Source organism: Pelodiscus sinensis, chromosome 24 (assembly GCF_049634645.1).
Source record: "Pelodiscus sinensis isolate JC-2024 chromosome 24, ASM4963464v1, whole genome shotgun sequence".
NCBI classification, from domain to species: Eukaryota; Metazoa; Chordata; order Testudines; family Trionychidae; genus Pelodiscus; species Pelodiscus sinensis.
Window position 1 is genome coordinate 2355778 of NC_134734.1, and position 69052 is coordinate 2424829.

General features: G+C 53.6%; 5 protein-coding genes and 1 pseudogene across 9 annotated transcripts; all 6 read left to right on the forward strand.

Moving 5' to 3' along the window:
• The first annotated feature begins 2177 nt into the window (after window positions 1-2177).
• Window positions 2178-7324, forward strand: LOC142819687 (chemerin-like receptor 1). The gene has a single exon (XM_075908233.1). The coding sequence runs from the start codon at window positions 2178-2180 to the stop codon at window positions 3060-3062; it is 885 nt and encodes a 294-aa protein (XP_075764348.1). The 3' UTR covers window positions 3063-7324.
• An 8947-nt stretch (window positions 7325-16271) lies between these two features.
• Window positions 16272-17846, forward strand: LOC142819532 (chemerin-like receptor 1). The gene has a single exon (XM_075907386.1). The coding sequence runs from the start codon at window positions 16304-16306 to the stop codon at window positions 17384-17386; it is 1083 nt and encodes a 360-aa protein (XP_075763501.1). The 5' UTR covers window positions 16272-16303; the 3' UTR covers window positions 17387-17846.
• An 8812-nt stretch (window positions 17847-26658) lies between these two features.
• On the forward strand, window positions 26659-28267 carry LOC142819653 (chemerin-like receptor 1). Its single transcript, XM_075908071.1, has one exon. It carries the CDS (start codon window positions 27267-27269, stop codon window positions 28149-28151), a length of 885 nt encoding a protein of 294 aa, XP_075764186.1. The 5' UTR covers window positions 26659-27266; the 3' UTR covers window positions 28152-28267.
• Window positions 28268-36407: 8140 nt separating this feature from the next.
• On the forward strand, window positions 36408-43585 carry LOC102452448 (chemerin-like receptor 1). 4 transcript variants are annotated; one of them, XM_075907674.1, is made up of 2 exons: window positions 36408-36643; window positions 40879-43585. In XM_075907674.1, exon 2 carries the CDS (start codon window positions 40918-40920, stop codon window positions 42010-42012), a length of 1095 nt encoding a protein of 364 aa, XP_075763789.1. In that variant the 5' UTR covers window positions 36408-36643; window positions 40879-40917; the 3' UTR covers window positions 42013-43585. The 4 variants fall into 4 exon arrangements, with proteins under 4 accessions (XP_075763789.1, XP_075763788.1, XP_006113754.2 ...); XM_075907673.1 differs by having other exon boundaries at window positions 36409-36695; window positions 40879-43583; XM_006113692.4 differs by lacking the exon at window positions 36408-36643 and adding an exon at window positions 39472-39600.
• Window positions 43586-55947: 12362 nt separating this feature from the next.
• Window positions 55948-67104, forward strand: LOC102452702 (chemerin-like receptor 1). Of its 2 annotated transcripts, none has more exons than XM_075907248.1 (2): window positions 55948-56233; window positions 61313-67104. In XM_075907248.1, the coding sequence occupies exon 2, from the start codon at window positions 61352-61354 to the stop codon at window positions 62462-62464; it is 1113 nt and encodes a 370-aa protein (XP_075763363.1). In that variant the 5' UTR covers window positions 55948-56233; window positions 61313-61351; the 3' UTR covers window positions 62465-67104. The 2 variants fall into 2 exon arrangements, with proteins under 2 accessions (XP_075763363.1, XP_075763362.1); XM_075907247.1 differs by having other exon boundaries at window positions 55950-56282.
• The window catches only part of LOC142819688 (chemerin-like receptor 1), an 8192-nt pseudogene continuing 4288 nt past the window's right edge, over window positions 65149-69052 (forward strand).

The window sequence follows — 69052 nt, forward strand, 5'->3', positions numbered from 1 at the left end:
TGGACTTCGTCTCTGCCCTGGCCGGGCTCCTGGCCATTAACCGTCCTCCAGGCCCTTCTCTGACCCCTCCTCAAGTCGCTCAGCATCTTGGTGGCAGCGAGGGCACCAGAGCCGGACCCGGGATCCCAGCGCTTGGCGCCATAGGGACAGAGTCGGGATAGTCGACAGACTAATCGACTAGTCGCTTCCCCCCGCCTTGCTGCCTCTATGAGAAAGTGCGGAGCCTGAGGCCAGACCCCGGGCTCCGTGCGGAGCTGCCCCTTTGAAACACTACGAGGAGCACAGGGCCAGTGGGGCACTGCCTGAGCCCCCCCCCCCCACTGGCCCTGCGCCCCCTGCTACGCTTTTGCCTTTGAAGTGAAGCAACAGCCCTGGGGCGGAAATGTCCTTATCAGCTAATCGAACAATAGATGCAAATTGCGAAACCATCGACATTTCACATCCCTAGTCCAGCAGGTAAACCCCCCTCCCTGCGCTCCAGCGAAGTTCCTTGGGGATGGGCCCCAGGCTGGCCTGAACCCGGCTGCCCTGGGGGCTCAGGCTGAACTGAAACGCGCCTCAGGCCGGTTGGAGGCCGGGCTGTGGTTTGTGTGGTCTCTAGCCCAGCGCGAGGGTTTCCTTAGCGGCCGACTCCCAGCGGGTCTGGTCTTGTTCCCAACTGGGAGGGGCTGGAGGGAAAAGTCCCAGCTGGTGTCTCTGCTCTTGGGACCTCCCCCGGGGAGCTGGCTGGACGTGGCTGTCTCAGCCCCAGCTCCCCCCGGGGTGTTTCGCCTGCTGGCCCCAGGATGTGGGAGCCAAATGCAGACACTGTGCCGGGGCCCAGCGGGGGGAGCTCGTGGTTCGTGTGAGCTCTGCGTAGAGCTGTGGGAGCCGGAGGCCTTCCAGGCTTTGCAGATGTGATCAGATCCAGCCACGTCCTGTGATCTCCCCCCACGGCTCCCTCCCCACAGAGATCCCCCCATATGAACGGCTTCTTGTTGCTGGCTGGGCCAGTCTGGGTGAGCTGCAGGCACCGTGAGGGGACTTGGGACAGGGGTCGGCTCTGCGTCACTGCGTCCACCCGAGACACGGGAAAGGAATTGATGGAAACCCTCCAGCTGCCCATTAGATCTCATTCCACCCACCCCCCATTGCTCTCCCCAGTTCCTCCCCATATCCTCTCCGGATGGAGCCAGCTGATATTATTTGCCCATCCCATAGTCAGAGTTTAGGGTGCTGCACAGACTCCAACCGACTTCAGGGGCCGCCTTCCACCAGGCGTTGCACAGACTCTGACTGAGTTTGGGGGTCCCATTATGCTAGGTGCTGCCCCAATCCTCAGGGAGAAACAGTCTGGCCACAGCCAACTCACACTCTAAACAGGCAAATGGTCAGAGGGGAAACTGAGGCACGGGGCCATGATGTGCCTTGCCCAAACCCCCTGAGCATTTTAGTGGCAGAGTCTGGGATGAAACCAGGAGTCCTGATTCTTCGTCTCTACAGCCAAACAGATGCCTGAAATGTCCCTTCATTAAAAATAAAACGTTTGGCTTTTTACTGGCCTTTTCACCCTCTGGCATTTTGCCAGGTGGCTTTTTTAATCTTATTTTCCTCTTCCTTGGAACCTTTTCATGACCAGACGTTACTATGTTGTGGGGGAGAAGGGTTTTGTGGGGATTTTGCCTGCAACGTGGGGATTAATCCAACGTGGGGATTAGCAGCTCCGTGGGATGCTTCCAGCAAGAAGAGCGTTTGGGAATTTGGGGGAGATAGAGAGGTATCGTATGTCTCTGTCTTTGCTCCCAGGTCGCCATGTTGCTTAGAAATCCAATTTTTCAGCAAGAAGCAAATGTATTTTATTTTCAGTAATGTATTTGGTTTAGTTAAAATCCCGCTATTGTGTAGAAACACAAAACACTGGGGCTGAGAATAGACACAACAAACCGGGTATCTTGGCAGGGCTCAGACAAAACGACAATTCTGCCCCTCTGCTCACCCTGGGGTTCTGTTCTTCTAAGGTCTTCCAGCCAATGGGGCCATTGGCCTGAGTTCAGCTCAGGATCTGGGAGATCATAAGCTCTGCATCTCTCTCTTCCTCTCTGTCTTCTCCTGGAGCCCTTTTCATTGCTCTTCCTTCCTTCCCTCAGCACAACATCCGCCCTGCCCCACCCCCAGCCCTGAGGAGAAGCGGGGATACTATGACAGCCGCTCCTTCAAGAATAATATACTGGACCCCCTTGCTGGTGCTCTGCAGCGTGGCCTTCCCCACTGGGCTGTTGTGGAACGGCTACGTCATATTCGTCACCGGTTGCCGTGTGGAGAGGACGGCCAGCACCGTGTGGTTCCTCAACTGGGCCGTGTCCGATTTGATCTTCATCCCCTGCCTGCCCCTCAGATTCAACTTCATCTTCTCCATGCACGGAGACTGGGCCAGCAGGCTGAGCAGCACCATCACCTCCCTACACATGTTCTCCAGCGCCTTCCTCCTCACGGCCATCAGCGTCCATCGCTGCATCCTCGCGGCACAGCCTGAGTGGGCCCAGAAATGCTGCACGGCCTCCCTGGCCTGCTGGGTGAGTCTGGGTATATGGGCCCTGTCTGCCGGGTTCAGCTTGTGGTACGGTGACCTCTGGGAATCCCTCCTTCCACCTGCCAACACCAGCCTGAATTTCTCACTGGATGAAGGGAGGGTGAAGGTCGCCATCATCATCCAGTTCCTGGCCGGGTTTCTGATCCCATTAGCCTTGATCTTGATCTCAATCTTCTACGGTCTTCAAGCTGCCAGGCTGGGAAGGAACCGGCTGATCCAGGCCAAGCAGCTGCTCAAGATCCTTCTGGGTTTGATCCCGACCTTCTTCCTCTGCTGGCTGCCCTATCGCGTCTTCTTCTTCCTGTGGATTTCAGCTGCGCACCCTCGGCCTGTTCTGGAAATAGGAAGCACATCTGCTTGTGTCCTGACATATGTCAACAGCTGCCTCAATCCCATCTTCTACCTCACCATGGAGGAAGAGTTTCTGAGGTACCTGGAATGCACACACAACCCCGACACCAGTGACCACACAGGGCTGGAGCCAGCTGACTAGGGGAATGGACGCTGTTGGTGGACATGGCACGGGGAAAGAATTCTGTTCACCGGCTGCTGTCGGCTCCTTTTGATCCCCAAATTGTATTTTGGCAAATAGATTTTTGGTCTTCTGCAGAGGAGTGTGAGGAGAATGAAGAACCCGTCTCTGCTTGTGTGTTCTATGGCGCTTGCTTGGAAGCCAGGAAATCGCGAGACGAGTTGATGTACCCCTGGAAGAGCTCTGCCTGCCCCCGGGCCGTGCGTACCGCTGGCTGAGGCCCACTGCCGTACACTGTTCTCCAAAGCTCGGGGCTCAGCACAGCAGCCAAACCACCTGGCAGCATAATTTAGGTACTTGGCGTAAGCTGCTAATCAGGTCCCCCTTTCCCTTTCCTTCCGCGTCCTCTGCAGCAGTCCCAGAGTTGGAGTTGGGACGCAGCTCGGAAGTGCGGAAAACCCATCTCCGCATGAGCTTGTGCCCTGGAGCTGGCCTCCAGTGCAGACAGCGCCTCACCGGCAGCTCAGCTCTGCCACAGGGGGCGTGAGTAACGGTGCTGACGCAGGCCGGCTGGAGGCTGGGCTGTGGTTTGTGTGGTCTGTAGCCCAGCGCGAAGGTTTCCTTAGCAGGGCTGGGGACGCTGCAGCAGAGGCCGGGCTCAGATCTCCTGCAGCCGACTCCCAGCGGGGCTCTGGTCTCTTTCCCAGCCGGGAGGGCCGGGGGGCAGAGTCCCAGCTGGCATCTCTGCTCCTCGGACCTCACCCGGTGGAGCTGGCTGGACGTGGCTGTCTCTGTTCCTTGCGGGGTGCCTGGCCCGCTGTCCCCCAGACATGAGCCTCAGAACGCAGACACCTTGCTGGGACCCAGCGAGGGGAGTTTGTGGTTCACGTGGGAACTGGAGGCCTGCCAGACTTTGCAGAGGGATCGGACCTGGCCATGTCCTGTGATCTCCACCATCCTGCACAGGATTCCTGCTGCCGGCTGAGCCAGTCCGGGGAGCTGCAGGCATCGCGTCGGGGACCTGGGACGGGGGTCGTCTCTGAGGTGCTGCGTCCCCCCAGGACATGCAGAAGGAAATGCGGTAAACCCTCCAGCTGCCCCACTGGGTCTCCCCCTTCCCTGCTTCCCCATCTGCTCCATGCCTCTGCTCTGGAGAGAGCCAGCTGAAATTCTTGAGGGTCCTTTTGGACGTGTGAGGCCCCATCGTGCAAGGTGCTGCCCAGTTCCCACCGGAGATCAATGGGAAAGACCCTGCCCAAATCCCAACCATGTTCAGGGCCCCTTGTGCTGGGTGCTGCACAGACTGACTGGGAGAAACAGGCTTGGCCACAGTGAGGTCACACAGTAATGGGAGAAATGTTTGGAGGGGAAACTGAGGCACAGGTGTAGGACATGACTTGTCCAAGATCTCCAAGCCATTCCATGGCAGAGTCTGGGATGGAACCCAGGAGTCCTGACTCTCCATCTAACCACTGACATGGACTCTTGCAACAGCCTCCTTTTCACAACAACCGTTTGGCTTGGTCCCGCTCTCGTCTTTCCCTCACGTTTTCCCTCCGGGGAAGCTGCTCTCTGTCCTGGAGATTGTTGTGGGGAGTTCGTTCAGTGGCGATTTCGCCTGCTCCACTAACTCACCTCCCCAAAACGGCCCACGCCGCACACAGACTCCACTTCAACATGATGGCAGGGGTCAGACGAGACAAACTTTGTGGTCCCTTGTGGTCCGATGCTTCTAAGATCTTCGAACCATTGGGGTTGTTGCCCTAGGAGGTTTGATCCTGTTTTAGTTCAGCTCAGGATCTGGAGAGTTTATCAACTTTCTCTCTCCCTCTTTGCCATCCTGTCCGCCCTGGGAGCCGTTTTCATTGCTCTTAGCAGCGTCTTTTTGGGGAGTGAAGCAAATTTAACTCTGATTCCAGGGGCTACCTGGGCATTAGAAAATGCGAGTGTTTTGAGGCATAAGGATCTTGCGCAGAAAGGGGTTGCTATCTGCCTGTTACACACACGTGCCCTGTCACACACACTGGCTGTCACACACTGCCTGTCACACACACCACAGGAAAGCTGCTGGCAATCTAGCTGGGATGCAGAGACAAGCATCCCCTGATGTTGGACTTGCCCCAGGAGGCCTGGAAAACCCGGCCCTAAGCCCCCCGCGGCCAATTGCCTGGGAGAGGGTGGGGAGCCACCCCCAGTGCATGGCTCTCCACGCCCACATGGCTGCTCTCTGCCAACACCAGGAGCAAGTGTGGACAAAGAACAGGAGGTTCCTCACAGCACCACAACCTTGCACACAAACCGTTACTGTGCAGAGAAGGCCCCAGAAAAGGGCGAATAACTCCCTCCTGATGGCTTCAGTTAAGGGAGTGATGGGAACTGGGGAGCGGAGCCCTGTCTGTCTGTCTGTCTGTCTGCAGGCACTCTAAGGCCAGCCGCGCTCTCTCTCCCTCCCCCATACAGACCAGCAAGCTCCCTAGATGCTGGACGACCAAAACAGACGGAGCAAAAGTCTCTTCTGTGCAAAACTTTCCTTACGGCGCTTGTGTGGGAATCAGTTTGAATTTGAGAACAGTCAATGGGGCAATGAACCAGCAAATTGGTCAGATCCCAGCTGGGTCAATGGGCCGTAGCTCCACTGGAGTCACTGGGGCAGATCCCAGCTGGGTCAATGGGCCGTAGCTCCACTGGAGTCACTGGGGCAGATCCCAGCTGGGTCGATGGGCTGTAGCTCCACTGGAATCAATGGGGCAGATCCCAGCTGGGTCAATGGGCTGTCGTTCTCCATCTAGTCCCCACTCAGCTCCCTATGCTGGGAACGGGCCGGGAGCACCGAGGGACAGCCCCGTACTCTGCATGCCCTGCGCACATGACCACAGCTCTGCCAGTCCTGGTCTTTCATCATCTCCCCGCAGGGGAAGTTATGAGCCTGTGGCCAAGAACTGAGCAAATTCCTCCCCTCCTGCTTTGGTTGTAGCAGCCGTGGGGCAGGGCACGAAGGAGGAGGGACACCTGCCCCTGGCCGGAGGAGCTGCCGCTGAGCCACTGCCACCCACCAACCCCCGCTACCAGCTAGCAGAGCGCCCACCTGCGTGTGGGGTGGGGGGAGGGGTGGACCATGGCTGGGCTTGGGTTTGGCTTAGTGCAGACTTAACCTTCCTGGCCTGTTCTACCCATCGTCCATCCCCCTCTCCATCCACCCCCATGCTCTGTGTGTGTCTCTTTCTCTCTCAATCCCCATACAGCCCCTCTATCTCCATGCACCTCCTTATCTCTCTCTCTCTCTCTCTCTCTCCACACACACCTTTATCTGTTCCCATACACACCCTCGGTCTCTATGCACCTCCTTTTCTATCTATCACCAAACACCGCCCCTCATCTATCTAGCTATGTATCATCACTTCCACGGGCGTCAGGTGTGTATAATTTTTGGTGGTGGAATGAAGTTTAACTGTTAATTCAAACTAAGGGGTTTATCTTGGACTCGCGCTTCTCTGCCGTGTGTAGACGTGGGCAGTTACTTCAGGCTAGTCAGTTTCCAAAATGGCAACCGGCCAGGAATATGCTAATCAAGCGTGGGATATTTAAATCCCGCGCTTCATTAGCAGTTTCGGTCACCCTCATTAGCCTCCCTAGTTCGAACTTGGGGGCTAGTGTAGATGTAACTTTACTCTTTTTCACAGAATCTCTTTTGTTTACTAGAGCTCTCAAAGTTCTTTTACGTGAAATAAAGTCACTTTCTTCTACTTACAGTGATGTCTAATTGATCATGAAAATAATGTCACCATACCATTGTGCCTGCATGGATGTGCCATAATGATGTCTATATTCAAACCAAGGATTTTGTAAAATATTGTCAGATGATTTTGTAACGTAGTGGATTGGTCAAAATCTTATCATAATGTACTGGCTTGGTTTTGTTCTAGTGACGTATAAGAAATTTTTCAATGTTTTTAATACTCTTATAACTTTCTCCCTGACTATTTTGTAATAAAGCAATCACTCTCAAATGGTTACACCTAGAGTCAAGTTTGATACTTGGCTTTAATATGTAAATTTCTGAGTGTGAAGGTGTTCGCCAGGGCTTCAGTTATTGTGATTTTAAGTTCACTAATAAAAAGTTTAAAGTTGGCTTTGTACAATAATGTTTATTGGAATGAGACCTACTTTAAAACACAAAGACGACTTTTTTCTGATGCTTGCTTCAAAAAAAAAAAAAAAGGCGTTTTACTGGCAGCTCAACCCACGAAAGCTCATCACCTAATAAACCATCTTGTTAGTCTTTAAAGTGCTACATAGTCCTGTATTTTCTTCAACCACTGTCTGTCGTGGACGGAGCTCTAATCTCTCTCGCCTCTGGTGTTTTGTCTCTTCACACATCCTGGTTACTGAATTGCCGTTTCCTACTGGGCTATTGCCTTTGTTTGACTACTAGTTATAACTTCAAAGAATGACCAGCAAACAGAAAGAACAGGCTGTCCTGAGGGACCCATCCGGGCAGGGCCGGGGAGAGATCCAGCTCCAAATATTGGAGGAGCAGGGCCCCCGGCTCTGAATACTCCTGGAGCACGGGTACCACGGGCCCATATGACTAGCCCATGAGCACTCCCCGTCTATCTTTTTATCTACGCTCACCAGTCACTGATTCACTGATATCCACTTTCTCCAGGTCTCTCAGGACAGCTACTGAACTTCAGCACAGATTGCGGGAGAACAACAAGGCAAATCAGCCAGATCCCAGCTGGGCCAATGGGCCGTAGCTCCAATGGAGTCACTGGGGCTGATCCCAGCTGGGTCAATGGGCCGTAGCTCCATTGGGGTCACTGGGGAAGATCCCAGCTGGGTCAATGGGCCGTAGCTCCACTGGAGTCACTGGGGCTGATCCCAGCTGCAGCAAGGCGACGTTGTCCTGTTTCATTCGGGGTCCATGCCCGTGGCACAGGCAGGCTGGGATACTTGGTGGGGTCCTGATTCAGGGTGGACGAGCACTGACAGGAGGGTGGAGCTAGGAGCCTCCTCTCCCCACGACAGCCCCTGGGGGTGGTAACGCTCTGGCCAGTGGTCTTGGGGAAATGGGCGGGGGAGGGAGGGCTCAAGGGCTTGCCAATCCCGCTCCCCAGAAAGAGCCATGGCCAGACTGAGCAGGGTCGGCTCCATGGCCAGCCTGCCTTATGGGCGGAGCAAGGCAAACACCTGACCTGACTCTGTGGCCAACATGCCTAGTGGGCGGAGCAGGGCAGGAGCTAAGCTGGGACTGAGGGCAGGGTGGGCCTAGATGGTCCATGACCCTCTCCAGCTCTGGCCCTGGTATGTCCCAGACACTCGTCCAGCAAGTGGCTCCAAGGGTCGTCCGAGCCCGACACTGGCTGGAGAGCTCGTGGCGCTGGGCACGTAGAAGGGGGAGGGGCAGCTCAGGAAGTTGTGGGGACAACCCATCCTGCGCTGGCAAACAGGCAGCAAACAGCTGGAAACAGGCTGCTGCAACAGGCAGAAGCAGCAGAAGTTCCTGGCGATGTGCCAGGCGCTGAAAAACTCCCGAGCTGGGTTGTTCTTTCTCCCCTGCAGCAAGTCCCCAGCCCTTCGTGCCCTTCTCTGCACTGAGCTGTGCACCCCACTCCCCTCCTAGGGCCGGGGGAAGAGCCCAAGATAAGAGCCCTGCCCTTCTCTAACCACTAGACTCCCCTTCCCTCCCAGAGCCACGGATAGAACCCAGGAGAGCTGGTTCCCAGCCCTGTCATGCTCTAACCGCTACACCCCGCTCCTGACCTAGAACTGGGTGATAGGACGCAGGAGTCCTGGCTCCCCGCACTGTTGTAAGAGCTGGGCCTGCCAACATCTCTCACCTGTGAAATCACGACCCCCTCGCACAGCCGACTGCAGTGGGCACAGGTGCCAAGGGAACCCCAGGGCAGGGTGGCTGGTGAGCTGGGGCAGGGGAACCCCAGGGAAATCACAGCTTGGAGCCACCTCCCGAGGCCTCTGCCAACCCCTCCCCAGCCAGGAGTCTATGAGCCGGGAGCCGGTGGGACTGGAGAGCCGCCAAGCACAGTCGGCATGTTGGGTTCTGGGCCCCCCGATGGACGCATGGTGAGGGGTCAGCCCAATACCGCCCCCTCCAGCGGCTCTGGCTCCATCCCACCCCTTTGTGGGGCCTTTCCCTCCCCCAGTCTGGTTCCTCCTGCCCCTCCCCGCCTGCCCCCGGGCTTGTACAGCCAGACCGGGGTATTTTGCAGCCCTGAGGCCCGTCTGAGCCTGGAGGTGGCCGAAAGTGACACCCGGAACCACCTGAGGCTGCTCTGAGTTTGACAGTCGTTTTCTCGCCCGGCCGCCGCTTCCTCGCCCTTCGGCTCCGGGTTTGTCCTGTTGGGTCTCCTAGAAAACAGCCTCGGACTTGGAGCAGAAGCATGGGCCAGCGGCTCCCAGACGGGCCTCTCTGCCCCCAATGGCACGGAGGGGGGGGGGGGGAAGCCAAGGCCTGACTCCGAACTTTGCCCCGCAAAGGCCATTCACTCGACTCCCCGCTCCCTCCGGGGGTGCTAGCAACAGGGCGTTGGCTGGACTCACGAGCTGGCTCTGGGAGCCCCCTCGGATCTTCTTCAACACTGTTCTGCGCTGGAGCATTTCAGGTGCATGGTCCCTCTTTGGGGCACCTTTGTTATAAATTAACAAAGTGGCCTCCTACCCTAACCACTACACCCCACTCCCCCGCAGACCTGGGACAGGAGTCCTGTCTGCCCACACCCGCCCCTGCTGTAAGCCTCACTCCCCTCCCAGACCTGGACAAGGAACCCAGGAGTCCAGACGCCAGCCCCTCCAAGCACTAGACCCCACTCCCCTCCCAGACTTGGGAAGAGAACCCAGGAGTCCAGGCTCCCGCCCCTCCCTGCTCTAACCACTAGACCCCACTCCCCTGCCAGAGATGAAGAGAGGACCCAGCTGCCCTGTCCCACCCCAGGGTGGGTGACAGGGGTTACATCATTTTTCTGCTGCTCTCTGTCTGGGCGGAGGCTCGCTCTTCTTCCCCTCTTGGCCACTTCCTCTCACGTCTTGCTGGTGGCACGATCCCAGCATCCTGTGGCCCCAGAGTGCTGGGCACCACTGACCTGGAGGAGCAGGTGGGGCTGGCTGCAGGGAGAGACTCAGCCAGACAGCCCCACTGACACAGAAGGAGCCCCCCCCCAAGCATTGGGGCCATCCAGAGGTGCGAGAGGGGGACCAGGACGCCTGGGCTCCATCCCTGACCCAGGGGAGGTGCAGGGACCTGGGGGGGTTAGAGCAGGGATGGGGGCAGGAGTCCTGGGTTCTATCCCTGCTCTGGTTGGGGGGGCTGGAGCTAGGCATTGTGGGTTCTCTGTGGGTGCAGTCTAGTAGATTAAAGAAGGGGGGAAGAGGGGAGCCAGGACTCCTGGGTTCTGTCCCTGCTGTGGGAGGCAGGGAGAAAAGAATGAATGTATGTAGCCCTGACACTGGCACTGGGGTGGGACAGGACTGCTGGGTCCTCTCTCCATCTCTGGCAGGAGAGCGGGGTCTAGTGGTTAGTGCAGGGTGCGTGGAGCCAAGATTCCCAGGTTTTCTCCCAAGTTCTGGCAGGGAAGTGGGCTTAGAGCGTGGGAGGGGCGGGAGCGAGGACTGCTGGGTTCTCTTCCCGACTCTGGGGGGGGATTCTCAGGTCTGGAGGGGGGACCTGCCCCCTCACAACCAGCGTAACCGGAGCCCCCAGCCGTGGCGGGGAGGGGAAGTGGCTCTGGGACGTTAAGTCTGTTCGTGCTCCTCCCTTGTGCAACAACTGCCCTGGTTGGACATCGCAGGGCTTGGGACCCCTCCCGGCACCTCTCAGCCGGTCGGTGAGCTCCAGGCCTCGGCCCCACAAGAGCCCCCAGGGCAGCCCCAGCTCTCCCCACAGCCAGCCCTTTGGGGGAGGGGTCGTGGGCTTATCGTGGGAAGATCTGTTCCCACGGCGATGCTGCCTCTCTGCAGGAACGTGCCAGATTTATGGGCTTGGCCTGCCGGGGTGTACCCACCACTGACTGGGTCACAGGGCCCTCCCTGGCGTAAAGCACTGGGCCCCGCTCCCCTCCCATAACCCAGGAGTCCTGGCCCCCTTGCCCTCCCCACCTTCCCCCGCCCCTCCCAGAACCAGTAACAGAACCCAAGTGGCCTAGCCCCCCGGCCCATTTCCTACCCATGGAAGGGTCTTTGCAGAACAATCATTGAAATAAAAAGGCTCAGAGGGGTCACCCTGTTAGTCTCCAACTGTAAAAACAATAAGCAGTCCTGGGGCACCTTGGAGACTAACACAAATATATCTATATATCAGCAAAACCCACTTCCTCAGAAGAGCTGGAGAAATGTAACAGGAACCTAGAATTCACCACAGAAAAAGGAGGGAAAAAAGTACCTTTCATTTGTAGGTCCAGTTCTAATGAGGCTAATTGAGTGGGCTGGAAGTGTCCCCTAAATACCTTTTCAGGGAAAAGTTTAATGTTCAAGGCAGGGCAGGCTGGCTGTGTAATGCAACATCCAGTTCATGTCTTTGATCAAGCCGAGGGAAACTGTCAGATTTGCAGATGAAGGTCAATTCTGCGCTCTCTGTCTGCGATTGGCTGGTGAAATGCCTTTGTAGAAGGATGGCTACTTGTCAGTCCAGGCCTGAGTCTCTGGGCGGGTTAAAATGCGCCTCCATATTCCCACTGAAATAGTCATAAACAATCCACTGAGTGTGGTGCAACACACAACCACGCACAGGCAACCTGCATTTTGATCTTACCTCTGAACTTGTTAGTGGCTGGTATTTCCGTCCCTCCTCCTGCAAACATCTGACAGGTTTTGAGTAGCATGAAGTGAAATATTTTGATCAAAGTGGAGCGGGGGAGGGTTCAGTGAAAAATGAAAATTTGGTGACACTAAAACATTTCACAAATCTGGGCCATTTTCACCAAATTGTTCGCATCAGGCTGTGACGGACCGGGCCGTGTCTGGGTACAGCTGAGGGCGTCCGCTCAGGGCGAATTGCTCAACTTCGGGGATCCTTACAGCCCCCAGACTGGTGACCTCTCCACACAGGCCACAAACCAGTCCCACAGAACGCTTCAGCCGCCTGCCTGAAGCCTCACGAGCAAAACCCCTCCGAGACCCCAGCAATATCCATGCCCCAGACGGCCCTGGGCCTCATACACCGGTGGGGGGGTCCTAGCACCCAATCCCACCTACCCCGAACAAGTTCTGTCCAGTTCCAAGAAATCAGCCACAGATCCCTGGTCAATTTCCCCTTTGGACCGTACCCACAAATCACGCTGGGCCAATCCTTTAGAATCTAACAACTAAAGGTTTATTATTACAATAAAGAAAAGCATGAGAGTAAGTTTGTTAAAGGAATAGTACGTTACATGCGTCGAATCTCCCAGTTCTCGATGCAGGCTCTAGCATAGATGTTACAGCTGCTGGTTTAAAAGTTCTTGTTGCGCATCCTAGGATCAGGATGGGTTCACAGGTCTTTTGGGTTCTTCAATCCCTGCAATTCTGCCTCTGGGATGAAGTGCTGAGCTGAAAACAAAAATGAAGTCCACCACATGGCCTATTTATCCCTCCTTCCTGGTCTCTTCTTGGTTAAAGCAGGTCACCTGGTCCACCTTATTCCTGTGTTGCCTGCTGGTAGCCCTTAGGTATGAGTCACCTCTCATTCTTTAGGTGTGTCCTTGGCCCATTGAGTGCCATTGTCCCACAGGGCCTCGGTAATTAGCATGTCCACAGGCCCGGCCCTGCCCAATGCTCAACCACATGCAGGGAAATCTTCAGTAGCCATACAAGTACATGCTAATAATTGCACACGCAGACATTATACACACACATGAACAGCGTACATAGGATTAGCAGACAGTGAGCTTCTATTCAACACCCCACATGGCCCCCCTTTTATACCATTTTCTGGGGGCCAACACCCCCACCTATGGGTGCAGCAGCAATCTGGCTGCTCCCCTCAAGATCCAGTAATGTGACACAGGCTGTGATGGACCGGACCGGGTCTGGGCACAGCAGGGGGGCATCTGCTGGGCGAATTGCTCAAAACTCAGGGCTCCGTACAGCCCCAGACTGGAGACCTTCCAAACAGGCCACAAACCAGTCACACCGAGCACTTCAGCTGCCTGCCTGAAGCCTCACGAGTAAAACCCCTGTGACCCCCCCAGCTCTCCCTGTGCCCCAATCAGCCCCGGGCCTGCACACAGGTGAGGGGTTATAGAACCCAATCTCACCTACCCCGAACGGGTTCTTCCAGTCCTAAGAAACCAGCCACAAGTCCCAGGTCAATTTACACTCTGGAGCTTACCCACGAGATCACGCTGAGCCAATCCTTCAGAATCTACAATCTAAGGCTACGTCTACACTGGCATGATTTTCCAGAAATGCTTTTAACAGAAAAGTTTTCCGTTAAAAGCATTTTCGGAAAAGCACGTCTAGATTGGCAGGACGCTTTTCCACAAAAGCACTTTTTGCGGAAAAGCATCCATGGCCAATCTAGACGCGCTTTTCCGCAATCTAGACGCGCTTTTCCGATCTCCATTTTCGCAACTGGGGCTTTTTTGCGGAAAACAAATCTCTGCTGTCTACGCTGGCCCTTTTGCGTAAAAGTTTTTCGGAAAAAGACTTTTGCCCGAACGGGAGCAGCATAGTATTTCCACAAAAGCACTGACAATCTTATATGAGATCGTCAGGGCTTCTGCAGAAATTCAAGCGGCCAGTGTAGACAGCTGGCAAGTTTTTCCGCAAAAGCAGATGATTTTGCAGAAAAACTTGCCAGTCTAGACACAGCCTAAAGGTTTATTACTTGAAGAAAGAAAAGCAGGCAAGTAAGGTGGTTAAAGGATAATACATGACATGCATTGAATCACCCAGTTCTTGTTGCAGGCTCTCAGCAGAGATGTTACAAACTGCTATCTTAAAAGTCTCTGGTGAACATCCTATGTCAGGATGGGTCCACGGTTCTTCCTGGCTCATTGTTGCATTCAAAACTGCACCTGGGATAAGGAGCTGAACTCAAGACCAGATGGAGGGTGCCACATGGCACTTATATACCTCCCCTGGCATCCTCCTGGCCAATGGTCCATTGACCCATCCTTGTGTCCCAAGTCAGCAAGTATTCTCCTGGCCGGCTTGCAGGGATCCAGACATTCCTCAGCTGTGTATTAGCACCTAGAGATTCATTGTCCCTGGAGCCTTGCTAATTAGTGCAGTCACTGGCTGAACATTCCTTGCCCATGGCTCTGCCTCAGACAGGGAATTGTCCAGCATCAACACAGAGTACCTAATGATAACTCCACACTCAGACATTAGACAAGTACATGAATAGCACCCACTGAATCAGCAGAACAGAAGCTTTCATGTGACACCTCACTTGGCCCCCTTTGTACAGACTTTTGGGGCAAACACCCCCCATGGGTGCAACAGTGATCTTTAGAATCCAATAATGTAACACAGACATGCCCCCCACACACACATCTTGCCAAAAAACAAATTTCCTCCCCAGATTGAAAGGTTTCCACAGGACATGTTTGGAAACAAAATGTGTCCATTCGAAATGACTCCTCATTTGGGAATATCAAGTTTTAAATTAGTCAAACCCATTAAAATTGCTCAAGATGCAAACGATATGGTTCGGTTCTGCTCAAAGGAAATGGATCCCAAACTGATTTTTCCTGACATTTTCAGCCACTTAAAATTGTGAAAATCTTTCATTGTGGTTCAACCTGAAACCACTTTGTTCCCTGGGGAGTTCTGAATCACCAGTGACCAGAAATGCCCCTTATTGAAAGGGAGGCTAATCATAAAACCTCACCCACTAATTCCGATTGGATGCAACACTTGCCATCCTTTTGAAAATCTCTCAGAAGGCAGGGGTTCCAATATCTGAATAATTCCCATGATGCTTCTCTGAGTCCTCTCCAATTTATCACAGTCCTTCAGTTGGGAGACATTGACCAAACCTAGTGACTGGGAAAACAGTAAGTTACTTTACCAGACAGGTGCCAGGAGCGTCTCTTGAGCCCCTCCCTCTATCGTCTTAGTTCAAGTGTCTCGCTGAGTGTCAATGTGGGTGTCACATTACCTAATTGGAGGGAAGCAGCCAGATCACTTCTGCACCCCTAGGCGGGGGTGTTGGCCTCAGAAATTGGTAAAAAAGGGAGCCATGTGGGGTATTGAATGGGAGCTTATTGTTTGCTGATCCTATGTACGCTATTTATGTGAATATATAATGTCTGTGTGTGTAGGTAGGAATCTGTAATCTGTGTGAAAGCTGAATATTTCTCTGAATGTGGTTAAGCATTGCTATGGACAGGCTGATTAGCCAGGCCCTGTGGGACAATGGCACTTGATGGGCCAAGGACACACCCAAAGAATGGGGGCTGTCACCTGAGAGCAGCCAACAGGAAACACAGAGATTGGCCTCTGACCAGGTGACCTGCTGCATACTAGAAGAGGCCAGGAAGGAGGGATAAATAGGCCATGCGGTCGATGCCATTTTTTTCTCAGCTCAGCACTTCATCCCAGAGGCAGCACTGCAGGGATCGAAGAGCCCGGAAGACCTGTGAACCCATCCTGATGCTAGGATGCGCAACAAGGACTTTTAAACCAGCAGCTGTAACATCTCTGCTAGAGCCTGCATCGAGGACTGGGAGATTCGGTGCATGTAACGTACTGTACTTTAACAACCTTACTCTCAGGCTTTTCTTTCTTGTGATAATAAACCTTTAGATATAGATTCTAAAGGATTGGCCCAGCGTGATTTGTGGGTAAGATCCAGAGGGTAAATTGACCAGAGATCTGTGGCTGGTTTCTTGGAACCGGACAGGACTTGTTCGGGGTAGGTGGGATTGGGTGCTAGGACCCCCCCACCTGTGTATGAGGCCCGGGGCCATCTGGGGCATGGATATTGCTGGTCTGTCGGAGGGGTTTTGCTCGTGAGGCTTCAGGCAGGCAGCTGAAGCGCTCTGTGAGACTGGTTTGTGGCCTGTTTGGAGAGGTCACCAGTCTGGGGGCTGTAAGGAGCCCCGGATTTGAGCAATTCGCCCTGAGCGGACGCCTCAGTTGTGCCCAGACGCGGCCCGGTCTGTCACAGTGGGCAACAGGCCACAGGAGTCCATGTAAAGACTGGTGTTCCTGCCCAGGCACTGACTGGTTGGGAGGCTGCCCGGGGAGATGACTAACGGAGGGGTTGTGTTGGTGTGTTCCAGGTGGAGAAAGGTCCAAAGGAGAGAACAGGAGACACTCCCATGGCTGTGAAGGGCACCGCCCTCCCCACAACTTCCTGGAGTGATTACCCCATGACTTATTATGGAGAAGATAAAGATGATGACCAGCAGAAAGCGCTGCCAAAGAGCATGCATGGGCTCTCCATGGTGATCTACTCCATTGCCTTCGTGCTCGGAGTGACGGGCAACGGGCTGGTTATCTTCATCACCAGTTTCCGGATGAAGAGAACTGTCAACACCATCTGGTTCCTCAACCTGGCCGTGGCTGACTTTATCTTCACCTTCTTCCTCCCCCTCAGCGTGGCCTACATTGCCATGGATTTCCACTGGCCCTTCGGGCTGGCCATGTGCAAGATCAACTCAGCCATGGCCTTCTTCAACCTCTACGCTAGTGTCTACCTTCTCATGGTCATCAGCATAGACCGTTGCATCTCCGTCACGCTCCCGGTGTGGGCCCAGAACTACCGCACGCCTCGCCTGGCTTTATTGGTAGCTTTGGCTGTGTGGGTCCTGGCCTTGGTTTTGTGTTCTCCGAATCTCTACTTCCGCCACACGGGTCCCTCTCCGAATAACAAGGACATCATCCACTGCTACTATAATTTCAACACGACCCCGGACGGGGCTACCTTGGAGGAGAGTGAGAGGATTACCTATATGAACCACCAGGCCATGACCATCAGCCACTTTGTCTTCGGCTTCCTCATCCCCTTTGCCGTCATCGTGTGCTGCTACGGCGCCATCTTGGTCCGCCTAAGGCGGGGCCACATGACTCGGTCTAGTAAGCCCCTCAAGGTCATCACCACCATGATTGTGGCTTTCTTCCTCTGCTGGTTCCCCTACCATGTCTTCTCCTTCCTAGAGTTACACTGGACTGAGAGCCTGCACACTGCCATCATCATAGGCCGCCCCTTGACAGCCAGCCTGGCCTTCATCAACAGCTGCCTCAACCCCATCCTCTATGTATTCATGGGTCACAACTTCAAGGAGAAGCTGTGCCGGTCCCTCTTCTCCGCCTTCGAAAGAGCCTTCAACGAGGATGCCGCCAGCACCAGGACCTACACAAAGAGCAAATCCACCGTGGAGATGGAATCCCTGGCCACCTAGGAGCCGTGCATCTTCTGAGAACTGGGAACCGCAGCTGGGGTCAGCACGAACCTCTTCCCATCATAAATGGTGCAAAATGGACCCTAAAGACTCTGCCGTCCCATGGACATGATCCCGACTCAGCTCTTTTGGTGCCAATATGCCCTTGCCAGAGATGTTCTAGGCTCATGTGGTCCTTCCCCCCTGAATTTCCTTCAAACACTGTGAACCGATGCATCCATGCAGATGGACGGAAGCCAAAGAAGGATGAAACAGATCCTTCACTGATTTCTCTGTATTAAATGCATTCAGCAACACGACCATAGACAGGCTTTTCTATACCCAGGAGTGATGTGGGGGGCACCCCACGGCAGGCATCTGGTCTTCATTTGGTCTTCCATTTGGTCTCTGAGAACAATCACAAACACCTTCTTCCCCTGCTTCTCTCCTTAACGCTGCCTTTTATTGAAAGTTCCAAATAAAATATCGGGGGTTGCAGAACTCTGGGCTGGGAATTGTGTCGGAACAGGGGGCTGAGACAGGGCAACAGGCAGTAGAGATCTGGAACAGAAGCATCTGCTCTCTTTGTTTACCAAAAAAAAAAGACCTTCTCAATAAGGGTGGAATTCTTTGTAGGGCAGGTTAGCTCGTGGTAGCAGTGGGGTCTCTCAAAGGGGTGACGAGCACATTAGAAGCCCTTGTCATGAAAGTAAAAGATGTCTTGTTTGGAAATTGAGCTCCGGGAGGAGTCTAGTGGGTAGAGCAGGGGAGGGGAGCCAGGGATCCAGGATTCCTGGGTTCTATCTAAAGTCCAGGGAGAGGAGTGGGGCCAAAGGTCACAGCTGGGGTTACCAATCCTCCAGGATTGGCCTGGAGTTTCCCAGAATCGACCTCCATCTCCTGGTGAGGGTTGAGAACAATTGGGGGGTTTTAAGACCAGCGGCACCTGAGAGACTCACACAGGGCTACTCAACTTTGTGAGCCCCAGGGACCACGACGATACTTACAGCACATTCTGAGGTCTGCAACCTAACTATGATTGCCTAGACATGCAAATATATGCAAATAGCTTCCTTCACACTGGTGTGCATGAATACAAAGCACTTCCCACAATGCACTGGTGCTCCCGGCACCTCCTCCCTGGGGGCTAGAAACCCTGACCCCCTGTTCTAGCCAGTCCGTCCGCTTGCGTCTTGATGCCTCACCACTGTGGAGCGTGCTCCCAGGGGAGGCCGTGTTCAAAGGCTCTCACCCATGGTTAGCATGTTGAGCCCTGTGTCATGATTATGAGGGTTAGCCAGCAGCCTGGGGATTAAAGGGTTAACTACACCTAGCCAGGTGGAGTGATCAATAGGAATGTAGGTGGGACTTTTCAAACTGGGACAAAGGAATTTGGTTTTTTTTTCCTTGCTCCATTTTGTCTCAGAGAGTTCTCTGCAGCTACAGAGAGGGACAAGCATGTCTCTTTCTCTCTCCAAGGCACCATTCTTCATTTTCTGTAAGTGGGGTAAAGTTTAGGCAGTTTCGTTAGGTTTTATTGTGTTATGGATTGGGTATGGGATCTGAGATCTGGCCCTGCTTAAAAGATGTTTTGGCTTTTCTTTGTAACTAAGTTCTAGGCCCATGGAGTTTCTCCAGGAGTATATTTTGTTACCTTCCTCTCTAGTCATTATACTTGCAACCAGAATATTGTTGTAATAATAAAAGTTCTTTCTTTTCTTTTATTAACCTGGCAGTGGTTAATTGTGTGCCCTGATTTTTGTTTTAGGGGGAAGATTTCCCAAATGATCTTTCCCCTGGTTTCTTTAGCAACATTTGGGTGGTGGCAGCAGAAGTTTTATTCCCAAGATCTAGGTTTTTAAGATCTTGGGGGAAGTTTTATACCAAAGCCTGGTAGATAAGGCTTTGGGGTACACTTGCTGGCCCCCACTTCTGCATTTATCATGCCAGAGTGGGGAAGGAGCCATGACACCCTGTGTAAACCCAAATGGCACCACAAGTCACAAACGTACAGGTGGCGTGTTGAGTAGCCCTAGAATAGAAGTACGTGTCTTGTGAGCTTCGACAGCTTCAGCTAGAGCGGAGCACCCTTGTGACAGCAGGGTGTGTGGGGGTGGGGACACTGGGACTGGGTGTGATTTGGGGGTAGGACATGGTGGGGCTGGGCGAAGCGCTGGGCACGAAACAGAAGGGACCCTAGAACAGAAAATCCACCCGAAACACACAATGGTCCAAGGCTGGTCAAGGTTCTATCCAGTGAGATGGTGACAACGTGTCACATTTAACATCTTTATTAATGACCTGGCCGAGGGGATGGGTTGCACCTCAGCAAGTTCAAGGGTGGCACTAAGCCAGGGGGAGAGGTAGAAATGCCGGAGGACAGGGATCGGGTCCAGAGTGACCTAGAGAGACAAAAGGACTGGGCCCAAAGAAATCTGCTGAGGTTCATCAAGGGCAAGTGCAAAGTCCTGTCCTTGGGACGGAAGAATCCCAAGAATTGTTACAGGCTGGGGACCGACTGCCTGGGGATTCCAGTGGAGGAGAAGCTGGAGATGAGTCAACAGGATGCCCTTGTAGCCAAGCAGGCTAATGGCATGTTAAGTTGTATTAGGAGGAACGTTGCCAGCAGATCTAGAGAAGTGATTGTTCCCCTTTATTTGGCATTGATGAGGTCACATCTGGAGTATTGTGTCCAGTTCTGGGCTCCCCCGTACAGAAAGGATGCAGATGCTTTGGAGAGGGTGCAGTAAACATCCACCAAAATGATTAGGGGGCTGGAGCACATGACCTATGAGGAGAGGCTGAGGGATTTGGGTTTGTTCAGTCTGCAGAAGAGCAGAGTGAGGGGGGGATTTGAGAGCAGCCTTCAGCTCCCTGAAGGGGGGTTGCAAAGAGGCTGGAGAGAGGCTGTTCTCAGTGGGGGCAGGTGGCAGAACAAGGAGCAAAGGGATCAAGTTGCAGTGGGGCAGGTCTAGGTTGGATCTTAGGGAAAACAATTTCCCTAGGCGGGTGGGGAAGCGCTGGGCTGGGTTCCCTAGGGAGGGGGTGGAATCTCCATCCCTGGACAAAGCCCTGGCTGGGCTGATTGAGTTGGGATTGGTCCTGTCTTGGCAGGGGGCTGGACTTGATGACTCCTGAGGCTCTTCCAGCCCTGTGATTCTATGAGTCCATGAACATGCTGCCTCCTAGTGGCCAGCTGCCAGACAGGCCACACCAGGTCCCTCCCGAGCCCACCAGAGACACCGAGTGTCCAAAATGGGGGGATTTATTTACAACCAGGGTGGGATCCGGGGCTCTGACAAGCAGCAACTCTGCACACGGGCTGTTAACAGACCAGGGAGCCCCCAGGTCCGATTCGTGCCTGAGTCTCGGTTTGGAACGTGACCGTGGGAGCAGTGACCCTGGCTCAGTATTTCCACCCATGAGGAAAGATGCTTCCCACCTAGCGGGAGGGAAAGGGCCACGAGGACGAAGTCGATCTCCCTCCCAAGGCCCTGGGGGAATGGCACCCGTGACTCTGTGAGGACACCTGCTGTCACCACGTCTCCAGATGCCATCTTGAGGGCGCGGGGGTCTGGCGTGCCTGGTGCCCCACCCCTGGGAGGTCTGGCAACGCGGGGGCCCAAAGACTGAACCAGGGCAGGTGCAGGGCCCGGGTGGATCCGGGGCAGCTGGTCCCCTCAGCAGAGGCGGAACCAGGCCCCAGTCCATGGCGCACACTGAGTTCAGTTTGCGGTTTGGGTTTAGTTGCTGGTGAGCTGCTTGGCGCCACCCTGGGAACCACGTCACGCCCGCGCCTCACTGCTCTTGGCCTTGTTTGGCCCAGTGTGAGGGAAGTGGCTCCCTGGGGCGAGAGTTGCCCTGGGCCCTGAGGGGGCATCATGCTGGGCAGCTTGTCACAGAAGCACAGGGCAAGGGGGAGCCCAGGGAACCTGTTCCAGGTGGCATCCGGGGTGTGTGGAAATCCATTACAAACCCCTCTCCACTCTGGGAGACAGGGAGAGCCCAGGAGTCCTGGCTGCCAGACTCTGACCTCTGCTGCTCTATCCACTAGACCTTACTCCCCTCCCATAGCCAAGAAGAGAGCCCAGTAGTCCTGGCTACCAGCTCTCCCTCCACTGCTCTACCCACTGGACCCTTCTCCCCTCTGGGAGTCAGGCAGAGAACCGAGGAGTCTTTGCTCCAAGCGTCCACCCTCCACTGCTCTACCCACTGGACCCTGCTCCCCTCCCGTTTCTCAGACGGCTGGTCTGCTATGAACAGGCCTCCACTTCATTCTCTGCCCTCAGCCACCCCCTGTAGTTTCTCTGCTCCCCCACTCACCCTGGTGTGACAGGGACGGGGCCTTGCCAGGATGTGGCTACCCCCCCACCCGCTCTTGGCTCCTGCCCCCACCAGGCCTGCCTGTGAGAGCATCCGCCTGAGAACTGCAGCGATGCTGGGACCCCGGGGGACCTGACATGCAGCAGGGAGCAGCAGGAGCCTGGCGCCTGTGAGGTTTGCAGACACTAGCAGCCCCCCCTCGCCTCCCCCTCTGCTGAGCCCCACAGAAACCCACAGAAAATCAGCTTCCTGGCCCCCCACATGGTCAGCCTGTCTGAGCTGCATCTGTCACGCCGGGGACCACGGCTGAGACACCCCAGCCCGACACACCACAGCCCTGAGACAGGCAAGCAAAGAGCAGAAACTACAGGAAGTCGGGGTAAGATGTGACCTAGTGCTGTCCAGACCTGACCGAGATCAGGGCCCCGTTGTGCCGGGCGCTGCCCAGACACAACTGAGATCAGGGCCCCGGTGTGCCAGGCACTGCCCAGACCTTGAGCAAGATCCAGGTCCCCTCGTGCTTGGCCACTCAACTTCCTGCCTAGACCCCATATAAGATCAGGACCCCATTGTGCCAGGTGTGCTCTTCCCAAAGATGTTTTTGTGGAAGTTCTCTTCGGAAAAAAGCTTCTACTGAAAGAAGCCTGCAGCCTAGACATAGCCTCACAGTTGTCTTGGGGCTTGTCTATACTTACCCAGAGATCGACATATTGGACAATGATCTTCTGGGGTTTGATTTAGCAGGTCTAGTAAGGCCCTGAGCAATCGATTGCTGATTGTGCCCCTGTCAGCTCTCATACTCCATGGTGTCATGAGGAGTAAGGGAAAGTGATGAGAGAAATTGCAGGGGCTGCAGTTGTGTATCTTAACTTTTGAACATGGAAGGCACTGCATTCAGCCGTACGCAGTGGAAATCCCCCTCTCCGCTGGTGTAGACCTGGCCCTAAAGTACAGACAGGGAACAAGGAAAGGTACAAACATCTGGCGCTCCCGGACTTTGTCTCTGCCCGGGTGGGCTCCTGGCCATTAATCGCCTTCCAGGCCCTTCTCTGACCCCTCCTCAAGTCTCTCAGGACCTTGGTGGGGTGCAGGACAGGGCACCAGAGAGAGACCTGGGGTCCCAGCACCTGGCGCCACGGGGACAGAGTAGGGATACTCAACAGACTAATCGACTTGTTATTGCCCCCCAGCGTGCTGCCTCTGTCGGAAAATGCAGAGCCTGAGGCCGGAGCGAGTGCTCCCTGCTGCGGTTTCAGCTTTGAAGTGAAGCAACAGCCCCGGGGAGGAAACGTCCTTATCAGCTAATCGCAGAATCAATGCAAATTGCAAAATCATCGACATTTCACATCCCTAGTCCAGCAGGTAAACCCCCCTCCCTGCGCCCCAGAGAGGTTCCTTGGGGACGGGCCGCAGGCTGGCCTGAGTCCGGCTGCCCTGGGGGCTCAGGCTGAACTGAAACGCGCCCCATGCTGGTTGGAGGCCGGGCTGTGGTTTGTGTGGTCTCTAGCCCAGCGCGAGGGTTTCCTTAGCGGCCGACTCCCATCGGGTCTGGTCTTGTTCCCAACTGGGAGGGGCTGGAGGGAAAAGTCCCAGCTGGTGTCTCTGCTCTTGGGACCTCCCCCGGGGAGCTGGCTGGACGTGGCTGTCTCAGCCCCAGCTCCCCCCTGGGTGTTTCACCTGCTGGCCCCAGGATGTGGGAGCCAAATGCAGACACTGTGCCGGGGCCCAGCGGGGGGAGCTCGTGGTTCGTGTGAGCTCTGCGTAGAGCTGTGGGAGCCGGAGGCCTTCCAGGCTTTGCAGATGTGATCAGATCCAGCCACGTCCTGTGATCTCCCCCCACGGCTCCCTCCCCACAGAGATCCCCCCATATGAACGGCTTCTTGTTGCTGGCTGGGCCAGTCTGGGTGAGCTGCAGGCACCGTGAGGGGACTTGGGACAGGGGTCGGCTCTGCGCCGCTGCGTCCGCCCGAGTCATGGGTAAGAGATGGCTGCCCGAGACACGGCTGCCCTTTAGATCTCATTCCACCCACCCTTGTTCCCTGGATCTCCTTGCAGGGCAGTGGACACTTTGTGCGCTTCTCCCCACCCCCAGGCCTTTGATTGGCCTGGGGTCAGGGGAGCGGCAGGGCCTCCGGGGGTCGGATTAACCCGCTTGGCGGGCCACTGAGACCCATTTGCCCATCCCTGCTTTAGAAGTAAGGGAGCTGGTAATGGGCGGATAAAGGATCCCGCCCCCCCCCCCCAGCATCAGTACTGGGGTCCTAGGGCCTCCTTTCCTATCATGGATGTCGGGTGCGTGTTGCCTGCCCTGAGTAATCCAGGGAGGATTGTGGGGGGGGGATGGTTTACATTAGGTATATTAGTGCAGAACTCTGAGTATCAATTCATGTCCACTACAACGCAGAACTGCTGTTCCCCTCCCCCCCCCCCGGTTAAGAAACAAGGCAAAGGCTGGGGGCAGTGGGGGTGACAGGGGAGCCGAGGGAAAGGGAAGGAGCCTGAGTGTGAATGTCACAGGTTGTTGAGTGTGGGGGGTTGTTCGGGAGCCTCCCCCATGCAGACCCGGGCTGACCCCAGCCTCGCCCATCCAGTCAGGCATATCTGCCCCTGTCCACCACACCCCCTCCCCCCAGAGTACCAGCTCCCCCAGGAGCCTCAGGCCTGGGTAGTCCCTGGGGGCAGCCCCCCAGTCCCCCAGCCCTGCCCCCTCTGCCTAGGGTTGCCAGGTGGTTTCAACAAAAATACCAGATACGCTTGACATGACATCACAATCGACATTCCATCTTAGTTACAAAATACCAGACAGTTCTATTTTTTCATTTCTATTTTCTCAATTTGTTTCCTAAACAGAAAGCTCAAATACTGGACTGTCGGGTTCAAAACCGGACAGCTGGCAACCCTACCTCTGCCCTGAGCCTCCCCATGGACCCAAGCAATGCCTGGTAAATCCTCTACTTCTAAATATAATAATTACCAGCTAAAATAGCAGCTTACTCCTTTCTGTGTTTTGCTTTCCCCTGCTGAGCACGCTGCTTTAGCAACAGAGTCCGTAACATCATTTTTACCAAGCTTTTAGAATGGATTTGCTTGTGGTACCAATTCCACTCCTGCTAAGTGTTTAGGAGCAGACATTAGCAACCACTACTTCCCTTTACCATAACTTAGAAGAGAATAAAAATTAAACAGAAAAGAATTTTAGATGCAGGTCGATGCAAATAGTTTCAGGGTATTAATCTGTCAGGATGCATGGTTATGTTTGGGGGACAAAGGCCAAAACTGGTGGAAACCTGCTGGGATTGTTTGGTTTGGTTTATGCATAAAGGGCACCAGAGCCAAACACGGGATCCCAGCGCCCGACGCAGCAGGGCCAGAATCGGGATAGTTGATAGACTAGTTGACTAGTCGCTTCCCCCCACCTTGCTGCCTCTATCGGAAAGAGGCAGCAAGGGGGAAGGAATAGGAGGTGCTTCAAAGTGGCAGCACCATGTGGAGTCTGGGGTCAGATCCCGGGCTCCATGTGGCGCTGCTGCTTTGAAACACCGCGGGGAGCACGGGGCCAGCACAGGACTGCCTGAGTCCCCAGCTGGCCCTGTGCTCCCTGCTGTGCTTTCACCTTGGAAGTGTAGCAACAGCCCTGAGGCAGAAGCACCCTTAGCAGCTAATTGAATAATCAATGCAATTTGCATCAACTATTCGATGAGCAAAATCATCAACATTTCACACCCTTAGTCCAGTGGGGAAACCCCCTTCCTGCGCCCCAGCGAGGTTTCCTGGGGGATGGGCCCCAGGCTGGCCTGAGCCTGGGCCTGGGCCTGCCTGCCCTGGGGGCTCAGGCTGAACCGAAATGCAGCCCAGGCTGGTTGGAGGCCGGGCTGTGGTTTGTGTGGTCTCTAGCCCAGCATGAGGATTTCTTTAGCTGCCGACTCCCAGCGGGTCTGGTCTTGTTCCCAGCCAGGAGGGCCAGGGAGCAGAGACCCAGCTGGTGTCTCTGCTTCTGGGACCTGGCAGGACATGGCTGTCTCAGCCCCAACTCCCCACTGAGTGTTTCACCTGCTGGCCCCAGGATGTGGGAGCCAAATGCTGACACCATGCTGGGGCCCAGCGGGGGGAGCTTGTGGTTCCCATGAGCTCTGCGTAGAGCTGTGGGAGCCGGAGGCCTTCCAGGCTTTGCAGACGTGATCGGACCCAGCCACGTCCTGTGATCTCCCCCCACAGCTCCCTCCCCACAGAGATCCCCCCCATGTGAACAGCTTTTCTTGTTGCTGGCTGGGCCAGTCTGGGTGAGCTGCAGGCGTCGTGAGGGGACCTGGGACAGGGGTCGTCTCTGCATCGCTGCATCCGCCTGAGACACGGGTAAGGAATAGACAGAAACTCTCCGGCTGCCCATTAGATCTCATTCCATCCCCACATTGCTGTCCCCTGGATCTCCCCCTCCTGCTCTCCCCAGCTCCTCTTCTCATCCCCTCCAGATGGAGCTGGCCCATCCCATACTCAGAGTTTAGGGTGCTGCACAGACTCTGACCGACTTCACCGGGTATTGTACTGACCCTGACAGAGTTCGGGGTCCCGTTATACCAGGTGCTGCCCCAATCCACAGGGAGAGAGAGTCTGGCCACAGCCAACTCACACTCTAAACAGGCAAATGGTCAGAGGGGAAACTGAGGCACGGGGCCATGATGTGACATGCCCAAACCCCCTGAGCATTTTAGTGGCAGAGTCTGGGATGAAACCAGGAGTCCTGACTCCTGGTCTATACAGCAAAATAGACTCTAGAAATGTCCTTTCATTAAAAATAAAACTTTTGGCTTGTTCCTGCTCTCTTCTCCTTCTGGCGTTTTTCCGGGTGGCTTTTTTATCTTACCTTCCTCCTCCTTGGAACCTTTTTGTCATGGGAGGTTTCCATGTTGCGGGGAAGAAGGGCTCTGTGGGGATTTTGCCTTCTCCAGTAGCTCACCCGCATAAGCCTTAAACCCAAAATGTCTGCTTCAACATGCTCACCGGCGGGAGAACAATGGATTTAAAACATTTGAATATTAAAAAAAGATGAAAGGATAATTCGTTAATTTTTAACATTAATCCAACGTGGGGATTGCCAGCGCTGTGGGATGCTACCAGCAAGAAGAGTATTTGGGAATTTGGAGGAGATAGGGAGGTAGTGTATGTCTTTGTCTTTGCTCCCAGGTCACCATGTTGCCTAGAAATCCAATTTTTCAGCAAGAAGCAAATGTATTTTATTTTCAATAATGTATTTGGTTTAGTTAAAATCCCCGCTATTGTGTAGAAACGCAAAACACTGGGGCTGAGAACAGACACAACAAATCGGGTATCTTGGCAGGGCTCAGACAAAACGACAATTCTGCCCCTCTGCTCACCCTGGGGTTCTGTTCTTCTAAGGTCTTCCAGCCAATGGGGCCATTGGCCTGAGTTCAGCTCAGGATTTGGGAGATCATAAGCTCTGCATCTCTCTCTCTCTCTCTGTCTGTCTTCTCCTGGAGCCCTTTTCATTGCTCGTCCTTCCTTCCATCAGCACAACGTCCGCCCTGCCCCGTCCTCAGCCCTGAGGAGAAGCGGGGATACTATGACAGCCGCTCCTCCAAAAATAAAATACTGGACCCCCTTGCTGGTGCTCTGCAGCGTGGCCTTCCCCATCGGGGTGTTGTGGAACGGCTACGTCATATTCGTCACCAGTTGCCGTGTGGTGAGGACGGCCAGCGCCATGTGGTTCCTCAACCGGGCCGTGTCCGATTTGATCTTCATCCTCTGCCTGCCCCTCAGATTCAACTTCATCTTTTCTCTGCACGTAGACTGGGTCAGCAGGCTGAGCAGCACCATCACCTCCCTGCACATGTTCTCCAGCGCCTTCCTCCTCACGGCCATCAGCGTCCATCGCTGCGTCCTCACGGCACGGCCTGAGTGGGCCCAGAAATGCCGCACGGCCTCCCTGGCCTGCTGGGTGAGTCTGGGGATATGGGCCCTGTCAGCTGGGTTCAGCTTTCATTATGGTCACTTCTGGGAATCCCTTGTCCTACCTACCAGCACCACAATGAATTTCCCACTGTATGAAGGGAGAGTGGAGGCTGCTGTCACCATCCAATTCCTGGCCGGGTTTCTGATCCCATTAACCTTGATCTTGATCTCAATCTTCTACGTCGTTCACACTGCCACGCTGGGAAGGAACCGGCTGATCCAGGCCACCCCGCCCCTCAAAATCCTTCTGGGTTTGATCCCAGCCTTTTTCCTCTGCTGGCTGCCGTATCATGTCTTCTACTTCCTGCACCTCTCAGCTACGCACCCTCGGCCTGTTCTGGAAATAGGAAGCGCATCTGCTTGTGTCCTGACGTATGTCAACACCTGCCTCAATCCCATCTTCTACCTCACCATGGAGGAAGAGTTTCTGAGATACCTGGAATGCACACACAACCCCGACACCAGTGACCACACAGGGCTGGAGCCGGCTGACTAGGGGAATGGATTCTGTTGGTGGACATGGCACGGGGAAAGAATTCTGTTCACCGGCTGCTGTCAGCTCCTTTTCATCCCCCAATTTTATTTTTGCATGTAAAGTTTTGATCTTCTGCAGAGGAGTGTGAGGAGAATGAAGAACCCGCCTTAGTGTGAGAGAGACAGGAAGCGCAGTCTATGTAGCTTAACAAGGAAAATGTGAAGGGGTCGCTTGATCATAGTCTGTAAGTATCCAACCTGAGAACAAATAAAGGCTGAACCCCTCTGACCCGGCAACATCTGTCATCGGCATGATTTCAGTTAGCCACACGCCCACTTTTCTTGGGTTTGGCCAAGTTTCCTGCAGTCCCATCAAGTGTGCTGTGCTGTTAGTTAGCTAATACTTACCCCTAAACGTCCCCCAACAGCCCAGCAAGCAGGGGAAGTGTCGGTAATATTATTGGATAGTTCAGACAAGACTTGATCTGTTGAACAGCAGTATCCTGTTGCATTGTCCCTGCTCTCGCCTGGGAGGCTGTGAAGTTTTGCTGTGTGTGTTGCTGAAATAGAACGTGAGGTGGGTAACACAACCAGGCATTCAGGTAGGACAACAGGGGTTGGATGGGGTGCGTATCCCAGCTGGAGCAGACTCCCATGTAGCAGTATGGCTTTTCTGTAGCCACATTGGAAGGCCTGGGCTAGGCCTGAAGCAAAGCTGCCTTCTGCAGCCAGCTTGAAAAGCAGCAGCCATTAACTATAAGGCCTGGAGTCCCATTAGCCAGGTGGAAGAGGTGGATGAGGCCTTTTTTAAACAATTAACAAAACTATCCAAAGCCCAAGATTTGGTGGTGATGGGGGACTTCAACTATCCAGACATATGTTGGGAAACTAACACAGCGAGGCACAGGCTATCCAATAAGTTTCTGGACTGCATTGGAGACAACTTTCTGTTTCAGAAGGTTGAAAAAGCTACCAGAGGAGAAGCTGTTCTGGATTTGGTTTTAACAAATAGGGAGGAACTAGTTGAGAACTTGAAAGTGGAAGACAGTATAGGGGACAGTGATCACGAAATAATAGAGTTCATGATCTTAAGGAAAGGTAGAAGGGAGACCAGCACAATTGAGGTAATGGATTTCAGGAAGGCAGATTTTGATAAGCTCAGAGAACTTGTAGGTAAGGTCCCATGGGAAGCAAGACTGAAGGGAAAAACAACTGAGGAGAGTTGGAAGTATTTCAAAGGGACGTTGTTAAGGGCCCAAAAGCAAACAATTCCGCTGTGTAGGAAAGATAGAAAATATGGCAAAAGACCAGCTTGGCTTAACAAGGAGATCTTGCACGATCTCAAAATAAAAAAGGAGTCGTATAAAAAATGGAAACTAGGACAACTAACAAAGGATGAATATAGGCAAGCAACACGGGAATGCAGGGGCAAGATTAGAAAGGCAAAGGCACAAAATGAGATCAAACTAGCTACAGGCATAAAGGGAAACAAGAAGACCTTTTATAAATACATTAAAAGCAAGAGGAAGACCAAGGACAGGGTAGGCCCACTGCTTAGCGAGGAGGGAGAAGCAGTAACAGGAAACTTGGAAATGGCGGAGATGCTCAATGACTTCTTTGTTTCGGTCTTCACCAAGAAGTCTGGAGGTGTGCCTAACGCAGTGAATACAAGCAGAGAGAGGGTAAGTTTAGAAGATAGGATACACAAAGAACAAGTTAAAAATCACTTAGGAAAGTTAGATGTCAGCAAGTCACCAGGTCCTGATGAAATGCATCCCAGGATACTCAAGGAGCTGATAGAGGAGGTATCTGAGCCTTTAGCTATGATCTTTGAAAAATCATGGCAGACAGGGGAGATTCCAGAAGACTGGAAAAGGGCAAATATTGTGCCCATCTATAAAAAGGGGAATAAGAACAACCCAGGAAACTATAGACCAGTCAGTTTAACGTCTGTCCCAGGGAAGCTAATGGAGCAGGTAATTAAGGAAATCATATGCAAACACTTGGAAGGTAATAAAGTGATAGGGAATAGCCAGCATGGGTTTGTGAAGAACAAGTCATGCCAAACTAATCTGATAGCTTTCTTTGATAAGATAACGAGCCTTGTGGATAAGGGAGAAGCGGTGGATGTCATATACCTAGACTTTAGTAAGGCATTTGATACGGTCTCACATGATATTCTTATTGATAAACTAGGCAAATATAACTTAGATAGGGCCACGATAAGGTGGGTGCATAATTGGCTGGATAACCGTAGTCAGAGAGTTGTTGTTAACGGTTCTAAATCCTGCTGGAAAGGGATAACAAGTGGAGTTCCTCAAGGGTCTGTTTTGGGACCCGTACTGTTCAATATCTTCATCAATGATGTAGATATTGGGATAGAGAGTACGCTTATTAAGTTTGCAGATGATACCAAACTGGGTGGGGTTGCGACTTCTTTGGAGGATAGGGACATAATTCAAAATGACCTTAGCAAGTTAGAGAAATGGTCAGAGGTAAACAGGATGAGGTTTAATAAAGAGAAATGCAAAGTGCTCCACTTAGGAAGGAACAATCAGTTCCATACATACAAGATGGGAAGCGACTGTCTAGGAAGGAGCATGGCGGAAAGGGATCTAGGGGTCATAGTGGACCACAAGTTGAATATGAGTCAACAGTGTGATGCTGTTGCAAAAAAAGCAAATATGATTCTAGGTTGTATCAACAGGTGTGTTGTAAGCAAAACTCGTGAAGTCATTCTGCCGCTCTACTCTGCACTAGTTAGGCCTCAGCTGGAGTACTGTGTCCAGTTCTGGGCGCCACATTTCAAGAAAGATGTGGAGAAATTGGAAAGGGTACAGAGAAGAGCGACAAGAATGATTAAAGGTCTAGAGAACATGACCTATGAAGCCAGGCTTCATGAACTGGGCTTGTTTAGTTTGGAAAAAAGAAGATTAAGGGGGGACATGATAGCGGTTTTCAAATATCTAAAAGGGTGTCACAAGGAGGAAGGAGAAAATTTGTTCCTCTTGGTTTCTGAGGACAGGACAAGGAGTAATGGGCTTAAAGTGCAGCAGGAGAGGTTTAGATTGGACATTAGGAAAAAATTCCTAACTGTCAGGGTGGTCAAATATTGGAATAAGTTGCCAAGGGAGGTGGTGGAATCTCCCTCTCTGGAGATATTTAAGAACAGGTTAGATAGACATCTGTCAGGTATGGTGTAGATGGAGCTTGGTCCTGCCTTGAGGGCGGGGGGCTGGACTCGATGACCTCTCGAGGTCCCTTCCAGTCCTATTATTCTATGATTCTATGATTCTATGATAATCACAGTTCCATCTAAATTGTATTACAAAGTGTCACACCAGGCTGGGAGGAGGGGCCTTTGCCCGGATAGCTCCCCATTGTCACCAGATAAAGAAACAAATCTCAAGATGGGTAAAGAAATGTGTGCGTAACACCGTTCTGTCTGGCAAGAAAATTAATTTTGCTAGGTGTAAATCAATTAAGGTGGTGAGGTATGATTGGTTAGGTAAGTTTGTTATGATTGGTTAGTAAAATGATACTAAAATAATTGGTTAAGGTCTAGCTAAGCAAGACTCAGGTTTCATTACATAAACTGGGGTCCAATAAGGAGGAGAAGAAGATCATCAGGAGTAACAGAAAGAAGAAAAGTGATAGAAATGTAGCCGTGTTAGTCTGGTGTAGCTGAAACAAAAGACAGGACTATGTAGCACTATAAAGACTAACAAGATGGTTTATCAGGTGATGAGCTTTTGTGGGCCAGACCCACTTCCTCAGATCAAATAGTGGAAGAAAATAGTCACAACCATATATACCAAAGGATAGAATTAAAAAAAATGAACACATATGAAAAGGACAAATCACATTTCAGAACAGAAGAGGGATGGGGAGGGGAGGTAAATATCTGTGAGCTAATGATATTAGAGGTGATAATTGGGGAAGCTATCTTTGTAATGGGTAAGATAATTAGAGTCTTTGTTCAAACCTAATTGTAGAGTGTCTAATTTGAGCATGAATGACAGTTCAGAGCATTCTCTTTCAAGTGTATTCTTAAAAGGCCTTTGAAGCAGGATGCAGGTAATTAAGTCCTTGAGAGAATGTCCTTTCTGGTTGAAATGGCAAGAAACTGTTTTTTTTTGAAAGAAGAAAAGGCTGGAAGAGGACCAGGAGGAGGGAGAAGACTTGGAAAAGAAGAACTCACCTCCGAGACACAGCCTAAGACCAGAGAGATTGATATTGCCTGGCCAACAGGGGAAGTCTGCCTGTCTTTATCAGGATTGGTGAGCATGACACTGTGTGCTTAGCATGTGCATTCTGCTTGCTTGGGGATTGTCAATAAAGCGAGGATAAGGACATAACTGTGTGAGGCTGTTTCAAGTGGCTAAAAATCATGCCAACCCTGAGCCCTAGGAACTGGGTAAAGGGGTGTGTTCCTCCAGTGTGGAAGGGATAGAGGAATTTGTGCGGGTAACACCCAGCCTGTTGGCTGAGGATCTGCCCCCGGCTGGTCCTGTCTGTCGGGGGGATGTGGCTCAGTTCAAATCCAACTTCGTTTGCAGCCCCCAGCCTGCGAGTTCCCTTTTGTTTCTCGGGTGCCAGCCGGGACCCCCGCGCTGGGTGCTTCCCATCCCAGCCTGGGTCTAGCTGCAGCTTATCACCCTGTTTGCTAATCACCCTCCCCCACCTCCGCTCTGGTTGCAGGGCTTGGGAAACCCCAGCTCGGCTCCCAGAGAGGGGCAGGCACTCTCTCTATTGGCAGAGGGACAGGCTGGGAACTGAGCTGCCCCTGGCCTGGTTCTGAGCAAGGCAGCAGGGGACAGCTCTTGGGGGGTAGGGAGCAGGGAATTGGCTGGATCCCCCTGTTGTGAGCTCTGGCCTGGCTGCGGGAGGGGGGGGATGACTGATGGCTCTGAGCTGGGCAAGCCTGGGGATGATGGTACAAGTGCAGGGCCTGGCAGTGGGGTGCCTGTTACAGCCCCATGTCCAACAGATCAAAAGATTCATGTGCCCGCCGCCTGGGGAGGCCTCTCACTGGGTGTCATAACCTGGGGAGCTGACCAGCACCCAGTGACTAAGGGGTTAACTAATGTCTCCTGTATCTAGCCAGGCATTGAGTGGTCAGCCAATAACAATACAGGTAGGAATTTCAAACTGGAAGAGAGGATTTTTTTCTCTCTCTCTCTCTTCTGTGTTTGAGAGGCTGAGGAATTTCTTCCAACACTGAGGGAGATGGGAGACACGTCTCTCTCCAAGAATGGACTTCTTACAATATGTAAATAGAGAAAAGTTTAGCTAGTCCAGCAGGATTTGTTGTTTTCCTTGTTTGGGAATTTGGAACGAATGTCTGAGCTGGAAACTGCATTTTTCTTTGTAACTAAGTTTTAGCCCTGGAGGTTTCTCTGACTATACATATCAATTGGTGTCTCTTTCCATCTAGCCACTTAATTATGCTTGGAACTGTAGTTTTGTTTTGTTTTTAAATCCCCGCTGCTTCGAACCCCGTGCAGCGCGGCTACACGGGGCTCGAACTAGGTAGTTCGGACTAGGTTCCTATTCCGAACTGCCGTTACTCCTCGTGAAATGAGGTGTACCGGTAGTTCGGAATAGGCACCCTAGTCCGAACTACCTAGTTCGAGCCCCGTGTAGCCGCGCGGCACGGGGTTCGAAGCAGCGGGGATTTAAAAATGGCGGCTCCCCGCTTATGCAAATGAAGCCCGGGAAATTCAAATCCCAGGCTTCATTTGCAAGTGCGGTATGCCTACATTACCCTGCTAGTTCGAACTAGGAGGGTAGTGTAGACATACCCTATGTGTCTAACCCCATAGACGCCTTTATCTATTCCCATACAAACACTCTATCTCTATGCACCTCCTTGTCTATCTATCGATCACCAAACAACCCCCATCTATCTATCTGTGTATCATCATTCCCCGTCTATCTTCTTATCTATGCTCACCAGTCACTGATTCAGTGATATCCACTTTCTCCAGGTCTCTTGTGACAGCTACTGAACTTCAGCACAGATTGTGGGAGAACGACAAAGCAAATCAGCCAGATCCCCGCTCGGCCAATGGGCCGTAGCTCCAATGGAGTCACTGGGGCTGATCCCAGCTGGGTCAATGGGCCTTAGCTCCAATGGAGTCAGTGGGACAGATCCCAGCTGGGTCAATGGGCCGTAGCTCTATTGGGGTCAATGGGGAGATTCCAGCTGGGTCAATGGGACGTTGCTCCAATAGAGTCAATAGGACAGATCCCAGCTGCAGCAAGCTGACGTTGCCCTATTTCAATCTGGGGTCCATGCCCATGGCACAGGCTGGCTGGAATACTTTGTGGGGTCCTGATTCAGGGTGGACGGGCACTGACAGGAGGGCGGAGCTAGGAGCCACCTCTCCCCACGACAGCCCCCTGGGGGTGATAAATGCTCTGGCCAGGGGTCCTGGAGAAATGGGGGGGGGGGGGGGGGACACAGCGGCTTGCCAGTCTGGCTCCTGAGCAAGTACCAAGGTCAGACTGAGCAGGGCAACTCCCAGACCCGACTCCATGGCCAGCCTCCTTGATGGGCGGAGCAAGAAAAGCACCTGACCTGGTTCTGTGGTCAACGTGCCTAGTGGGCGGACCAGGGCAGGAGCTGATCTGGGACTGAGGGCAGAGTGGGCCTGGATGGTCCATGACCTTCTCCAGCTTTGGCCCTGGCATGTCCCAGACACCAGTCCGACAGGTGGGTTCAAGAGGCGTCCTAGCCCGACACCCACTGGAGAGCCCGTGGCACTGGGCACGTAGAAGAGGGAGGGGCAGCTCAGGAAGTGGTGTGGACAACCCATCCTGCACTAGCATCGGAAACGGGCTGTTGCAACAGGCAGAAGCAGCAGAAGCTCCTGGCGATCTGCCCAGGCGTTACAAAACTCCTGAGCTGGGTCATTCTTCCTTCTCTGCTGCAAGTCCCCAGCCCTTCGCACCCTTCTCTAAACTGTGCTGGGCACCCCACAACCCTCCTAGTGCCGGGGGTAGAGGCAAAGCTCATAGCGCTGCCCTGTTCTAACCACTAGACTCTCCTCCCCTCCCTGAGCCAGGGATAAAACTCAAGAGACCTGCTTCCCAGCCCTATCCTGCTCTAACCACTCGACCCTGCTCCTCTCCCACAACTGGGTGATAGGACCGAGGAGTCTTGGCTCCCAGCACTGTTCTAAGAGCTAGGCCTGCCAACGTTGCTTCCCTTTGATTTCATGACCCCCCTCGTGCAGCTGACTGCAGTGGGCACAGGGGCCAAGGGAACCCCAGGGGAGGAGGGGTGGTGAGCTGGGGTGGGGGAACCCCAGGGAAATCGCAGCCTGGAGCCACCTCCCGAGGCCTCTGCCAACCCCTCCTCAGCCAGGAGTCTATGAGCCGGGAGCCGGTGGGACTGGAGAGCCGCCAAGCACAGTCGGCATGTTGGGTTCTGGGCTCCCCGATGGACGTGTGACGATGAGTCAGCCTGGCAACACCCCCTTTAGTGGCTCCATTTCCATCTCACCCACCCCCTTTGTGGGGCCTTTCCCTCCCCCAGCCTGGTTCCTCCTGCCCCTCCCCACCTGCCTCCGGGCTTGTCCAGCCAGGCCAAGGTATTTTGCAGCCCTGAGGCCCGTCAGAGCCGGGGGGTGGTGGCCAAAAGCAACTCCCGGAACTGCCCGAGGCTGCTCTGAGTTTGCCAGGCCTCGGGTGGCTCATGGGACCTGGGGGGTTTCCAGCAGCGAGGCGACGGGCGAGCGTCGCGGCAGGAGATGGAAGTGGTGTTTTATCGCCCGGCCGCCACTTCCTCGCCCTTCGGCTCCGGGTTTGCCCTGTTGGGTCTCCTAGAAAACAGCCTCGGACTTGGAGCAGCAGCGCGGGCCGGCTCGGGGTGATCTCTGGTAGCCGCAAAAAGGGCCACGGCTCCCGTCCAGGCCTCTCTGCCCCCAAAGGTATGGGGGGGAAGCCAAGGCCTGACTCCGAACTTTACCCCGCACAGGCCATTCACTTGTCTCCCCCCTCCCTCCGGAGGCGTTAGTCACAGGGCGTTGGCTGGGCTCATGAGCTCTGCGCTGGAGCATTTCGGGTGCATGGTCCCGCTTTGGGGCACCTTTGTTATAAATTAACACAGTGGCCTCCTACCTGAACCACTAGACCCCACTCCCCCGCAGAACTGGGTCAGGAGTCCTGTCTGCCCACACCTACCCTGCTGTAAGCCTCACTCCCCTCCCAGACAGGACAAAGAACCCAGGAGTCCAGGCGCCAGCTCCTCCCACCGCTCTGACCACTAGACCCCACTCCCTGCCAGAGATGGAGAGAGGACCCAGCTGCTCTGTCCCACCCTAGGGTGGGTGTCAGGGTTACGTCATTTTTCTGCGGCTCTCTGTCCGGCCGGAGGCTCAGTGTTCTTCCCCTCTTGGTCACTTCCTCTCATGTCTTTGTGGTGGCACCATCCCAGCCTCCCACAGCGCTGAGCACCACCGACCCGGACGAGCAGGCGGGGCTGGCTGCAGGGAGAGACTCAGCCAGGTAGCCCCCCCGACGCAGAAGGAGCCCCCCCAAACATCGGGGCCATCCAGAGGTGCGAGAGGGGGACCAGGACGCCCGGGCTCCATCCCTCCCCAGGGGAGGTGTGGGGGACCTGGGGGTTAGAGAGGGGGTTGGGGCAGGACTCCTGTGTTCTATCGAACTTTGGGTGGGGGGCTGGAGCTAGGCATTGTGGGTTTTCTCTGGGTTCAGTCCAATGGATTGAAGAAGGGGGGAAGAGGGGAGCCAGGACTCCTGGGTTCTATCCCTGCTGTGGGAGGCAGGGAGAAAAGAATGAATGTATGGAGCCCTGACACTGGCACTGGGGTGGGACGGGACTGCTGGGTCCTCTCTCCATCTCTGGCAGGAGAGCGGGGTCTAGTGGTTAGTGCAGGGTGCGTGGAGCCAAGATTCCCAGGTTTTCTCCCGAGTTCTGGCAGGGAAGTGGGCTTAGGGCGTGGGAGGGGCGGGAGCGAGGACTGCTGGGTTCTCTTCCAGACTCTGGGGTGGGATTCTCAGGTCTGGAGGAGGGACCTGCCCCCTCACAACCAGCGTAACCGGAGCCCCCAGCCGTGGCAGGGAGGGGAAGTGGCTCTGGGACGTTAAGTCTGTTCGTGCTCCTCCCTTGTGTAACAACTGCCCTGGTTGGACATCGCAGGGCTTGGGACCCCTCCCGGAACCTCTCAGCCTGTCGGTGAGCTCCAGGCCTCGGCCCTGCAAGAGCCCCCGGGGCAGCCCCAGCTCTCCCCACAGCCAGCCCTTTGGGGGAGGGGTCGTGGGCTTATCGTGGGAAGATCCGTTCCCACGGCGATGCTGCCTCTATGCAGGAACGTGCCAGATTTATGGGCTTGGCCTGCTGGGCTGTACCCGCCACTGGGTCCCAGAGCCCTCCCTGGCGTAAAGCCCTGGGCCCCGCTCCCCTCCCAGAACCCAGGAGTCCTGGCCCCCTGCCCTCCCCACCTTCCCCCGCCCCTCCCAGAACCAATAACAGAACCCAGGCGGCCAAACCCCCCGGCCCGCTCCCGACCCATGGGAGGGTCTTTGCTGAACAATCATTGAAACCCCACTGAAATAAAAAGGCTCAGAGGGGTCGCCCTGTCAGTCTGGAACTGTAAAAACAAAGAGCAGTCCTGGGGCACCTTGGAGACAAAACATAAATTTATCTATCTGTTTGTCAGCAAAACCCATTTCCTCAGAAGAGCTGCAGAGTGGTAAGAGGAACCTAGAATTTACCACAGAAAAAGAAGGGGAAAAGTACCTGTCAGTAGGCTAATGAGGCTATTTGAGTGGGCTGGAAGTGTCCCCTAGTTAGTTTTTGAGGTAAAAGTGTAATGTTCAAGGCAGGGCAGGCTGGCTGTGTAATGCAACATCCAGTTCACATCTTTGATCAAGCCGAGGGAAACTGTCAGATTTGCAGATGAAGGTCAATTCCGCGCTCTCTGTCTGCGATTGGCTGGTGAAATGCCTTTGTAGAAGGATGGCTGCTTGTCAATCCAGGCCTGAGTGTCTGGGCGGGTTAAAATGCTCCTCCATATCCCCACTGAAATAGTCATAAACAATCCACTGAGTGTGGTGCAACACACAACCACGCACAGGGAACCCGCATTTTGATCTTGCATCTGAATTTGTTAGTGGCTGGTGTTTCCCTCCCTTCCCCTGCCCTGCCACTGGCGTTTGCCAGGTTTTGAGTAGCATGAAGTGAATTTGTTAGTGGCTGGTGTTCCCATCCCATCCCCTGCTCTTGCCCCCGCCCACAGACACCTGACAGGGTTTTGAGTACCACGAGGTGAATATTTCAATCAAATTGGAGTGGGAGAGGGTTCTATGAAAAATGAAAAATTGGCGACACTAAAACATTTCACAAATCTGGGCCAGTTTCACAAAATTGTTGGCATCAGACGGACTGGGCCGGGTCTGGGCACAGCTGAGGGCATCCGCTGGGCGAATTGCTCAAAACTCAGGGCTCCTTACAGCCCCAGACTGGAGACCTTCCAAACAGGCCACAAACCATTCACTCCAAGCGCTCCAGCTGCCTATCTGGCCAGTCTGAAGCCTCACGAGCAAAACCCCTCTGACCCCCAAGCTCTCCCTTTGCTCCAATCAGCCCCGGGCCTGCACACAGGTGAGGGGTTATCGAACCCAATTTCACCTACCCCGAACGGGTTCTTCCAGTCCCAAGAAACCAGCCACTGTTCCCAGGTCAATTTACATTCTGGAACTTACCCACAAAATCACACTGAACTAATGCTTTAGAATATAAAATTGAAAGGTTCATTACTAAAAGAAAGAAAAGCAGGAGAGTGAGGTTTTTAGAGGATAATACATGACATGCAACAAATCACCCAGTTCTCGATACAGGATCTTAGAGGAGACTTATAAACTGCCATCTTAAAAGTCTCTGGTGGACATCCTGGGTACGTCTACACTGCATGGCTCCGTCGACGGAGCCATGTAGATTACCTTTGTAGACTTATGAAAATGAAGCAGCGATTTAAATAATCGCCGCTTCATTTAAATTAAAGTGGCTACCCCGCTGTGCTGATTAGCACAGCGCTGTAGTCTGAACGCTCCACAGTGGACATCAAAGGCATTTGTCGACCTCCCCGTTATGCCTCGTGGGCTGAGGTTTACCAGGGAGATTGACTAATGCCTTTGATGTCGACTGCAGAGCGTCCAGACTACAGCACTGTGCCGACAAACAGCTGATCAGCTCAGCGCGGCAGCCATTTTAATTTAAATGAAGCGACGATTATTTAAATAGCCGCTTCATTTTTCTATGTCTACAAAGGTAATCTACATGGCTCCGTCGACGGACATGCCCCCTGGCACTTATATACCTCCCCTGGCATCTTCCTGGCCAGACCAGGTCACTGCAGGTCACATGGTCCATTGACTTATCCTTGTGTCCCAAGAAAGCAAGCATTATTCTGGCCGCATGCAGGGATCCAGACATTCATCAGGTATGTATTAGCACCGAGAGATTCATTGTCCCTGGAGCCTTGCTAATTAGCACAGTCACTGGCTGAACATTCCTTGCCCATGGCTCTGCCTCAGACAGGGAACATTCCTGCATCCACACAGAGTACCTAATGATAACTCCACACACAGACATTAGACAAGTACATGAATAGCACCCACTGAATCAGTAGAACAGAAGTTTTCATGTGACACCTCACTTGGCCCCCTTTGTACAGACTTTTGGGGCAAACACCCCCCATTGGTGCAACAGTGAGCATTAGAATCCAATAATGTGACCCAGACAATTCCCCGCCCCCTGACACACACCTTCCCAAAAAACAAATTTCCTCCCCACATTGAAAGGCTTCCATTGGACATGTTTGGAAACAAAATGCGTTCATTCGAAATGACTTCTCATTTGTGAAGATCAAGTTTTAAATTATTTAAACCCGTTAAAATTGCTCAAGATGCAAACAAGATGGTTCCATTTGGGTTGAAGGAAATGGTTCCCCAAACTGATTTTTCCTGACTTTTTCAGCTACTGAAAATTGTGAAAAATCTTGCATTGTGGTTCAATCTGAATCCATTTTATTCCCCCGGGAGTTCAGAATCACTAGCGACCAGAAAAGCCCATTATTGGAAGGTCGGCTAATCATAAAACCTCACCCACTTATTCCTGTTGGATGCAAAGCACATCTTTGGGAAACACCCCCCATCTTGATTATGAACATGCCAGTGATGGAGAATCCTTTTGAGCTCTTAGGAAGTTATTCCCACGGTGAATTCCCACAGCATTAAACATTTGCCTGTTATTTATCTTTGGGCCTTGCTAAACTTTGTTTGCTGGACCAAAGAACCCAAGATCAAATATTTGTTCTCCATGTAGATACCTGTGCACTGGGATCAAATCATCCCTTCAACTGCTCTTTGTTATGCCAGAGAGCTGCATTTCCTGGAATCTCTCACAAGGCAGGGGTTCCAATATCTGAATAATTCCCATGATGCTTCTCTGAGTCCTCTCCAATTTATCACCATGCCTCAGTTGGGAGACGTTGACCTAACCTAGTGACTGGGAAAACAGTAAGTTAGTTTACCAGGTAGGCGCCAGGAGCCTCTCTTGAGCCCCTTTATCGTCTTAGTTCAAGTGTCTCGCCGAGTGTAAATGCGGGCAATAGGCCATGGGAGTCCTTGTAAGGACTGATGTTCCCGCCCAGGCACTGGCTGGTTGGGAGGCTGCCCAGGGAGATGTCTAATGGAGGGGTTGTGTTGGTGTGTTCCAGGTGGAGAAAGGTCTAACAGAGAGAACAGGAGACACTCCCATGGCTGTGAAGGGCACCTCCCTCCCCACAACTTCCTGGAGTGATTACTCCAGTGCTTATTCTGGAGAATATGAGGAAAACTATGAAGATGATGCTCAGCAGAAAGTGCTGCTCAAGAGCATGCATGTGCTCTCCATGGTGATCTACTCCATCGCCTTCGTGCTGGGAGTGACGGGCAACGGGCTGGTCATCTTCATCACTGGTTTCCGGATGAAGAGAACCGTCAGCACCATCTGGTTCCTCAACCTGGCTGTGGCTGACTTCATCTTCACCTTCTTCCTCCCCCTCAGTGTGGCCTACATTGCCATGGGCTTCCACTGGCCCTTCGGGCTGGCCCTGTGCAAGATCAACACAGCCATGGCCTTCCTCAACCTCTACGCTAGTGTCTACCTTCTCATGGTCATCAGCATAGACCGTTGCATCTCCGTCACGCTCCCAGTGTGGGCCCAGAACTACCGCACGCCTCGCCTGGCTTTATTGGTAGCTTTGGCTGTGTGGGTCCTGGCCTTGGTTTTGTGTTCTCCGTATCTCTACTTCCGCTACACGGATCACTCCCCGAATAACAAGGACATCATCCACTGCTACTATAATTTCAACACGGCCCCAGAAGGGGCTCCCAAGGAGGAGATCCACAGAATTATCAACATCAACCACCGGGCGATGGCCATCAGCCGCTTTATCTTGGGCTTCCTCATCCCCTTTGCTGTCATCGTCTGCTGCTACGGTGCCATCTTGGTCCGCCTAAGGAGGGGCCACAAGATCCGGTCTAATAAGCCCTTCAAGGTCATCGCCATTGTGATCATATCTTTCTTCCTCTGCTGGTTCCCCTACCATGTCTTCTCCTTCCTGGAGTTACACCATACCCAGAGCCTGCACACTGCCCTCATCATCGGCTTCCCCTTGGCAACCAGCCTGGCCTTCATCAACAGCTGCCTCAACCCCATCCTCTATGTATTCATGGGTCACGAGTTCAAGGAAAAGCTGCGCCGGTCCCTCTTCTCCGCCTTCGAAAGAGCCTTCAACGAGGATGCCACCAACACCACGACCAACACAAAGGACAAGTCCACCATGGAGATGGAATCCCTGGCTACCTAGATGCAGTGCATCTTCTGAGAACTGGGAACCGCAGCTGGGGTCAGCCCGAACCTCTTCCCATCATCAACAGTGCAAAATGGATCCTAAGGACTCCGCCCTCCCATGAACGTAATCCCCACTCAGCTCTGCTTGTTCTGATATGCCCTCGCTGGAGATGGTCTAAGCCCGTGGTCACCAACCTGTCGATCATGATCCACTGGTCGATCGGGAGGGCTCGACCATTCAACTGTGAGGCGTGCGAGGCCACCCCCCAGTTTCCCCCACCTCCAAGGAGCCCCACTACCTACCTCCAAAAATGGAGGTTGTGCTGGCTTTCCACAGGGTGGAGGGAAGTCCGTTAGCTGCACGCCACTTCCAGGGTTTCTGGAAGTGCGCTGCCTACTCCCCTCCTCCAGGTCTGTGGTGCCCTGGGAGGAGGTAGGAGTCCCGGAGGAAGGTGCATGCTGAGGTTTGCGGGGGGGAGGGTGTGGAGGCGCACACCAGGTCTCCGCTCCTCTGTGGGGCAGAAGGTAGGAGTCCCGGGGGGAAGCATGCACCGGGGAGGTTTGAGGAGTCCCAGGAGGAGGCTCTTGCTGGAGCTCCCCCCCCCCCGGAGGGGGCACATGCTGAGGATATTTCCTGCCCCAGCCAACACCCTGCCCCCTGTTCCCACTGGCACTCTACTCCCCCTGGCATCCTGGCCCCTGCCCTTGCTGGCACCCTGTCCCCATCCCAGCACCCCGTCCCTTGCCTCCACTGACACCCTGTCCTCTGCCCCAGGACCTTGCCCTGGAACCCACTGGCACCCTGCCTCAGCACCCTGTCCCCTGCCTTGGCACCCTACCCAGTACCCTGTCCTGGTACCCCCTGGCATCCTTCCCCAGCACCATGTCCCCTGCTCCCACCAGCACAGTTGGGGCCACATTAGTGAGGCTTGTGGGGGTTTTGGAGGAGTTTTTATTTTGCATCTCACTTGTGTGGCCCCAACTGACTTTTCTGTGGGTCAGTGACCATTGACTCAAAACAGGTTCTCCACCCTTCTTGGAAATAAAGACAATGCAGAAACGTTGTGTGTTTTACACAGTATTTTATTTAAAAATGAAGCCTGGCCAACAAACCCCAAATTGGGGCCAAGCCCCCATCTGCCCACAGCATCATAACACTTTGCACTCCCCCTTCCCCCAGACCCTCAATCTGAACCTATCATACACTGGAACCCCCTGTCCTAAGCACCTCACATACCCTAACCCAAATTCCTGCACCCTCATATCCATAAGCCTGTGGCTTGCTTAGTACCTAACCCTAAATCTGACCCCAACACTGCCTGGCCTGAAGCCCCCTCTCCGATGCAGCATCCCCTTCTCCACCTCTTCTTGCATCCAAATTTCCTTCCAGAGCTTGCACCTCTCACCCCTTCCCACATCCAAATCCCGCATTCCCACCCTAGAGCCTACACATCCTGCCTCAACCCAGCGAGGTTATGGCTAGACATAAGAACATAAAAACATAAGAACGGCCGTACTGGGTCAGACCAAAGGTCCATCTAGCCCAGTATCCTGTCTGCCGACAGTGGCCAGCACCAGGTGCCCCAGAGAGGGTGGACCGAAGACAATGATCAAGCAATTTGTCTCCTGCCATCTCTCTCCAGCCTCTGACAAACAGAGGCCGAGGACACCATTTTATCCCCTGGCTAATAGCCTTTTATGGACCTAACCTCCATGAAATTATCTAGCTTCTCTTTAAACTCTATTATAGTCCTAGCCTTCACAGCCTCCTCTGGCAAGGAGTTCCACAGGTTGACTACACGCTGTAGACTGAAGGGCTGTGTCTCGATTGGCAAGTTTTTCCACAAAACCATCTGCTTTTGTGGAAAAATTTGCCAGCTGTCTACACTGGCCGCTTGAATTTCCGCAAAAGCACTGATGATCTCAGGTAAGATTGTAAGTGCTTTTGCGGAAATACTATGCTGCTCCCGTTCGGGCAAAAGTCTTTTTCTGAAAAACTTTTGCGCAAAAGGGCGAGTGTAGACAGCAGAAATTTGTTTTCTGCAAAAGAGCCCCGATTGCGAAAATGGCAATCGGGGCTTTTTTGCAGAAAAGCGCGTCTAGATTGGCCACGGACGCTTTTCCGCAAAAAGTGTTTTTTCCGTTAAAAGCATTTCCGGAAAATCATGCCAGTGTAGATGTAGCCAAGGAGTTTTTCAGGATTCTGGAGATATCCCAGAAAAACTCTTCTGCATCCCGGGATGTGTTTGTTCTTCTGCTTCTTGTAGTGGAAGAGAAAACGTGCTCTTTCAGTAACCCCTATATTCCACGAGGAAGAAGGGGGCTTCCAAAAGAAGGGGTTTTTCTGACATTTGGTCCATTCTAGACAGGCCAAATGTTGGAAAAACCTCTTCCTACAGAAGAATTGAGGGGGAAAGCAGCAGTATAAGGGCTGGGGATAGCAAGCGATGGAGAGGAGAATAGAGAGGAAGGGACGGGGCTTCGAGAAGGGGCGGGACGGTAGATCTTGGCTTGTTCTGTCATTTAAAAAGTGATCTTGGGTGTAAAAAGGTTGGAGCCCACTGATCTATGCTCATGTGGTCCTTCCCCCTTGAGTTTCCTTCAAACACTGTGAACCGATGCATCCATACGGATGGACGGAAGCCAAAAAAGGATGAAACGGATCCTTCACTGATTTCTCTGTATTAAATGCATTCAGAGGAACTACCACAGACAGGCTTTTCTGCACCGAGGAGTGACGTGGCACCCCATGGCAGGCATCTGGTCTTCATTTGGTCTTCCATTTGGTCTCTGAGAACAATCACAAACACCTTCTTCCCCTGCTTCTCTCCTTAACGCTGCCTTTTATTGAAAGTTCCAAATAAAATATCGGGGCTTGCAGAACTCCAGGCATGAGTACAAAGCGCTTCCCACAATGCCCTGGTGCTCCCGGCACCTCCTCTCTGGGGGCTAGAAACACCAACACCCTGTTCTAGCCAGTCCGTCTGCTTGCGTCTTGATGCCTCGCCACTGTGGAGCATGTTCCCAGTGGGGGCCATGTTCAAAGGATCCCAGCCATGGGTGGCGTGTAGAGCCCCGTGTAAACCCAAACGGCACCGTGGTCACAAACATACAGGCCACGTGTTGAGTAGCCCTGGGCTAACAAAACATGTCTTGTGAGCTTTGAGCGCTTCAGCTAGAGCGGAGCATCCTTGTGACAGCAGGGCGTGTGGGGGTGGGGGCACTGGGACTGGGTGTGATTTGGGGCAGGGCATGGTGGGGCAGGGCAAAGTGCTGGGCAAGGGACAGAAGGGACCCTAGAGCGGAAAATCCACCCGAGACACACGATGGTCCAAGGCTGGTCAAGGTTCCATCCGATGAGATGGTGACAACGCGTCACATTTACCATCTTTATTAATGACCTGGCTGAGGGGATGGATTGCACCCTCAGCAAGTTTGCGGATGACACTAAGCCATGGGGAGAGGTGGGGAGAGGGCCCAGAGTGACCTGAAAGATTAGAGCACTAGGCCCAAAGAAATCTGCTGAGGTTCAACAAGGACAAGTGCAGAGTTCTGTCCTTGGGACGGAAGAATCCCAAGAATTGTTACAGGCTGGGCACAGACTGCCTGGGGATTCCAGTGGAGGAGAAGCTGGAGATGAGTCAACAGGATGCCCTTGTAGCCAAGAAGGCTAATGGCATATTAAGTGGTATTAGGAGGAGCATTGCCAGCAGATCCAGAGGAGTGATTATTCCCCTTTCTTTGGCACGAATGAGGTCACATCTGGAGTATTGTGTCCAGTTCTGGGCCCCCCATTACAGAAAGGCTGTGGACACACCGGGGAGGGTCCAGTAGAGGGAAACCAAAATGATTCGGGAGCTGAAGCACACGACCTACGAGGAGAGGCTGAGGGATTTGGGTTTGTTCAGTCTGCAGAAGAGAAGAGTGAGGGGGGATTTGGGAGCAGCCTGCAACTCCCTGAAGTGGGATTGCAAAGAGGCTGGAGAGAGGCTGTTCTCAGGGTGGCAGGTGGAAGAACAAGGAGCAATGGGCTCAAGTTACAGTGGGGCAGGTCTAGGTTGGAGATTATGGAAGACATTTCCCTAGGCAGGTGGGAAGCCCTGGGCTGGATTCTCTAGGGGAGGGTGGAATCTCCATCCCTAGGGGTGTTTAAGTCCCAGCTGACAAAGCCCTGGCTGGGTTGATTGAGTTGGGTTGGTCCTGCCTTGGGCAGGGGGCTGGACTCGATGACTCCTGAGGTCTCTGCCAGCTCTAGGATTCTGTGGTGCCACCTAGTGGCCAGATGCCAGACAGGCTGTTACCAGGTCTCTCCCCGCTGCCTCTATTCCGCCTCACTGCTCTTGGCCTTGTTTGGCCCAGTGTGAGGGACGCGGCTCCCCGGGATGAGAATTGCCCTGTGCCCTGAGGGGGCATCATCCTGGGGCCACAGGCCAGGGGGTCTCTGAGTTACCCCTGCGGGGGCCTTGCCACGCAGGAGCTGGTCAGAGCCCCTATGAGTAACTGCAGCGGGGAGGGGGAGGCCAGTGTTGTAGCAGTGGAAGGGCTGGTGTCAGCACCAGCTGGAGGGCCTGGCAGCTTGTGATAGTAGCACAGGGCTAGGGGGAGCACGGGGAACCAGTTCCAGGTGGCATCCAGGGTGTGTGGAAATCCATTACACACCCCTCTGCTCTGGGAGCCAGGGAGAGAGGCCAGGAGTCCTGGCTCCAAGCTCCCCCTCCACTGCTCTACCCACCGGACCCTACTCCCCTCCCATTTCTCAGACGGCTGTTCTGCTATGAACAGGCCTCCAGTTCATTCTCTCCCCTCAGCCACCCCCTGTAGTTTCTCTGCTCCCCCACTCGCCCTGGTGCGACCGGGACGGGGCCCTGCCAGGATGTGGCTGCCCCCTGCCTCGCTCTCAGTGCGTGGTCCCACCAGGCCGGCCTGTGAGAGCGTCCGTCTCAGAACCGCAGCGACGCTGGGGCTCTGGGGGACCTGACATGCAGCAGGGAGCAGCAGAAGCCAGGCTCCTGTGAGGTTTGCAGACACTAGCAGCCCCCCCTCACCTTCCCCTTTGCTGAGCCCCACAGAAACCCACAGAAAATCAACTTCCTGGCCCCCCACATGGTCAGCCTGTCTGAGCTGCATCTGTCACGTCGGGGACCACGGCTGAGACACCCCAGCGCGACACACCACAGCCCTGAGACAGGCAAGCAAAGAGCAGAAACTACAGAAAGTCTGGGTAAGATGTGACCTAGCACCACAGCGAACCTGACAGCGATCAGAGCCCTGTTGTACCAGGCGCTGCCCAGACCCTGAGGGTATGTCTACACTACAGCACTAATTCGAACTAAGCTAATTTGAACTAGCGCATCTAGACCTAAAAACTAGTTCGAATTAGCATGTCCACATTGAGTGGACCCTGAACCGAGGTTAAGGATGGCCGGAAGCAGTGCTGGCAGGACAGCAGATTAGGACTCAGAGCGTGGAGCTGCTGCCTCAGGTTAGCCGAGGGCTGTGCTTAAAGGGACCGGACCCCCACCCCGGACAGACAGTTCTCAGGGTTCCCCGCTTGCTTGTCTAACTCGATGAGGGACAGCAAAGCAGTCCTGACTTGGAGTGCCCTGAATGCCCACACTCGGCACATCACAGCCCTCGGCCTTCAGCCTGGCTGCACTTGCCGCAGGCTGCCATCCGGAGGTGGGGTCAATCGAGGGGCTTCAGGAAAGCTTACACCACGAGGAGCCCACAGAGCCACCCCAGTCCTCCCCATTGGGGGCTCGTACCCCGTTCCTCCCTCACCTCCTTCCACTTACCCCTCCCTAGCCCCCCTTCCTGATGTACAAAATAAAGGACACGTGTGTTCAAAAATAGAAACTCTCTTTATTGAACAAAACTCGGGGAGACTGGGAAAAGGAGGTGGGAGAGGGGAAGAGAGAGGGTGGGACAGGGGAGGGCAACTAAAATGATTAGGGGTTTGGAACGGGTCCCATATGAAGAGAGGCTAAAGAGACTGGGACTTTTCAGCTTAGAAAAGAGAAGACTGAGGGGGGATAGGATAGAAGTCTATAAAAGCATGAGTGGTTTGGAGAAGATGCATAAAGAAAATTTCTTCATTAGTTCCCATAATATAAGGACTAGAAGACACCAAATCAAATGAATGGGTAGCAGACTTCAAACTAACAACAGAAAGTTCTTCTTCACAAAGCAAATAGTCAACCTGTGGAACTCCTTGCTGCAGGAGGCTGTGAAGGCTAGAACTAGAACAGAGTTTAAAGAGAAGTGAGATAAAGTCATGGAGGTTGGGTCCATGGAGTGGTATTAGCAAGGGGGTAGAAATGGTGTCCCTGGCCTTTGTTTGGGGAAGGCTGGAGATGGATGGCACGAGACAAATGGCTTGGTCACTGTCTTCGGTCCATCCCCTCCAGGGTCCCTAGGGTTGGCCGCTGTCGGCAGACAGGCTACTGGGCTAGATGGACCTTTGGTCTGACCCAGGACGGCCATTGTAAGCTCAGGGCTCAGGGTCGGGGGTCTCAGTGGACCACCTTGATTTTCATGCAAACCTGCTCCTGGGTGGCCAGGCTGGCAGCTCTCCTGCCCTAGACGGCCACTTTCCTGTGCCTAGTGCGGAGGTCGTGGATGAGGTCCACAATGTCTGTACTAGACCAGGCAGGCGCCCGCCTCTTGCGGACCTGGGCAGGCTCCCGGGAGCCACCAGCCTGGTCCCGGGAAGAGGGGGAGGGCTGGGTGGCAGCGGGTGGCTGGCTCGAGCCGTGCCAGGTGTAGGGTCTGCTGGCTGGGCGCTGGCAGGCTTGCACCTGGCACGGGCTCCGTAGCCAGCCCGTGCCCCTTTAAGGGCTCCGGGACCGGGAGGGGGGCAGAAGAGTTTCCCTGGTGGTGCCCAGAGTGGCCACCAGGGAACGCTGGGGAGGGCTAGCCTCCCACTAGTTCGAATTAAGTGGCTACACAGCCCTTAATTGGAACTACTTAATTCGAACTAGGCGTTAGTCCTCGTGGAATGAGGTTTACCTAATTTGAATTAAGCTCTCCGCTAGTTTGAATTAAGTTCGAACTAGCGGTTTGCATGTGTAGCGCCTATCAAAGTTAATTCGAACTAACGTCTGCTCCAGGTCTGAGTCTGCAGCCAGGTCCCAATCCCCCTTCCCGCGACCCCTCCAAGCTTTCTGGCCTGGCCAGAGCGCGAGCTGCCGGGGCCACGGGAGGAGACCTGGATCTGCAGAGAGACCTGGTAATCAGATCCCTCCAGCCAGCCCCGGCACCCTCCCGGCTCCTCGCCCCAGGCAGGGTCCCCCAATGGCCCAGCCTGCCCTCCGTAGAGCCGGTGGGTCTCCCAGGGAGGCGGCTGGTGGGACCACGGTTCTGCACAAGGCAAGGTCAGGGCGGCAGCTATGCAAAGCCAGGGAAGATCTGGAAACAGAGCAGTGGGCCCTGGGGGGCAGCGGTGAAGGAAGCCAGCTGGCCCCTTGTCCCCACTGCTACCCCCAGCCCGTCCTGTAGCTAAATCTCTATCGTAACCATCTGCATGGAACATTGTATCATTTTCACAGGACTTTGTGTTGAGCATCTCTGGGTTACACCTTCCCAGAGAGAACCTTCGTTTTCACGTCTCCTAGTGCCATGTCCTCTTGCACAGAAACTTGGTATTAAGTCTTTTGTGTTACGTCTTGGTAGAATAGTCCCTAAGAATCATTAAGGTAAAGAGAATGTCTTTGTACCAGACTAGATGAGAAGCTGCTGAGGTTCAACAAGGACAAGTGCAGAGTCCTGCCCATGGGTCGGAAGAATCCCAAGTATTGTTACAGGCTGGGGACTGACTGGCTAAGCAGCTCTTCTGTAGAGAAGGACCTGGGGGTCCCAGTGGATGAGAAGCTGGAGATGAGTCACCAGGGCGCCCTTGTAGCCAAGAAGGCTAATGGCAGGTTGGGCTGCATTAGAAGGAGCATTGCCAGCAGATCCAGAGGAGTTATTATTCCCCTTCATTAGGCTCTGGTGAGGCGGGAGCTGATCCGGATCGACATGGGAGCGTTGATCCGAATCAGCTCCACCCCTCCTCCCCATCTAACTCACCTGCCAGTGCAGTTAGGGGGAGCAACCAGTTGGTAATCAAAACAAGACGGAGTGTGTGTGTGTGTGTGTGTGTGTGTGTGTGTGTGTGATATATCTTGTGCATATGATTCAGTAGCGATTGCTGTATGTGTTACCAATAAATGTGGCATTTCGCTGCCCCATCCCTGGTAGGGAGATTTCCCTTCCCCATCCCACACAACTGCCCCATCCCTATTCCCCCTGCCTTAGGGGTGTGGTCTGTGTTGGCCCTTCCCTCTCCTGGCTCCCCCCACTGATTGGCCTGGTCAGAATTGGGTTGGACTACCATCTGTGTCTATTTTGGTCTCTGAGGCTGTGTCTAGACTGGCCAGTTTTTCCGGAAAATTAGCCGCTTTTCTGGAAAAACTTGCCAGCTGTCTACACTGGCCGCTTGAATTTCCGCAAAAGCACTGACGATCTCATGTAAGATTGTCAGTGCTTTTCCGGAAATACTATGCTGCTCCCGTTCAGGCAAAAGTCTTTTTCCAAAGAACTTCTGTGCAAAAGGGCCAGTGTAGACAGCAGAGATTTGTTTTCCGCAAAAAAGCCCCGATTGCGAAAATGGCAATCGGGGCTTTTTTGTGGAAAAGCGCGTCTAGATTGGCCACGGACTTTTTGCTTTTGCGGAAAAGCGTCCTGCCAATCTAGACGCGCTTTTCCGAAAATGCTTTTAACGGAAAACTTTTCTGTTAAAAGCATTCCGGAAAATCATGCCAGTCTAGACGTAGCCACCATGTCCTGCAGCCACTTATTGAGTGGCACGGACACATGGCCAACCAGTGGAGGGCAGGGGAAGGGGCTACCAATTAGCAGCTGGGTTGGGGTTCAGAAAAGGAGGAGGAGGCAGCCCCACCTCTCCAGGAGAGAAAAGGGGAAGTCCTGCCTCCAGGAAAGGGGGAACCCCCACCCCTGTGCATGGGGAAGAAAGGGGAAGAGGGTTTCAGAAATTGAAAGCGGGCGGCACTGAAAATGCAGCTTTTGAAATGGCTGAACCGGAGTGAAAGTCTCTGTCTCTGAGGGCCAGGAGCTCCTTGCACCTTGAAAGTAGGAATAAGAAATCCTCCCGAAAAGGCTTTATTTTCCGGAGAATAACGTCTAGACTGGCGCTTTTCTCCGGCTTTTCCCCAAGCCGGAAAAAAGCAGCAGCCATGTTAATGCAAATCCCCCGCGGATTTGCCTATTCCAAAGTGCTACATTAGCATCCCTTTTCCGGAAAGGGGTGCCAATGTAGACACAGCCTGTTTGTGTGTATGTGGGGGGGGGGGGGGGGGTTACTTGCTGTGTGCTGAGCTTGTGTTTGTGTGTGTGTGTGTGTGGTGGGGGGGTTACTTGCTGTGTGCTGAGCTTGTTTGTGTGTGTGTGTGTGTGTGTGTGTGTGTGTGTGTGTGTGTGTTTGTTTGTTTGTTTGTTTGAAGGAGCGTGTGCTGTGGCCGGCAGCTGGAAGCTGTGAGCTTCTAAAGGTTTGAAATTTAGAAGCCTCTCTTAATTGGCTGAGCCTTAGTCAGGGGACAGGGCTACCAGGGCTTTATAAAGCTGTGAGTCAGCCACCAGGGAGCTTGAAAACAGGAGCAGCAAACAGTTTTGAGAGAGAGTTTGGAAGGGGAGTGGGAAGAGGCCAAGGTGCTCTTGCCAGTCTTTATACTTTAGTTTAAAGATTTTAATAAAAACTTCCTGTTTGAACTAGAAACCTTATCAATCAAACTCATTCATAGGAAAGAATGCAGACAGAAGCCCAGCAGCAGAGTGGGGGCTATCCTGTTTATTGCGTTGAGTGTAAGATGTATGATTACCTGCCCTGTGGGCGGGTGGCGTATGTGTGCACCCGGTGCAAGGAGCTCCTGGCCCTCAGAGACTGGGTTCGGACTTTGGAGGCAGGGTGGCTGAATTGGAGGAGCTAAGGGAGGTAGAGAGCTATGTTGATGAGACTTTCTAGGGCACTGTAATACTGTCCCACCTCCAGTCTGAGAGCCCCAGTGCTCTTAAGGAGGATGAAAGTCTCAAGGGAACAGAAACAAAATACAGGACTATGTAGCACTTTAAAGACTAACAAGATGGTTTATTAGGTGAGGAGCTTTCGTGGGCCAGACCCACTTCCTCAGATCAAATAGTGGAAGAAAATAGTCACAACCATATATACCAAAGGATACAATTAAAAAAAATGAACACACATGAAAAGGACAAATCACATTGCAGAACAGAAGCGGGATGTGGGGGGGGGGGGGGAATGAAGGTGAATGCCTGTGAGTTAATGATATTAGAGGTGGGGAAGGGTAGATGTCTGTGAGTTAATAGTATTAGAGGTGATAATTGGGGAAGCTATCTTGGTAATGGGTAAGGTAGCTGGGGTCTTTGTTCAGCCCCCCGCGGAGAGTGTCGAATTTTAGCATGAATGCCAGTTCAGAGGATTCCCTTTCAAATCTGCACTTGAAAGGGAATCCTCTGAACTATCCTGGATTGAAGTGTCATTAGAGGAGGTTTTGGAACAAATAGAAAAACGTAACGTTAACAAATCAACGGGACTGGATGGCATTCATCCAAGGGTTCTAAAAGAACTCAAATGGGAAGTTGCTGATGGAGGCTAATTTGGGTATGACAAATCAGGAAAGAGATCTTGGACTTATCATGGATAGTTCTCTGAAAACTTCCACACAGAGTGCAGCGGCGGTCAAAAAGGCAAATAGGATGCTAGGAATTATTAAGAAAGGGATAGAAAATAAGACACAGAATTTCTTACTGCCCCTGTATAAAACTATGGTACGCCCACATCTTGAATACTGTGTACACATGTGGTCTCCTCACCTCAAGAAAGATATTTTGGCCTGGGACAGGGTTCAGAAAAGGGCAACTAAAATGATTAGGGGTTTGGAACGAGTCCCATATGAAGAGAGGCTAAAGTGACTGGGACTGTTCAGTTTAGACTGAGGGGGGATATGATAGAGGTACATAAAATCCTGAGTGGTGTGGAGATGGTGAATAAAGAAAAGTTGTTAGTTCCCAAAATAGAAGAACTAGAGGACACCAAATGAAATTAATGGGTAGCAGGTTTAAAACTAATAAAAGAAAGTTCTTCTTCACACAGCGTGTAGTCAACCTGTGGAACTCCTTGCCAGAGGAGGCTGTGAAAGCTAGGACTAGAACAGAGTTTAAAGAGAAGTTAGATAATTTAGATAATTTCATGGAGGTTAGGTCCATAAAAGGCTATTAGCCATGGGGTAGGAATGGTGTCCCTGGCCTCTGTTTGTCAGAGGCTGGAGATCGGTGGCACGAGACAAATCGATTGATCATTATCTTCGGTCCATCCCCTCTGGGGCACCTGGCACTGGCCACTATCAGCAGAGAGGCTACTGGGCTAGATGGACCTTTGGTCTGACCCAGTACGGCCGTTCTTATGTTTTTATCTATCACCAAACATCCCATCTATCTATCTATCTATCTATCTATCTATCTATCTATCTATCTATCTATCTATCTATCTATCTATCTATCTAGTCACCGATTCAGTGATATCCACTTTCTCCAGGTCTCTTGTGACAGCTACTGAACTTCAGCACAGATTGTGAGAGAATGGCAAAGCAAATCATCCAGATCCCAGCTGGGCCAATGGGCCGTAGCTCCACTGGGGTCACTGGGGCTGATCCCAGCTGGGTCAATGGGCCGTAGCTCCACTGGAGTCACTGGGGCTGATCCCAGCTGCAGCAAGGCGATGTTGCCCTGTTTCACTCCGGGGTCCATGCTCGTGGCACAGGCAGGCTGGGATACTTGGTGGGGTCCTGATTCAGGGTGGACGGGCACTGACAGGAGGGCGGAGCTAGGAGCCCCTTCTCCCCATGACAGCCCCTGGGGGTGGTAACGCTCTGGCCAGTGGTCCTGGAGAAATGGGCGGGGGGGATCAGGGCCTTGCCAGTCTGGCTCCCCAGCAAGAGCCAAGGCTAGATTGAGCAGGGCAACTCCCTGACCCAGCTCCATGTCCAGCCTCCTTGATGGGCGGAGCAAGGCAAGCACCTGACCTGGCTCTGTGGCCAGCAAGCCTAGTGGGTGGAGCACAGGAAGTTCATGACCCAGCTCTGTGGCCAGCCTTCCTAGTGGGCAGAGCAGGGCAGGAGCTGAGCTGGCACTGAGGGCAGGGTGGGCCTGGATGGTCCATGACCTCTCCAGCTCTGGCCCTGGCATGCCCCGGACACTCATCCAGCAGGTGGCTTCAAGGGGCGTCCAAGCCCGACACTCACTGGCGAACTCGTGGTGCTGGGCACAGAGAAGGGGGAGGGGCAGCACAGGAAGTGGTGGGGACAACCCACCCTGCGCTGGAACAGGAAACGGGCTGTGGCAAGAAGCAGAAACAGAAGACGTTCCTGGCGATGTGCCAGATGCTGCAAAACTCCCGAGCTGGGTCGTTCTCCCTCCTCTGCAGCAAGTCCCCAGCCCTTCACGCCCTTCTCTGTGCTGAGCTGGGCACCCCACAACCCGCCTAGGGCCGGGGGTGGAGCCCAAGTTCATAGCCCTGCCCTCCTCTAACCACTAGACCCTACTCCCTTGCCAGAGCCAGGGAGAGAACTCAGAAGTCCTGGTTTCCAGATCTGCCTTCTTCTAACCACTAGACCCCGCTCCTGTCCCAGCACTGGGTGATAGGACACAGGAGTCCCGGCACTGTTGTAAGAGCTGGGCCTGCCAACATCTCTCACCTGTGAAATCACGACCCCCTCGCACATCGACTGCAGTGGGCACAGAGGCCATGGGAACCCCAGAGCTGGGTGGCTGGTGAGCTGGGGCGGGGGAACCCCAGGGAAATCGCAGCCTGGAGCCAACTCCTGGGGCCTCAGCCAACCCCTTCTCAGCCAGGAGCCTGTGAGCCCAGAGCCAGTGGGACCCGTGATCCGCCAAGCACAGTTGGTGTGTTGGGTTCTGGGCCCCCCGATGGACGCGTGACAACAGGTTGGCCTGACAATGCCCCCTCTAGCGGCTCTGGCTCCATCACCCCCCCCCTTTGTGGGCCTTTCCCTCCAACGGTCTGGTTCCTCCTGTGCCTCCCCAGGCTTGGCCAGCCAGGCTGGGGTACTTTGCAGCCCTAAGGCCCATCAGAGCCGGGGGGTGGCCGAAATCAACGCCCGGAACTGCCCGAGGCTGCTCTGAGTTTGCCAGGCCTCGGGTGGCTCATGGTGTCAGGGGGGTTTCCAGCAGCGAGGCGACGGGCGAGAGTCGCGGCAGGAGAGGGAAGCGGCGTTTTCTTGCCCAGCCACCAGTTCCTCGCCCTTTGGCTCTGGGTTTGCCCTGTTGAGTCTCCTAGAAAACAGCCTCAGACTTGGAGCAGCAGCGCGGGCCAGCTCGGGGTGATCTCTGGTAGCCGCGAAAAGGGCCGCGGCTCCCGTCCAGGCCTCTCTGCCCCCAAGGGCATGGAGGGTGGGGTGGGTGGGGCAAGCCACGGCCTGACTCCGTACTTTGCCCCGCAAAGGCCATTCACTCGTCTCCCCCCTCCCTCCGTGGTGCTAGCGACAGGGCGTTGGCTGGGCTCACGAGCAGGCTCTGGGATCCCCCTTGGATCTTCTTCAACACTGCTCTGCACTGGAGCGTTTCGGGTGCATGGTCCCGCTTTGGGGCACCTTTGTTATAAATTAACACAGTGACCTCCTACCCTAACCACTACACCCCACTCCCCCGCAGACCTGGGACAGGAGTCCTGTCTTCCCAGACCCGCCCCTGCTGTAAGCCTCACTCCCCTCTCAGACCTGGACAAGGAACCGAGGAATCCTGGCTCCAGCCCCTCCAACCACTAGACCCCACTTCCCTGCCACACTTGGGAAGAGAACCCATAAGACCTGAATCCAGCTCCCCTCTCCTGCTGCTCTAACCACTAGACCCCAGTCTCCTGCCAGAGACAGAGAGAGGACCCAGCAGCTCTGTCCCACCCGAGGGCAGGTGTCAGGGGGTACGGCATTTTTCTGCTGCTTCCTGTGTGGGCGAAGGCTCGCTGTTCTTCCCCTCTTGGTCACTTCCTCTCTCGTCTTGCTAGTGGCACGATGCCAGCATCCACGGCCCCCACAGCACTGAGCACCACCGACCCGGACGAGCAGGCGGGGCTGGCTGCAGGGAGAGACTCGGCCAGGTAGCCCCCCCGACGGAGAAGGAGCCCCCCCCCCATCCAGAGGTGCCATCCAGAGGTGCGAGAGGGGGACCAGGACGCCCGGGCTACATCCCTGACCAGAAGAGGTGCAAGGTCCTAGGGGGTTAGAGCGGCGGTGGGAGCAGGACTCCTGGGTTCTATCCCAGCTCTGGGTGGGGGGCTGGAGCTAGGCATTGTGGGTTTTCTCTGGGTTCAGTCCAGTGGATTGAAGAAGGGGGGAAGAGGGGAGCCAGGACTCCTGGGTTCTATCCCTGCTGTGGGAGGCAGGGAGAAAAGAATGAATGTATGGAGCCCTGACACTGGCACTGGGGTGGGACGGGACTGCTGGGTCCTCTCTCCATCTCTGGCAGGAGAGCGGGGTCTAGTGGTAAGAGTGGGGGGAGGGGGCTTGGAGCCAAGACTTCCAGGTTTTCTCCCGAGTTCTGGCAGGGAAGTGGGCTTAGGGCGTGGGAGGGGCGGGAGCTAGGAGTGCTGGGTTCTCTTCCCGACTCCGGGGTGGGATTCTCAGGTCTGGAGGGGGGACCTGCCCCCTCACAACCAGCGTAACCGGAGCCCCCAGCCGTGGCGGGGAGGGGAAGTGGCTCTGGGACGTTAAGTCTGTTTGTGCTTCTCCCTTGTGCAACAACTGCCCTGGTTGGACATCGCAGGGCTTGGGACCCCTCCCGGCACCTCTCAGCCTGTCGGTGAGCTCCAGGCCTCGGCCCTGCAAGAGCCCCCGGGGCAGCCCCAGCTCTCCCCACAGCCAGCCCTTTGGGGGAGGGGTCGTGGGCTTATCGTGGGAAGATCCGTTCCCACGGCGATGTTGCCTCTATGCAGGAACGTGCCAGATTTATGGGTTTGGCCTGCTGGGCTGTACCCGCCACTGGGTCCCAGAGCCCTCCCTGGCGTAAAGCCCTGGGCCCCGCTCCCCTCCCAGAACCCAGGAGTCCTGGCCCCCTGCCCTCCCCACCTTCCCCCGCCCCTCCCAGAACCAGTAACAGAACCCAGGCGGCCAAGCCCCCCGGCCCGCTCCCGACCCATGGGAGGGGCTTTGCTGAACAATCATTGAAACCCCACTGAAATAAAAAGGCTCAGAGGGGTCACCCTGTCAGTCTGGAACTGTAAAAACAAAGAGCAGTCCTGGGGCATCTTAGAGACGAGCACAAATATATCTAAATATATATCAGCAAAACCCACTTCCTCAGAAGAGCTGCAGAGTGGTAAGAGGAACCTAGAATTTACCACAGAAAAATAAGGGGAAAAAGTACCTGTCAGTAGGCTAATGAGGCTATTTGAGTGGGCTGGAAGTGTCCCCTAGTTAGCTTTTGAGGTAAAAGTGTAATGTGAAAGGCAGGGCAGGCTGGCTGTGTAATGCCACATCAAGTTCACGTCTTTGATCAAGCCGAGGGAAACTGTCAGATTTGCAGATGAAGGTCAATTCTGCGCTCTCTGTCTGTGACTGGCTGGTGAAATGCCTTTGTAGAAGGATGGCTGCTTGTCAATCCAGGCCTGAGTGTCTGGGCGGGTTACAATGTTCCTCCATATCCCCACTGAAAGTCATAAAGAATCCACTGAGTGTGGTACAACACACAGTCAAGCACAGTGGACCTGCACTTTGATCTTGCATCTGAATTTGTTAGTGGTTGGTGTTCCCGTCCCCTGTCCCCTCCCACAGAAATCTGTCAGGACTTTGAGTAGCATGAGGTGAAATATTTTGATCAGATTGGAGCGGGGGAGGGTTCAGTAAAAAATGAATAGTTGGTGACACAAAAACATTTCACAAATCTTGGCCGGTTTCACCAAATTGTTTGCATAAGACTGTGACGGAGTGGGCCAGGTCTGGGCAGAGCAGGGGGTATCCGCTCGGTGAATTGCTCAAAATTCAGTGCTCTTTACAGCCCCAGACTGGAGACCTTCCAAACAGGCCACAAACCAGTCACACTGAGCGTTCAGCTGCCTATCTGGCCAGTCTGAAGCCTCACGAGCAAAACCCCTGTGACAGCCCAGGTCTCCCTGTGCCCAAGTCAGCCCTGGGCTTGCACACAAGTGAGGGTATTTCTACACTACAGCACTAATTCGAACTAACTTAATTCGAATTAGTTAATTCAAACTAAGCTAATTCGAACTAGTGCATCTAGACCTAAAAACTAATTTGAATTAGCGTTTTGCTAATTCGAACTAGCATGTCCACGTTAAGTGGACCCTGAACCGGGGTTAAGGCTGGCCGGAACCAGTGCCAGCAGGGCATCAGGTTAGGACTTAGAGCGTGGAGCTGCTGTCTCAGGCTAGCGGAGGGCTGTGCTTAAAGGGACCCGACCCCCACCCTGGACAGACAGTTCTCAGGGTTCCCCGCTTCCTTGTCTAACTCGATGAGGGACAGCAAAGCAGTCCTGTCTTGGAGTGCCCTGAGTGCCCACACTCGGCACATCACAGCACTCGGCCATCAGCCCGGCTGCACTTGCCACAGGCTGCCATCCGGGGGGGGGGGGGTCAATCGGGGTGCTGCAGGATCCAGGAGACCCTGCAGGAGAGCTTCCACCCCGAGGAGCCCACAGAGCCACCCCAGTCCTCCTCATCGGGGGCTCATGCCGCATTCCTCCCGCACCTCCTTCCACTTATCCCTCCCTAGCCTCCCTTCCTGATGTACAAAATAAAGGACATGTGTTCAAAAATAGAAACTCTTTATTTAACAAAACTTGGGGGGGCAGGAGGGGGATTAACCTCTGGGGAGACTGGGAAAAGGAGGTGGGAGGGGGAAGAGAAAGGGTGGGAGAAGGGAGGGGGAAACCTGGGAGGAGGGAGCTGGAAGGGGGAAGCCAGGGGAAGAAGGAGGAGGGGAAGTATCAAACTATGGTACGCCATATCTTCAGTACTGTGTACAGACGTGGTCTCATCACCTCAAAAGAGATGTTTTGGCCTTGGAAAGGGTTCAGAAAAGGGCAACAAAAATGATTAGGGGTTTGGAACAGGTCCCATATGAGGAGAGGCTAAAGAGACTGGAACTTTTCAGCTTAGAAAAGAGGAGACTGAGGGGGGATAGGATAGAGGTCTATAAAATCATGAGTGGTGTGGAGAGGGCTCATAAAGAAAAGTTCTTCATTAGTTCCCATAATATAAGGACTAGAGGACACTAAATTAAATGAATGGGTAGCAGGCTTCAAACTAATAACAGAAAGTTCTTCTTCACAAAGCAAATAGTCCACCTGTGGAACTCCTTGCCACAGGAGGCTGTAAAGGCTAGGACTATAACAGAGTTTAAAGTGAAGTTAGATAAAGTCATGGAGGTTAGGTCCATGGAGTGGTATTAGCCAGGGGGTAGGAACGGTGGAAGGCTGGAGATGGATGGCACAAGACAAATTGCTTGGTTATTGTCTTCGGTCCATCCCCTCTGGGGTAGCTGGTGTTGGCCGTTGTCGGCATACCAGCTACTGGGCTAGATGGACCTTTGGTCTGACCCAGTACGGCTGTTCTTATGTTCTTATGTTCTAAGCTCAGGGCTCAGGGTCGGAGGTCACACTGGACCACCTTGATTTTCATGCAAACCTGCTCCTGGGTTTGCATGTGGCCTTTGGTGGCCAGGCTGGCAGCTATCCTGCCCTAGACGGCCACTTTCCTGTGCCTAGTGCGGAGGTCGTGGATGTTGGAGGCCTCCCCCCAAACCTGGATGAGGTCCACAATCTCCGCACTAGACCAGGCGGGCGCCCGCCTCTTGCGGCTCCGGCCAGGCTCCTGGGAGCCGCCAGCCTGGTCCCAGCAAGAGGCGGAGGGCTGGGTGGCAGTGGGTCTTGCCAGGTGCAGGGTCTGCTGGCTGGGTGCTGGCAGGCTTGCACCCGGCACAAGCACCGTAGCCAGACCGTGACCCTTTAAGGGCTCCGGGGCCAGGAGGGAGGCAGAAGAGTTTCCCTGGTTTGGCCCAGAGTGGCCACCAGGGCAAGCTGGGGAGGGCTAGCCTCCAACTAGTTCGAATTAAGTGACTACACAGCCCTTAATTCGAACTACTTAATTCGAACTAGACATTAGTCCTCGTGGAATGAAGTTTACCTAGTTCGAATTAAGCGCTCCGCTAGTTCGATTTAAGTTCGAACTAGCTGTTTGTATGTGTAGCGCCTATCAAAGTTAATTCGAACTATCGGCTGTTAGTTTGAATTAACTTTGTAGTGTAGACATACCCTAAATGTTTATTACTAGAAAAGAAAAGGAAGCGAGTAAGGTTGTTAAAGGATTTTACAGTACATGCATCAAATCACCCAGTTGTCAATACAGGCTCTCAGCAGAGATGTTATAAACTACTATCTTAAAAGTCTCTGGTGAACATCCTATGTCAGGACAGGTCCACGGTTCTTCCTGGCTCATTGTTCCCTGCAAGGCTGCATCCGGGATCAGGAGCTGAACTCAAGACCAGAAGGAGGGTACCGCGTGGATGCAACAGTGAGCGTTAGAATCCAATAACATGACACAGACACCCCCCCCACCCGCACACACACCTTACGAAAAACAAATTTCCACCCCAAATTGAAAGCAACTGGAAAAGCTCATTATTGGAAGGCAGGCTAATCATAAAACCTTACCCAATAATTCCTGCTGGATGCAAAGCACATCTTTGAGAAACACCTCCCTTCTTGATTTTGAACCTGCCAGTGATGCAGTATTCTACTGAGGCATTAGGAAGTTATTCCCATGGTGAATTCCCACATGGTTGCTCGACCAAACAAACCAAGATCAAATATTTGTTCTCCATGCAGGTACCTGTAGACTGGGATCATGTCATCCCTCAACTGCTCTTTGTTAGGCCAGAGAGCTGGATTTCCTAGAATCTTTCACAAGGCAGGTGTTCCAATATCTGAATAATTCCCATTATGCCCCTGAGTCCTCTCCAAATTATCACCATCCTTCAGTTGGGAGACGTTGACCTAACCTAATGACTGGGAAAAGAGTAAATTAATTTACGAGGTAGGCGCCAGGAGCGTCTCTTGAACCCCTTTCTCTATCGTCTTAATTCAAGTGTCTCGCCGAGTGTAAATGTGGGCAACAGGCCATGGGAGTTCCTGTGAGGACTGATGTTCCCACCCAGGCACCGGCTGGTTGGGAGGCTGTTCGGGGAGATGTCTAACGGAGGGGTTGTGGTGGTGTGTTCCAGGTGGAGAAAGGTCCGACGGAGAGAACAGAAGACACTCCCATGGCTGCGAAGGGCACCTCCCTCCCCACAACTCTCTCGAGTGATTACTCCACGAGCTTTTATGAAGAAGTTTGGGAAAACTATGACAATGATGCCCAGCAGCAAGCGCCACTCCCGAGCACACATGTGCTCTCCATGGTGATCTACTCCATCGCCTTCCTACTGGGAGTGACGGGCAACGGGCTGGTCATCTTCATCACCGGCTTCCGGATGAAGAGAACTGTCAACACCATCTGGTTCCTCAACCTGGCCGTGGCTGATTTCATCTTCACCTTCTTCCTCCCCCTCAGTGTGGCCTACACTGCCATGGGCTTCCACTGGCCCTTCGGGCTGGCCATGTGCAAGATCAACACAGCCTTGGCCTTCCTCAACCTCTACGCTAGTGTCTACCTTCTCATGGTCATCAGCATAGACCGTTGCATCTCCGTCATGCTCCCAGTGTGGGTCCAGAACTACCGCACGCCTCGCCTGGCTTTATTGGTAGCCTCTGCTGTGTGGGTCCTGGCCTTGGTCTTGTGTTCTCCGAATCTCCACTTTCGCCACACGGATCCCTCCCCGAATAACAAGGACATCATCCACTGCTACAATAATTTCAACACTGCCCCGGAAGGGGCCACCAGTGTGGAGAGAGTCAGGATTAGCCACATGAACCACCAGGCCATGACCATCAGCCGCTTTGTCTTGGGCTTCCTTATCCCCTTTGCTGTCATCATCTGCTGTTACGGTGCCATCTTGGTCCGCCTAAGGCGGGGCCACATGACCCGGTCTAGTAAGCCCTTCAAGGTCATCGCCGCCGTTATCGTGGCTTTCTTCCTCTGCTGGTTCCCCTACCACATCTTCTCCTTTCTGGAGTTATACAGGACCCCCAGCCTGCACACTGTTGTCATCATCGGGCTCCCCTTGGCAACCAGCCTGGCCTTCATCAACAGCTGCCTCAACCCCATCCTGTATGTCTTCATGGGTCAGGACTTCAAGGAGAAGCTGCGCCAGTCCCTCTTTTCTGCCTTTGAAAGTGCCTTCACCGAGGATGCCGCCAGCAGCATGGCCAACACGAAGAGCAAATACAGTATGGAGATGGAATCCCTGGCCACCAAGAAGCTGTGCCTCTGCTGAGAACTGGGAACCGTAGCTGAGGTCAGCCTGAACCTCTTCCCATCATCCACAGGGGCAAAATGCACCCCAAGGACTCCGCCCTCCCATGGACATGATCCGCACTCAGCTCTGCTGGTGCCAATATGCCCTTGGCAGAGATGGCCTAGGCTCATGTGGTCCTTTCCCCTTGAGTTTCCTTCAAACACTGTGAACTGATGCATCCATGCGGATGGACGGAAGCCAAAGAAGGATGAAACGGGTCCTTCACTGATTTCTCTGTATTAAATGCATTCAGCGGAACTACCACAGACAGGCTTTTCTGCACTCAGGAGTGACGTCGGGGGCACCCCACGGCAGGTATCTGGTCTTCATTTGGTCTTCCATTTGGTCTCTGAGAACAATCACAAAGGCCTTCTTCCCCCGCTTCCATCCTTAACACTGCCTTGTATTGAAAGTTCCAAATAAAGTATCGGGGCCTGCAGATCTCTGAGCTGGGAATTGTGTCGGAACAGGGGGCTGAGACAGGGCAACAGGCAATAGAGATCTGGAACAGAAGCATCTGCTCTCTTTGTTTACAAAAAAAAAAAAAGACCTTCTCAATAATTCTTTGTAGGGCAGGTTAGCTCGTGGTAGCAGTGGGGTCTCTCAAAGGTGTGACGAGCACATTAGAAGCCCTTGTCACAAAAGTAAAAGTTGTCTTGTTTGGAAATAGAGCTCCAGGAGGGGTCTAGTGGTTAGGGCAGGGGAGGGGAGCCAGGGATCCACGACTCCTGGGTTCTATCTAAAGTTCAGGGAGGGGAGTAGGGCCAAAGGTCACATCTGGGGTTACCAACCCTCCAGGACTGGCCTGGAGTCTCCCAGAATTGGCCTCCGTCTCCCGGTGAGGGTTGAGAGCAATCGGGAGGTTTTAAGACCAGCGGCACCTTAGAGACTCACACAGGGCTACTCAACTTTGTGAGCCCCGGGGACCACAACGATACTCACAGCACATGCCATGGGCCACATCTTAACTGTGGTTGCATAGACATGCAAATATATATGTCACAGTTTCCTTCAAACTGGTGGGCATGAATACAAAGCACTTCCCACAATGCACTGGTGCTCCCAGCACCTCCTCCCTGGGGGCTAGAAACCCTGACACCCTGTTCTAGGCAATCAGTCCACTTGTGTCTTGACGCCTCACCACTGTGGAGCGTGTTCCCAGTGGAGGCCGTGTTCAAAGAATTCCACCTGTGGACGAATTGTTGAGCCCCATATAAACCAAACTGCTCCACGGGTCACAAACATACAGGCCATGTGTTGAGTAGCCCTGGGCTAACAAGTACCTGTCTTGTGAGCTTTGAGCGCTTCAGCTAGAGCAGAGCATCCTTGTGACAGCAGAGCCCGGGGGAACAGGGACTGGGTGTGGGAACAGGGACTGAGTGTGATTTGGGGGCAGGGCATGGTGGGGCAGGGCGAAGCACTGGGCACAGGACAGAGGGGACCCTAGAGTGGAAAATCCACCCAAGACACACGATGATCAAAGGCTGGTCAGGGTTCCCATCCAGTGAGATGGTGACAACGTATCTCCTGGCTGGGGGCATGGATTGCACCTTCAGCAAGTTTGCGGATGACACTAAGCTGGGGGAGAGGTAGATATGTTGGAAGGTGGGGATAGGGTCCAGAGTGACCTAAACAGGTTAGAGGACTGGGCCAAAAGAAATCTGCTGAGGTTCAACAAGGACACGTGCAGAGTCCTGCTCTTGGGATGGAAGAATCCCCAGCATTGCTGCAGGCTGGGGATCGACTGCCTGGGGATTCCAGTGGATGAGAAGCTGGAGATGAGTCAACAGGATGCCCTTGTAGCCATGAAGGCTAATGGCATACTAGGGGCATTAGGAGGAGCATTGCCAGCAGGTCTAGAGGAGTGATTATTCCCCTTTCTTTGGCACTAGTGAGGCCACTTCTGGAATACTGTGTCCAGTTCTGGGCTGCCATTACAGAAAGGATTTGTACGCACCAGAGAGAGTCCAGCAGAGGGCAACCAAAATGGTTCGGGGGCTGGAGCACATGACCAATGAGGAGGGGCTGAGGGATTTGGGTTTGTTTAGTCTGCAGAGCAGCAGAATCTTGGTGCCTGTGAGGTTTGCAGACACTAGCAGCCCCCCCTCGCCGCCCCCTCTGCTGAGCCCCACAGAAACCCATCGAAAATCAGCTTCCTGGCCCCCCACACGGTCAGCCTGTCTGAGCTGCATCTGTCACGCTGGGGACCACGGCTGAGACACCCCAGCCCGACACACCACAGCCCTGAGAAGGGCAAGCAAAGAGCAGAAACTACAGAAAGTCGGGGTAAGATGTGACCTAGCAGCACACCAAACCTGACAGAGATCAGGGCCTCGTCATGCCAGGTGCTGCCCAGACCCAAATGAGATCAGGGCCCTGTTGTGCCAGGTCGTGCCCAGACCCTGAGCGAGTTCCAGGTCTGATTGTGCTTAGCCACTTCCCTTGCTCTCGTCCCTGGGGAGCTAATTCCACAGCTGTCTGGCGAATTCCGTAACTCCCGGCATGGTTCCGTGACAGCCGCACAACACGATCTCCTCATGGCCTGTGCACTGAAGACATGCACACTCAGACAGAACAGCGGGTTGCAGCTGACCCCGGCCTCTCCTGACCTCTCATGAGGGCTGAAATATATGCAATGTCACAATTCCATGCCAAAGAGGAGCATGGAGTATGGGGAGCTGCCCACGGCACAGACTGTCACACCAGGTGCTGCCCTGACCCAAGAGCCGGGCTGCATTGTGCCGGGTGCAGACTGGGACCCTGCTGTGCCTGGCACGGCCAAGACCCCTCTCCAAGAGTGGGGGCCATTGCCCCAGGGGCTACCCTCCATCTTCTTCATTCCTTCTTCCTCTTGGCATTGTTTGCATCGGAACTTCCTTGCTTCCTTGTTGCGTCTGGTCACTCTGCCTGTGTAGGGGGATCCTTGGGCGGGGGCTTCTGGGCAACTTTTATTTCCTTCTCGGTGGGATATTCCCCTCATCTGAAACTCCAAAGCAGCCAACGTGGCTTCTCAAATGGAAACCCAGCGCAGGTGTAGCCAGACAGACACCTCCTTCCCCCGCCCATCACATCCATCTTATTTGCCTCTCTGAGGTTCCTGAAGCATACAGGACAGAGAAGGAGCAATAAAATCAGCATAGTCTATGCTGGCTCATCTGATCCTGAGAAGCTGAAAAAAACAGATACGTGGAGAGAGAGCGATTTAGTCAATAAGCTGGCCTCGAGGCTGCGAGAACTGCCCCCGGCTGGCACCCATGTTGATTCGAACACACACACAGTCCCTGGGAGAGGAATTTCCCACTGAGAAAAGAATCCCCAGTAATTCCAATTTAGTTATCTATCTCTTACAAGTGTAAATTAAGTTCACAACTCCCTTGTAAGAACTGGTCTCACAAAAGACAGACCAGCCCCATTTGGCATGACAGACAAGAAAGAGAAATACGTGACCCCATGAGTATATAAGATAGGTCCAGCACACACTCACTTGGAGTGTCATTCTACCCTCTACCTGCTGGTCGGGTTAGGTGTTTGACCTCCCGAGGTTCTATGGAGACGCCCACCTCGTATTTTCGTCTTTCCTAGGAATTGAGGGACCGGCCCTGGCCTGACACGCTGGAGTCGAGAGGCACAGAAGGGGGTAAAAATTGTACCTGGATGTGGTCCTCTGTCTTAAGTGTACACATAGAAAGAGTAAGCTGTTACTTGGTACCATTATTTCTATTTTTCTATCTTTATCTTCTTTGTAACCATTTTTAAGATCTATATTTTGCTAGTAGTTAAGAAATAGAACAATAGCCATTGTAACCATATGATTTATAAGCTTCCTCAATAAACCTGTAACTGTTTAAGCTTTAACCTGACTCCTTCAGTTGCTGTAATAGAATGAAGCACAATTTAAAAGAACTTCAGCCTGTCATAAAGGGACAGTTATAGGAAGAGCTTGGGCGTTTGGATTTGTGTCACACCCAGGTGGCACAATCCACTGGGGCACCTTTCAGTCTTTCCCCAAGGCTGCCCGCTGTGAAGGAATTACGAATTCTAGCAGCTGAAATCTAAGGTGTAATAAGCTCTTCCTGTACACACTGGGGCCTCTGTTAGCCTGTTTGGCTACCCTCTGCTACGGGACCTCGGTCCTAGCAGTAAAGTCACGGATGTTAAACTATTTTTTGGGGCGCCCGCCAGCCTCCTAGGCTGCTCGTTGCAACGAGACTTTGTGTCTCAGCAGTTGAAGACTTGGGTGTAACACACACGCACACACTGCCCTGACCGTCGGCTGACAGCAGGTTGGAAAGACACCTGTCAGGGATGGTCTAGATGGTGCTTGGTCCTGCAGAGATGGGACCTGTGGCCCTCGCAAGATGTCTTCCCCTCTGACACTCCTACGGTGCCAGGGTTCCTGTCTCTCTTCGGGCGATGAAGCTGCAGAGGAACGGCGCAGGGCTCCGGCCAGAGAGGAGGCCATTTCTCTCACCGTTTCTCTCCTCTCCTACCATCTTTGCTAGGAACCCACCGACTGGCTGCGCAGGCATGAGATTGGATCAATCAGTCTCTCCGCACTTGCCAGGGAAGCGTCAATCTTGCCACAGCCTCCTAGGGGGAAGAAGTTAATTAACCTCTTCCTGGGTTCTGGGGAGATAATAAGGCAGAGCTCACTAGGAACCAGAGTTTTCATTTCATGGGGAATGTCGCGGGGTGTAGTGGGGTGGGTGTGTGGATTGTTCTGCAAAGGAATGAAAACAATCGTTTCCGTATTTCCTGGAAAATACAGTTTTGGGGATGAGCGGGATCCACTGGGTTAGACGCACAAATGTTTGTGGTTAGAGTGGGGGGTGCTGGGAGCCAGGACTCTTGGGTTCTATTATCAGCTCTGGAGGGAGAGTGGGGTCTAGTGGTTAGCACATGTGGGCCGGGGCCGCAGGAGGAGACCTGGATGTGGAGAGAGACCTGGTAATCAGATCCCTCCAGCCAGCCCTGGCACCCTCCCAGCTCCTCGCCCCAGGCAGGGTCCCCCTTGTGAGGTGTCCCCCAATGGCCCAGCCTGCCCTCCGTGGAGCTGGTGGGTCTCCCAGGGAGGGGACCTGCGGGACCGTGGTTCTCCACAAGTCAGGGTTGGGGCAGCAGCTGGGCAGAGCCAAGGAAAATCGGGAAACAGCAGTGGGCCCTGGGTTATGCCCAGCCCATCCTGTAGCTAAATCTCTATCGTAAGCATCTGCATGGAACGTTGTATCATTTTCACAGGACTTTGTGTTGAGCATCTCTGGGTTACACCTTCCCAGAGAGAACCTTCGTTTTCACATCTCCTAGTGCCATGTCCTCTTGCACAGAAACTTGGTATTAAGTCTTTTGTGTTACGTCTTGGTAGAATAGTCCCTAAGAATCATTAAGGTAAAGAGAATGTCTTTGTACCAGACTAGATGAGAAGCTGCTGAGGTTCAACAAGGACAAGTGCAGAGTCCTGCCCTTGGGTCGGAAGAATCCCAAGTATTGTTACAGGCTGGGGACCGACTGGCTAAGCAGCACTTCTGTAGAGAAGGACCTGGGGGTCCCAGTGGATGAGAAGCTGGAGATGAGTCACCAGGGCGCCCTTGTAGCCAAGAAGGCTAATGGCAGGTTGGGCTGCATTAGGAGGAGCATTGCCAGCAGATCCAGAGGAGTTATTATTCCCCTTCATTAGGCTCTGGTGAGGCGGGAGCTGATCCGGATCAACATGGGAACATTGATCCAAATCAGCTCCACTCCTGCTCCCCACCTAAGTCACCTGCCAGTGCAGTTAGGGGGGGCAACCAGTTGGTAATCAAAACAAGACGGAGTGTGTGTGTGTGTGTGTGTGTGTGTGTGTGTGTGTGTGTGTGATATATCTTGTGCATATGATTCAGTCTCGATTGCTGTATGTGTTACCAATGTGGCAGTTTGTTGTATCCCCCCTGTAGCACTTTAAATACAATCCCACCAGTTTGGAGACATCCCGCTGCCCCATCCCTGGTAGGGAGATTTCCCTTCCCCACCCCACACAACTGCCCCATCCCTATTCCCATGTGATTGCATTGGCATCCTACCTCTGCCTGTGGGGGTGTGGCCTATGTTGGCCCCTCCCTCTCCTGACTCCCCCCACTGATTGGCCTGGTCAGAATTGGATTGGGCTACCATCTGCGTCTACTTTGGTCTCTCAGTGTCCTGCAGCCACTTATTGAGTGGCACGGACACATGGCCAACCAGTGGAGGGCAGGGGAAGGGGCTGCCAATTAGCAGCTGGGGTGGGCTTCAGAAAAGTAAGAGGAAGCAGCCCCACCTCTCCAGGAGAGAAAAGGGGAAGTCCTGCCTCCAGGAAAGGGGGAACCTCCACCCCTGTGCACGGGGAAGAAAGGGGAAGAGGGTTTCAGACTCTTGTCCTTTCCAGAGCTGGTCAGGAAACATTTGACAAGGTGGTTTCATGTCTAAAAATATTGAAACCAAAGTTCTTCTGGGCCTGTCAGCAATGTCCCGACCTAGGAAAGTTTTGGGGGAAAGAAGATGTGACCTTGCCAATGAAAAAGTCCGATTATTCCAAACCAACCCTTTTCTCCTGGA

Coding starts and splice junctions, on each gene's coding strand:
- LOC142819687 (XM_075908233.1), top strand. CDS start 2,178: ATGACAGCCGCTCCTTCAAGAATAATATACTGGACCCCCTTGCTGGTG.
- LOC142819532 (XM_075907386.1), top strand. CDS start 16,304: ATGGCTGTGAAGGGCACCGCCCTCCCCACAACTTCCTGGAGTGATTAC.
- LOC142819653 (XM_075908071.1), top strand. CDS start 27,267: ATGACAGCCGCTCCTCCAAAAATAAAATACTGGACCCCCTTGCTGGTG.
- LOC102452448 (XM_075907674.1), top strand. CDS start 40,918: ATGGCTGTGAAGGGCACCTCCCTCCCCACAACTTCCTGGAGTGATTAC.
- LOC102452702 (XM_075907248.1), top strand. CDS start 61,352: ATGGCTGCGAAGGGCACCTCCCTCCCCACAACTCTCTCGAGTGATTAC.